The following is a 72,089-nucleotide window of genomic DNA, read 5'->3' as shown; positions in this document are numbered from 1 at the left end:
ACAAGTGAACAAGTGGCAGACATATTCACCAAAGGACTTAGTTCTCATCACTTCAGTTTTATGTTAGACAAGCTGGGTATGCATGACATATACCACCCAGCTTGAGGGGGAGTGTTAAGAGTACTTAGTTTCAGGGGTATATTTGTACTTAGACACTTACTTATGTATTTTATGTGCTATTTGTATTAGGCTAAGGGCCTGAGTATAATTAGATATTCTTCTTAATATAAGGCTGTTTGTTTCAAGTTGAGAGACATAACAGATTACACCAAATCGTGTTTGAACTTTGCCTCCCTTAGAGCTTTTCTTCTCTCTTCTCTTTCTCCTTTAAAACCTAACACCCTCCTGCTGCAGTTCTGTTAAGTTGGCCGCAACTGCCCCCACTTCTAGAGCAGCTTTTCCTCGTCGTCGTGCACCCGTGACGATATTCGCCTGCTCTATATGCTTATGTCGCCCATGCTTGCGCCGCGTAACTTTCTTGAATGGTGCAGCTTCAGTAGCGTCCATCCCTTATGATTGCATTGAGTGTACCACCACCGCCGCGCCGTGCGTCCATTGTCGCAACTCGTAACCTCGGCTGGTGAGAGCACCACTTCAAGCCTTCCAACCATCGTGTGAGCCTGCTCTGGACCACCCCGGTTTAGTTCAGCCAGTTTGAACGAAGATAATTCCCAATTGTCATTCCTCGGTTTTGGAGTCCCCCTATCATGCAAAACCACGTTACGTGGGTTTTGGATCAATCCATTAACAACCAAATCACCTAAAGAGTCTTGAACTAAGGAAACAGAATCTGAATTGGTTGCCACATTAGAAATCCTGGCCTGTAAATCCGTAGTCACAGGCTGGGTCTCCCCCAAGAGTGGCGATAAATCCACTGGCTGGGAGTCCGTTTCCTTATCCAACTGCATGACTTCATCAGCGTCGCCGTTGACGCCCTCCTCCACACCTGCCGGAACTGCCCTGCGCCTCCATCGTCGCCGTGTACGCTTTGCCTGTATTGGTTGATCAAAGTAAGTCGCACTAGGGATCTCCGCCTCTGTTGGATGCTCCTGCTCCTTAGCCGGGTAGGCTTCCACCTTGTGACCATAACGTCGACAGTAGGTGTAAAATCCACAATAAATTTGAATTTTTGGAACTTGTGTGATTTCAGGTTCCAGTCCTGTGTCGATGCTTGCTTCAATGTTATGGGCTGCATCGGTCGAGGTACTAGACCAACCATCTGACACACCTATGGAGGATTCCGGGGAGGAGTCTTCTCAACCTGCCCTTCTAGAGTCAGAGAACCCTGGTGGGGTCCCGCTTCTGAGCTACCTGTGTGGGATGCAGAGCCTATCCCTTAACTAACTTATTGTAAGTATGGACTTATTTGTGTATTCGTATGCCGATTATATGACCAATTAGACTTTTAGGGGTATTCTGATCATTTTATCCTTGTGGGACCCACATCCCCAGTGGAGATTCCAATTCCAAGTAATTACCCGTACCCAATTTACCCATGATGTCATGTGACATCATTCTATAATTACATTAAGGTAATAAGTACAAAATTCTGGTTAAAAACAATTTTAAAAATTACTAATTTTACATTAAAAGACCAAACATGCCTTAAGTAACTTAACCACTATAAATAGAAACCAGCTTCACTATTCATTAGTGTAAGAAGTTAGAAATCAGTTTTAGAAATATTTAAGACTCAAATTACTGTCCTACCCCTTACTGCTTAAGTAATATATATACATAACCCCTTTTATTATTTCTACTTCTCAATCCTACCTAGACATAAGGAGAATCGAAACTTCAGTCTTAAAAGAATTTTGGGGAGAAAATAGAGAAGGGAAGAAAGGAAAGGAGAACCAGACTTGGGAAGCATCGAATTGGGTCTTAGTTGAAGCTGGAAATCCTCATTTGAGAAGTTTGGAGCTGAAATTGAAGGCTGCACTTCCAATCCTTGCTGCTACATATCTAGGTAAGCCTTGATTCTTGCAGTCCCCATCTCTTCTTGCCTATTTCTTCTCTTATTTTCCCCAAGATTGCAACCTATATGTTGCTGCCATTAAAGCCTGCTGACTTAAGCTTATACCATAGGAAATTCACTTACACAAACCTGAAATTAGGTCAATTTTATTCAGTTATACCTGAAATTTCAGGGCTGTTTCTCTGCTGAACCCAATTTCAGGTTCCATGAACCAATTTATAAGCCTAAATCATTAATTTGAGAAGCAATTAACCTAAATCCCTAATTTTAGTGTTTAGATCTGAAATTCAACAAATTAGTGAAATGACCCACCTTAATTATTATTTGAAATCAAAAATTGGGACTGTGCATGTTAAGATCTGCCCATTTAAAGTAAAACCCCTAATTCTGCCCCTTGAACCGGACAGCCGGTTCAGCCGGTTCAGCCATTTGTGACCAAAATACCCCTGATGCCTTTGACTGATCTCTTGGCTATGCTCTAACCTCCAAACATTGCTGATTTTCTGCTGATAGGGACTGTTTCCAGTCTATTCTTGCTGGTTTGTCTATTTTGCTGGGCTATTTTGGAGGGTAATTATTGAGACCTTACCTACAGAGACAAGTAAGGGAATTCTAACCTTAAATTTTGGAGTGTTTATCATTTTAATTTGTTTTGTTCTGATTGCCATGTCATACATCATCAAAATTATCCTATTCATATAGTTTATTAGCTTTTACTTATTGCATTAGAATCTGCATATGATTTAGGTTGCATTGGCATCTTGCATTTGCATTGATATCTACTTGTTACTGATGACTATTATTGGAAAAGTATTGTTCTATTAAATTCAGTTATACATACATGTGTTATCATGCATAGATTGCACTGGGCTAGGCTGTTTTATCATAACCCAGTACTACGCCCCTTACCAACAGGGGGTAAGGTGTTGGACAACCCGTGGTATAGCCGAAGGGTATGCCGGGGTACCATTCACTGTCCCATGTTAGCGTGTGTACTCATTGTGGGAGAACAAACAGATAGGATTGGTCATTGAGGGTCTGTTGGGTTAGCTGCCTGGTGATATGCTTTCCTGGCGGGTCCTCACCGTGGTAGAATGGTTTCGCTCGGGTGACCGATGTCTGGAACTGCCTGGTGTCATGTTTTCCGGTTGGTCATTGGGGGTCTGTTGGGTTAGCTGCCTTGTGTCATGCTTTCCTGGCAGGTTCTCTTCGAGGTTAGCATCTACTACAGTAGTACTTATACCACATATGACTTAGTATCCATGTTAGGACATGCTACTTAGGACATTCATCATAATTGCTGCGATATGTTTGCATGCATTCCCTTATTGGGCTCAGTTGAGAGCTCACCCCTCGTGATCACTCTATTTTTACAGATGAGACTTCTATCGCTGCTGTTTGTGCTCCTTTGGGGACTCCTACTGTTCAGGATTCTCCTGTTGATCGCGGAGCTGGTCCTTATGTTCTGGTGGAGCACGATGCTTCGTGCTCCTGCGACGACTGCTCATTCTCCTAATCTCCCAGACTGATCAGGCTCCTCCCTTCCTTTTGTTTATATTACTTTTTGTAGTACTTATGTATATAACCTTTTTGGCTTAGTTAGTGTTACACCTTCTGTGAACTAACTGTGTAACCCTGATGTAAAAGCATGTTCATATATATATAAATACAACTATCATCACTAGTTTCCTTTAATTACTGCCTTATTTCATATTAAATTGCTTCCGCTGCTCTTAATTTAATTATATTGTGACTGAAACTGCGAATAGAGAACTGCATGGTGATCTTGGTTGGATGTCAAGGACATCCTGGCACACTTGGCCCTTATGAAACGGGCCGGGGCGTGACAGTAGGCACATCGCGATGGGGGGTTCTCGAAAATCACTTGTTGCTTAAACACATAGTTCTCATGTGTCCCATCTTTCTCGTGCTCGACAAAAACCTCTTCCACGCGTGGTGCCGAGTCATCTATGTCAACGCAAACGCTCGCAAAGTGACCGTAGTGAGAGAGTTCTTGGTGCGCCAGTCAATTGCAATGGGACGGCCCACCGCCTTTGCAATTGAGAGAAGTACCTCCTCATGCCAGTATTCTTGCGGCAGGTTCGGAAAGCATATCCATGAGAGCCTGTGAGTGATCGCCTGGTCTTCCACATTGAAATCCTTTCTCTAACCCTGGAAGCGCAATAATTGACCATCCACCCGTATAGGGCTTCGCTTCCATGTGCCGGTCATATCCTCCTCCGAAAGGAAACGAAAAACAACAAAGCCCTTACCCAGCGATTTCATGTAGACACCGTTCTTCAGGCCCCAACCCCCGGCCGAGTCCCGCAATCTCTCCATGGTTGTGTGCCGAAAATTCAATCTACCCAGTAGAGAGTACTTCAGTGTCTCCAGTTGCTTGGTGTAAGCCTCCTGTGGGATCTTTATCCTAGTGAGCGAGCCATCCCTTACCGGAGATGGTAGGTTCTCAACGTTAGGTAACACAGGGCGTGCCATCGCTGCATACGATCTAGAGGGACCTTCCACTGCCTGGGCCTGCTGCTGAAGAGCAGGGAAGCCCAAGAAACCTCCCAGATCAAGCACTGGTTTTGCAGAGGATGGGCCTGCTGCTGAAGAGCAGGGACCTACCATTGACTCCCAAGAGTGCTGCATTAAAAAAGACTCCCCATTATGAGATCTGCATCCAGACCATACAAGCAATGGCAGGTATTTGAGTTGTAATTGGGAAGGCTACGTTGCACATGTATAAAGGACATTATCTTGTGTTCACCCTCCCCATTATTATTATGTTAACTGAGGGGCAGGGTTGTAATTCTACTTGGTTTTACTTAATATAAGTTGGTGTAGCGCTGCTTTGATAGGTACAACAACTAGACCTAGCGACAGTCCTTTTCTCCTCTTCTCTCTCTCACGGTTTCTGTTCTCTTCTTGGTTCTTCTCCTTGTCTCATCCTGTTGGGTGTTATTGATCTGATATTGTCACATGGTATCAGAGAAATATTAATCAATAACATCCAAATCCTTTTTTCTTCCTTCTTGGTGAGTTTCTTGCATCTTACGGTTTACCCTAACCCTAGAATGCTAGGGTTCTGTTGTTGCCTCGTTGATTGATGGATTCCCCCAGTTATTCTCATTAGAATAACAAGGAATTTCTGCTTATATGAAGATTTTCTTGCTGGTTTGTGAAGTGTGACCTCTTTTCTAAGCCTTGTGGCATCATGGTTTTCAAGGTTTAGATCTGAAATCTTTCTCTCCAAGTTTTGTAATCCTACCGTTGGATTGCAGCACCTTTTTGGGACTTAGTTCATCTTCTCACAAGATGTCCTTGATTAAATTTTGGGATTGATCTGCTGCATTGATTGGGATTTCTGGACTTACCTATATTTATGGATCTCAAAAATCAATATCTTCGAATCTGGTCAGTGGAATTCAATCCAACTTTGGGAGAATGAGTTAGAAACTAAGTATGGATCAGTTCTAACAAGGAACAAGGTGTAAGAGCTTGGAAACGAAGACGAAGAAGAAGAGAAGAAGGAAGAAAGAAGAAGAAATGAGAGGGAAAAATCATGGGTGAGGAGCTTGAGGGCTTCTCTCATCTATTTGATTCAATACTAATACTCTTGGAATTACATATGCCTCCCTAGGGAGGTAAAAGGTAAAAAATAACAAAAGAGAAAATTACAACTCAATATGACTTACAATAAACTAGTGACTATAGTACCGCTAATACATAAACTCTAACACTCTCCCTCAAGCTGGAGAATAAATGTCATACATTCCTAGCTTGCACAAAAGGGTACTGAACTAGTTAGGAATGAGACCTTTGGTGAAGATATCTGCCACTTGATCACCTGCCTTCACAAAGGGAGTACAAATGCAACCTGAGTCCAACTTCTCTTTGATGAAGTGCCTATCAACCTCAATGTGCTTTGTTCGGTTATGTTGCACGGGATTATGAGCAATACTTATATCAGCCTTGTTATCACAAAAGAGCTGCATGGGGCCACCAATGTCAAATCCCAACTCTTGAATCAACCGCTTCAGCCATATGAGTTCACACACTCCATGAGCCATGGCTCTAAATTCTGCCTCTGCATTGGACCTGGCAATAACCAATTATTTTTTTACTTCATGTGACTAGGTTACCTCCTACAAAAGTACAGTAACCTGATGTAGATCGTCTATCCGAAATGGAACCAGCCCAATTAACATCAGTGTAGCCCTCTATGCATAAATTGGCTCACCAGTCCAACTGCATAGGTGATGTCTGGCCGAGTCAAAGAGAGACAGATCAGTTTTCCAACCAATCTTTGGTACTTGCCTGCATCAATAAGAGGAGAGACGTAATCATCACTAAGTTTGTGGTTTTGATCAATTGGGGAGTTTGCTGGTTTACACCCCCACATTCATGTTTCCTTCAATAGGTCCAATACAAACTTTCTTTGGCAAATATTGATTCCCTTCTTTGATCTTGACACTTCAATTCCCAAGAAATACTTCAAGAGTCAAAGACCTTTAATCTCAAATTGTTGGGCCAAGTATGACTTCAATCTACTTATCTCGGCTTGGTCATTCCGAGTTACCACAATGTCATCAACATAAGCAATAAGAGTTGTGACCATACATTTCCTCATCGGATAAACAAAGTGTGGTCGGCCTAACTCTGGGATTACCCATTCCTTAGAATGGCTTGCCTAAATCGCTCAAACCAGGCCTTAGGAGACTGCTTAAGGCCATAAAGTGCCTTTTTTAGGAGGCACACTTTCCCTTCTGCTGAGGGAAACTTGAAACCAGGTGGAGGCTGCGTATACACTTCTTCTAGATCACCATGGAGAAAGCCATTCTTTACATCTAATTGGTACAACGGCCAATCTCTATTAGCTGCCACTAATAGAAGAACTTTGATTGAGTTGTGTTTGGCCACTGGGGCAAATGTTTCGTGGTAGTCAATGCCATACACCTGATTGTACCCTTTGGCCACTAACCTAGCCTTATATCTTTCCACAGTAGCATCTGATCGGTACTTAATTGTATAGACCCACTTGCATCCAATTGGAACTCTTCCCCTGGTAAGGTCAACAAGTGTCCAAGTACCACTCTTCTCAAGAGCCATCATTTCCTAAGACATTGCCTTTTTCTATTTTGGGTCAGACATAGCCTCAGTGACATTTTTGGGAATAGAAGAAGAAGCAAGAGCAGCAGAGTAGGCAATACCTATACGAGAAAGAGCATCATAGGAAACAAATTTGGCTATGGGGTTAGTACAAGCTCTCTTCCCCTTTCAATTAGTATTGGAAAGATTTAACTCAGAGGGAGGAGAGACAGTGTTACCTGATTGAGGAAGGTGGAGCTCAAGATGAGGATCCAAAGAGGACTCTTGGCAGGTCTTCATTCCCTTTTTTTTTTTTGTGAATAAAAAATGCATTACCAAAGGCCGAGAGGGATGAAAGAGGAAAAAGGGGGGGGGGGGGGAGGAAACAAAACAACCCCCAGACCAACTAGGAGGGGGGCCGTAAAATAGAGCTGTCTAATCCCCAGGAGCTAACAATATGCCTATTCCTTGGGGAATCCATAATGTGCCGGTGAGGAAGAAAGCCTAGATGGTTTTCCAAATCAAGTCGAAGGACCGGGAATTAGAAGTCCATATCCTAAGGTTTTTTCATAACTAACGCTTTTTCATAGTAAACAAGTGAGGTAACTATTTCCTCATAACAACAAAAGATGGGTGGCCTAAACGTTGATGCCAAAGCATCACAGAATCCATAGTATTGCTGTCACTCCTGCCAGACACATAGGACTGAGCAGTAGGCAAAACAGGTGTGCGGGGCTCAAGAAGGTAGAGTCCTTTCTCTTTACATCCACTTCAATAATCCTCTTCGTCACCAAATCCTGGAAAAGACAATGAAAAGGAAAGAAAGTGACAATTTAGGGATTTGGTTAAATGGCTAACAGATAATAGGTTAGTAGCAAAATTAGGGACAAGAAGGACAAAGTCAAGAGAAATAGAAGGGGTGACCTGGACATTATCCTTACCAGAATTAGAAGAAAGAGACCCATCTGCAACTCTAACCTTACCCCTACCCGAGCAAATAGAGTAGGAATTATAACACTGAGACATACCAGTCATGTGGTCAGTGGAACCAGAGTTAATGACCCAAGAGGGAGTAGTGGAGGGTGCAGATGTGGAGACCTGCAAGGCTGAAGCTGAAGTGTCTGACTCTGCAGGAGTAGTAGAAGAGTGGCTTAGGTGAGACATCATCCTGCGTAATGCTGCAATATCCTCCCTAGTAAGGAAGTCAGGATTGGCTTGTAGTCCAGGTGACTCAGTCTCAACTGTCACAGTATGAGCTCGAGCTCCCCCTCTCCTACCACCACGCATACTAGTAGACCTACCACATGTGCTAGGGGGTTGGCCATGAAGAACCCAACACCTGTCTTTGGTGTGCCCCAATTTTCCACAATGATCACACTTAAACCTTTCTCTGTTATCTCCACAGGGTGCCCTTGGCCTCTCCCCCTTCCATGCCAATCTTTGTTAGAACTAGAAGCAAGAGTAGATCTCTCCAGTGATGGTACAGTGTCCATGGATACTCAAAGAGTATCCTCACTCTGCAAGTAGCTACATACTTCATCCAAGGATGGAAGAGAGTATCGCCCCAAGATTTGCAGACGGATTGGCTCAAATTATGGATTGAGCCCACCAAGTAAAATAAGGACACGTTCCTTCTCAAGTGTCCAATACACCTTTGCCTCATCTTCAGGGTTGGACAACTGGTGGTCCCTATAATGGTCATACTCTTCCCAGAGACTAATGACAGTGTTGTAATATTCAGAAATGCTTCAGTCACCTTGCTTCATAGTAATGACCTTTTGTAGAATTTGATAGACCTTTGCCGAGTCACCCACTCGGTCAAATGTCTTAGAGACACTGTCCCAAATCTCTTTTGCGGTCTCCTTTCTTATAAATCTCCTACCTATCTCAGGTTCATGGAGAAAATCAGCCAAGTCATGCCAATGGAGTTTTCAGTCTCCCATTTCAAATATGCTGGATCAGCTGTTGCAGGAGCCTTGATGGAACCAATAATGTATCCTAGTTTCCCTTTGCTTCGTAGGGACAACTTCACAAAGTAAGCCTAATCCAAATGGTTGGTATAGTCCAACTTCACAATAAATATTTGGGTATTGGGGTTATCAAATAGAGTCATACAAGGGTATGTACCACCCAAATTGCTAGCAGAAGCTTCTATAGGTCCGCTAACTTTAGACCCAGACATGTTGGGGATACACTCAATAAACAAACCAAAGTGATATCTCAAACAAATGGTGAGTATGCTCGACCCAAAGAAACAAACTATCAAGCAAATGCATCACCAGCAAGTAAATGAACAACAGTTTCTTGAAGATGTCTAAGTCAAAGGCACCTTCTACACCTTAGCTTCATTCCAGACAACTAATAATATTTAAAATCATATAACTCTTCAAACAACAGCAGCTATTCAACACATTACAAAGCTGCAAAGGTGAAACAAGGAAGCAAACCAGAAGCTGGCGGTACCTGTGAGGATGCACAGAATTGAGCTGCACTCTTCAACCCCTCCATATCACCAACCGAGTCCTTGGGGGTTTGAAAGAAGACCCCTGGGTGATTCTAACAGTGCTGGTCCCACTCCAAATGGTGATGGGATGAGAGAGAAACGAAATGAACAAGGCAGGGCTGGCGGTAACTGTGGCAGACTTGCTAGAGCTTCAATCCACTTCAAAAAATCCCAAAAAACTTCTCCAGTAGGGCTTAGTTTGGAAGATATACCTCCATTGAATCTTCTACGTATAATATCTTAAATTGTATAGCCTCTAGTGGAACCCTCTACCTTTCTAGGGTTCCAAACAGAGGTGTAGAAGGACATTGAGCTTGGTCGACTCTCAAACCAGCCCTGACACCAAGTTAGAAACTAGTTATGGATCAGTTCTAACAAGGAAGAAGGTGTAAGAGCTTGGACAGGAAGAAGAAGAAGAAGAGAAGAATGAAGAAAGACGAAGAAGAGATGAGAGGGAAAAATCGTGGGTGAGTAGCTTGAGGGCTTCTCTCACCTATTTGATTCATTACTAATATTCTTGGAATTACATATGCCTCCCTAGGGAGGTAAAAGGTAAAAAATAACAAAAGAGAAAAGTACAACTCAATATGACTTACAATAAACTAGTGACTAAAGTACCCCTAATACATAAACTCTGATAGAATGTTCTCCTGCATACTAAGGATGTTCGACCAGACTTTCATGGCTATCTGAATTCCTGATTTGGAGATAAGATTTTTTCTCCACTTTGTATCTGAATCCTCCCTGCACTATATGTGTTCTTGCTGTTTTTTTTTTATTGGTTGCTGCCTCTCTTATTGTTTAATGCATTTTTGGTTCATTATATACATGTTTATTATATCAACCAGTGTTCTTATTTAATCTGTGCTTGGGTTCCACTTGGGAGGAGTATTGCTTCATTACTATTTGTTGTTCTTTCTCTTTGGTGATTGTTTCTGGTTATTTCGGTTGTGAACTAGTGAGTTGTGACTTTATGTATTGCCTATTAAAGTATTGACTATTGAGCTATTGAGTATTGACAATTATGGAGTTTATGAGAATATGATTTATGAATTATGTCTTATGAGTTTTAATTAGTTTGTTTAAATTTTTTTTTATGTCTTTAACTGCCTAATCAATGTGTATTTAACTATTTATATACATTAGGGTCGGCAACCGTATACTGTCAATCAAAGGTGCAAGCCCAAATCACCACTTTGAGTTCATTTTTTTGCAATATAAAGGTTTAAATGTGTTTATTTAGCTTAAATAAGGGTGTCCATGAAGTATCAGGCCTAGATATGGCCAAAAACCCACCAAGATGGACTCCCGAAATATTGCAGAAAAAATGCAATATTTCGGCGAAATTTCGCCATATTTCGGATATCTCGGTAGGCCCGAGATACCGATATATCACGAAATTTAATACCTTGACCATGATAGAGGAGGAGTATGCACATACAACCAAAACAAAGCATCTCAAGAGTCTTCTTCCACTACTACTTTTGTTCAAACAGGTAATGCGGTTGCATGTCTTTCCACCTCTAGGCCCTGGATTATTGATTCAGGGGCCTCAGACCATATTTCTGGAATTTCAGGTATCTTTTCCTCTCTACAAACCTCTTCTTCTAGTGTTACCCTTGCTGACGGTTCCTTTGCAACAGTTAAAGGCACTGGAACTGTTCAGCCCACTATCAACTTGTCCTTGTCCTCAGTATTATATTTACCCAAATTTCCTTTTAATCTTTTGTCTGTTAGTCAAATCACTAAGGCATACAACTGTTCCATGACCTTCTTCCCTGATTCTTGTGTTTTTTAGGATCTCCAACATAGTTGTCACGGTGTCTTGGCGGCCCAAGGCGGTGGAGAGGGTCCAAAGGCAAGGCAACACCAATTAGGCAATCAAGGCGTCCAAAGCGCTCACCTAGGTGACCAAGGTGTCCAAGTCGGCCAAGGCGCCTGTTTGCCTAGGCGATGCCTTGACAACTATGATCTCCAAAAGAAGAAGACGATTGGTAGAGGCAGAGTATCAGGGGGGTTATATCTTCTTGAGGACACACCTTCTGTGTCATGTTCAAGCACCTCCTCCCCTCATCAGATACACTGTTGGCTGGGTCATCCTTCATTACAAAGTTTGCAGAAACTTTTTCCTAGTTTTCATTCACTTTCAGTTTTAAATTGCGAATTGTATTAGTTTGGGAAGCTCCATCGTGTGAGTTACCCCGCAAGAGTCCATAAACGGGCCACACATCCTTTCTCTTTAGTTCATTCTGATGTGTGGGGTCCTTGTCCTATAACGTCCAAACTCGGTTTTAAGTATTTTGTTACATTTGTTGATGACTACTCTTATGTTACTTGGCTATATCTAATGAAATGTCGTTCTGAATTATTTTCTATTTTCTCTACATTTGTTGCTGAAATTAAAAATCAGTTTGGATGTTATATCAAAATTTTGCATAGTGACAATGCACGGGAATTTTTTTTTGCCCTTTTTCTGACCTTACGACCACCCATGGTATTATTCATCAATCTTCTTGCCCTGACACACCTCAACAAAACGGCGTGGTAGAACGGAAGAACCGTCACTTGATGAAGTTACTCGGTCTCTTCTCTTTGAGATGAAGGTGGCCAAAACCTTTTGGGCAGATGCTGTTTGAACTGCTTACCATCTTATCAATCATATGCCCTCTTCTATTCTAGGTGGTGGCATCCATCATACCTTACTCTTTCCTTCTGAACCCCTATTCCCTTTGCCACCACGTGTATTTGGATGTGTTTGTTTTATTCGGGATCATACCCCTGGGTTATCCAAATTAGATCCCAAAGCCATTAAATGCATTTTTGTTGGATACTCTCGTGTTCAGAAGGGGTATCGATGTTATTCTCCAATTCTTCAGAAGTACTTTATTACTGCCGATGTTTCTTTCTTTCAGTCTCAGTCCTATGTGGCTGAGCCTGTTGTGGATCCTGGTTTGGATGAGGATATTCCTCTCTATATTGTTTAGTCTCCTATGCGTCCTCCTGTTCTTCAGCATGTTTACCGTCGACGTCCAAGAGAAGAAGAAGATGTAGACCCCATTGGTCCTACGCCTACTGCCACGTCTTTGCCGCATGTTGATTCTGCACCAGCCCCTAGTACATATCCCTCTGACTTGGACCTCCCAATTGCTACTCGTAAAGGTAAACATCAATGTGTTCAATACCCTCTTTCCTCTCACGTTTCTTATGCTGGTTTATCTTCCACTTTCCGAACCTGTCTTTTTACTGTTGCATCTCATCCTATTCCTAAGACCATTGTAGAGGCATTATCTAGTTCTGGTTGGAGGACAGCTATGCAGGAAGAGTTGATGGCATTGGAACATAATCATACTTGGGATCTTGTCCCATTGCTGGCTGGGAAGTCTGCCATTGGTTGTCATTGGGTGTATGTGATCAAGGTTAATACAGATGGTTCTCTAGCTCGCCTGAAAGCTTGTTTGGTGGCTAAAGGCTATGCCCAAGTATATGGTGTGGATTACTTGGATACCTGTTGAAATAGGCTACTTATCACTTACCCGATTGGGGTAAGACTGTCCCCTACCCGATTGGGGAAGTACTCCTAGTCATATTAGGATTTTACCTCTTTATTCCCTCTTTTATTTTTCTCTTTTTTTATTGTTTTTCTCCCTCAGCCGAGTCCTAGTTTGGTATTCCTAGTTGTACTAGGAATCCCTAATAGGATTAGGACTGAGGTAGATTCCTATTTGTACTTGGATTTTTTATTATTCAGCTTAATATAAATACAGGGCCTGTGTGATCGATTATGATCACTCAAGCATTATATTTTGTGGCTTCTAACATGGTATCAGAGCCGCCTTTGATCTGATCTGAAGAGCAGCTCCTCCCCTCAAATTTTCTGGTTCTTCTTCTTCTCCACCACTCTCGGACTCTCTCTCTCATTCAGGGCAGCACCTTTGAGGTGATCCAATGAAGGTTTAGCTGCTGCCCTCAATGCCACCTCACTGAAGATTATATAAACTTGGGTGTGATCAGAATCTGCCGCAGGTTTCCTCCAAGCCTTGGAGATCGAGCTACTACCTTTTTCAAGCTGGATTTCTGTATTTTTCTTGGAGATTGGTTCCTGCACTTGTTGATCTACACCTACATACTTTCAGATTGCAGTTTTTTGAATCCAAACTAAATCAGATTCAGACCTGCAACTTTTTTAAGCTATTCCTAAATTTTTTCAAATCTAGGGTTTCTTTTTCCCTCATCAAAAGTTATTGGTTTTTTTACATCATTGCTGCCTAAGTTTTATACACCATGGGAGATTCAGACGTTACCACAGCCAACTCTGGAGGGGATTCTCAGTCCCGGACAGAATTCCTCCCTTATGCTGCTGCCATTAAACTAGATGGCTCCAATTATCTCATATGGGCCAGTTCTCTCCTTGACTATGACTGGTAGAAACCTCACTGGACACCTTACTGGCACCACCAAACAACCCACTGAGGAAGGTGCTGCCCGTACTAAATGGGCTGCCAACGATGCTATGGTCATGTCCTTTGTTTTGAATTCTATGCACACTGACCTCTCTAGCCAGTATCTCCTCCTTGACATTGCTACTCAGTTATGGACTGCTGTCAAGGGAACCTATGGCCGATCAGGAAGTGGTGCACAGGTTTATGAGATCAGGAAGACCCTTCAAAACACTACTCAGAAGGAGTTATCTGTCACTAAGTACTATGCTGCCCTCAAATGCTTATGGCAGCAACTGGATCATTATGCTCGATTTCAGCCTACTACTACTGCCGACATTACTGCCTATCACTCCTATGTGGACCAGTTTCGGGTGTATGATTTTTTGGCTGGCCTTAATGATGATTATGATCCTATTCGGGTACAGGTCCTTGGTAGGGTTCCCTTCCCCTCTTTAGAGGAAACCTTTTCATATGTTCACTGTGAAGAGACTCGACGGGCTGCTATGATGGTTGCTCCTAAAGTTGAGAGATCAGCCTTACAGGCTTCTGACTCCACCTCAACTCCTTCTTCTGAGAGTATTGCTACCGCTGCTACAGCCAAAGAGCCTGTAAAGTGTGATCATTGCCATAAACCGTATCACACTAAGGCACAGTGTTGGAAACTACATGGGAAGCCTGCTGATTTTGAGGCCAAACGGGGTCGTGCTAAGCCTAAAAACAAAGCCGATCATACTGAAAGTGTAGCTCCAGACCCCACTACTGATATTGGTTTCTCCCAGGAAGAACTCCAAGCTCTCCGGCGTCCATTACACACTTCCGCTGCCTCTCCTACATCTGCTGCCAATACAGGTTCCTTCTTTGCCCGTACAAGTATTTCCTTTGCTGGTCATTGCGCATTGGTTGTCTCCACTCCATGGATTATAGACTCCGGTGCCACTGATCATATGACAGGTTCTTCTAACCTCTTCCATTCATATTTTCCTGCTTCTGGGAAAGATAAGGTTAAAATTGCTGATGGGTCCCTCTCCTCTATCTCAGGGAAAGGATCCATCGGATGTTCCCCTTCCCTTACTTTGTCTTCTGTGCTGCATATTCCCAAGTTTACCACTAACCTTCTTTCCATTAGCAGTATTACCAAATCTCTAAATTGCAAAGTGACTTTTTTTCCTACTCATTGTGTTTTTCAGGAACTGGACTCGGGGAAGACGATTGGATCGGGTAAAGTGCATGGCAGATTGTACCTGCTTGATGGCGACCCTGCTCCTACCCAGGCATTACCTTCTAGGCTTTATCACCTGGCATCTTTTTCTTCTGAATTAGATAAATGGCACTCTAGACTAAGTCATCCACCTCTAGGAACCTTATCCATTTTATTTCCTGCATTAGTTAAAGAATGTAATAAGGAAGATTTTTTTTGTGAGCCTTGTGTCTTAGCCAAACAAACACGTTCAAATTATCCCATTTTTAATAATAGGTCTTCTTCCTTATTTCATGTTGTTCATACTGATGTGTGGGGTCCTAGTAGAAAAGTTTCAATTTCGGGTCATCGGTGGTATGTCACATTTATTGATTGTTTTTCTAGATTTACTTGGGTCTACCTCATGCACACAAAGAGTGAGGTCTTTTCATGTTTTCAACATTTTCACCAGATGGTTAAAACCCAGTTCAATGCCACTCTTCGCATTTTGCGGAGTGACAATGGGACAGAGTACATGGACGGTCAGTTCCAAAATTACCTTGTTGCCCATGGGATCCTCCACTAGACCAGTTGTGTTGACACTCCAGCCCAAAATGGTGTGGCTGAGAGGAAAAATCACCACCTCTTGGAGGTCGCTAGAGAACTTATGTTTGCTCGCAATGTGCCTTGCTTTTATTGGGGGGATGCTATCCTTAATGCAGCCTATTTAATTAATAGGCTGCCTAGTCGGGTTCTTCAATCCCGACCCCCCATTGACCTCCTACTTGGCTCTTCATCCTTTATTGTCCCCCCTAGGGTGTTTGGATGAGTCTGTTATGCCAGGGATACACGGTCCCCTAATAAACTTGAACCACGTAGTCTCCGCTGCATTTTCTTAGGTTACTTTGCTACTCAGAAGGGGTACAAATGTTATTACCCTCCATCCCGCAGGACCTTCGTCAGCATGGATGTCGTCTTTCATGAGAATGTATCCTATTATGTGTCCCCTCCTCTTCAGGGGGAGAGTGTTAGTGAAGATGTGTTGACTATAGACTCTCCACCTCCACTTCAATCTATTTACAATGAGCCTAATCGGCCTGCACTTAGTTCTTTCTCCCCTAGTCCTCCCTTTGAGTCAGGGGGAGCAATCTACCCTAGTCCAGACTCCTGTCCAGAGAACTATTAGTGAATTTCAAAGGAGGATTGATGACAGTGGTGTACAGACCTCTGCAAGGAAACATAAGCAGGTTCAATCAACTGTTGCTCCAGTACCCATCCAATTGCCGAACCTGGATCCAGAACCTGCCTCTCCACCTGGTAATGTTCCTTCTCCTGATTTACCTATTGCTCTTCGCAAAGGTGTCAGGGCTTGCACTCAACATCCCATATCCCATGTTGTATCTTATGACTCCCTTTCTCCATCCTTTCGTGCTTTTGTTTCTTCTCTTTTTTCTGTTTGTATTCCTAACCATTGGCAGGGAGCTCTATCAGAAGGAAACTGGAAGGCAGCAATGATGAAGAAATGGAGGCCTTGAAGAAAAATAACACGTAGGAGCTTGTGGTTCTTCCACCTGGGAAGAGAACAGTTGGATGTAAGTGGGTGTTTGTAATGAAACAAAAGATGGATGGCATCGTGGATACGTATAAGGCACGACTAGTGGCCAAGGGGTTTACTCAGACATATGGCATTGATTATCAGGAAACCCAACCTTTGCACCTGTTGCAAAGCTGAATACTGTTCATGTGTTGTTATCTTTTGCAGTCAACCTTGGATGGGATTTACAACAGCTGGATGTAAAAAATGCTTTCCTGAATGGGGAATTGGATGAGGAGGTGTACATGGATATTCCACCGGGTTTTTCTTGTGAAAAAAACCAAGGTAAAGTGTGCAAATTGAAGCGTGCACTATATGGGCTGAAGCAATCACCTCGAGCATGGTTTGACCGGTTCCACAAGGCGATGATTTCTGTGGGCTATAAGCAGAGTAATGCTGATCACGCACTCTTTCTAAAGCGGGTTGGTGAAAAACTCACTGTTCTTATAGTCTACGTGGATGACATAGTGATTACTGGCAATGATGGTGATGAGATCAGATGGTTGAAGACCTTCCTTGGACAAGAATTTGAGATTAAAGATCTAGGGAAACTTCAATACTTTCTCGGGATTGAGGTTGCCAGATCTTCTAAGGGCATCTTTCTCTCCCAAAGAAAGTATATCCTAGACTTATTGGCTGAAACCGGGTTGTTAGGCTGTCACCCTTCAGATACTCCTATGGATCCTACTGTTCGTCTCAAAGAAAAAGAGGGTGAGCCTGTTGATAAAGGCCGGTATCAAAGGCTTGTAGGGAAGCTGATTTATCTCTCACATACTCGTCCTGACATTGCTGTCGCTGTGAGTACTGTGAGTCAGTTTATGCATGTTCCCTACTCTTCTCATATGGGGGCTGTTCTTCGTATTCTGCACTATCTGAAGTCAGCTCCTGGAAAAGGAATTCTTCTGTCTGCACATGGTCACCTACGGATTAAGGCATACACTGATGCCGATTGGGCTGGTTCTGCGGATCATAAGTCTATCTCTGGGTATTGCTCCTTTGTAGGTGGAAATCTTATCACTTGGCGTAGCAAAAAGCAAAATGTAGTTGCTCGTTCTAGTGCTGAAGCTGAGTTTCGAGCTATGACACAAGGTATTTGTGAGTTACTCTGGCTTAAAGGTTTGCTACAAGATCTTGGTGTTCCTATTCGTCTTCCTATGATGTTGTACTGTGACAACAAGGCTGCAATCAGCATAGCACACAACCCAGTACAGCATGATCGTACCAAGCATGTTGAGGTGGATAGGCATTTCATCAAAGAGAAGTTAGAAGATGGGCTGATTTGTATTCCCTTTGTGACATCTGCTGATCAACTTGCTGATATCTTCACCAAGGGATTATCTGAAAAATTGTTTCATCCTAATTTAGTCAAGTTGGGCATGATCGACATCTTTGCTCCAACTTGAGGGGGAGTGTTGAAATAGGCTACTTATCACTTACCCGATTGGGGTAAGCAATCCTAATTCTATTAGGATTGTCCCCTACCCGATTGGGGAAGTACTCCTAGTCATATTAGGATTTTCCCTCTTTATTCCCTCTTTTGTTTTTCTCTTTCTTTTATTGTTTTTCTCCCTCAGTCGAGTCCTAGTTTGGTATTCCTAGTTGTACTAGGAATCCCTAATAGGATTAGGACTGAGGTAGATTCCTATTTGTACTTGGATTCTTTATTATTCAACTTAATATAAATACAGGGCCTGTGTGATCGATTATGATCACTCAAGCATTATATTTCGTGGCTTCTAACAATACCTTTTCTCCGGTGGCCAAGCTCTGCTCTGTTCGTGTCTTAATCTCTCTTGCCGCCTCTCATAAGTGGCCTATGCATCAACTGGATGTCAAAAATGCTCTCCTCCATGGTGATCTGCAGGAGGAAGTTTATATGGAGCAACCACCTGGGTTTGTTGCTCAGAGGGAGTCTGGGATGGTTTGTAAGTTGAAGAAATCACTGTATGGCCTAAAACAGTCTCCTAGGGCCTGGTTTGGCAGCTTTATAGAGGCGGTACTTGAGTTTGGTTTGTCTCAGTGTAATAGTAATTACTCTCTCTTCTATCGTCAAACCAGTACTGGCAGGATTTTTCTTATTGTGTATGTGGATGACATTGCGATCACTGGAGATGATTCTATAGGCATTGATAGTTTGAAAGCTCATCTACAACAGAGTTTTCAAACTAAGGATTTAGGGAAATTGAAATATTTCCTAGGTGTTGAAGTGGCCTAATCCAGGAAAGGAATATCTCTCCCGCAATGAAAATATACTCTTAATTTGCTTACAAAGACTGGGATGCTAGGGTGTAAACCTCTTGATAATCCAATGGATCCCAATGTCAAACTTCTTGCAGAAGAGGGAGATGTTCCTGATGATCCAAAGAAGTATAGGAGAATGGGCTTTTTTTTTTTTTTTTTTTTTTTAAACCCGAACCTTCTTTGGGACCCGGGCCAGCCCTTGGAATTTTATTAAGATTCAAAACGAATAAAGAATACAAGGGGGGGACATAACACCTTACCCCGACCCAAGCTAGCTCAACTCTCTACTCTTCACAGTACCGAAGCCCAATGAAAGGCAAAACCCTTTACACTGTACACTATTTTGGTAGAACCAGCAAGCCCACTCTGTCTTCCCCAATGATTCACTAGAGCTCCCCTGACAGCTGGCCTCCAACCCGAAACACGATTGAAGAGCCAGAGTCACAAGCAAGATTTGCCAACCAGTCAGTCGCCCTATTACTTTCCTTGAAAGTAAAGGAGATCAACAGTCGAGTAGACTCAAACAGGGCTAAAATTTCCTAGAACCATTACCAACCTTTCCAAAGATTGTACCTACTGGAATAACCATTCGAACAGTGGAGGCCGAATCCGAGTCAACCATAACCCCTGTAAAACCCAAATCCTGGCATAGCTTCAACCCATCCTACAGGGCTCTTAGCTCTACAATCGAATTCGTGCAGGCACCATAAAAATTTGAGATGGCTCCCACAATAATGCCCTCAGGATCCCTGATAACCCCCCACCTCTGCCTGCACCTGGGTTACCCCTACAAGCACCATCCACATTAAGCTTTACTGACACAAAAGGGGGGCACCAATAAACCGGGAACAGGCACCTCAGCAGGGGGGAGGGGGCTGCCAAGCCAAAGCACCGCAAAATTAACCCATCTCTGGAGGAAGACTGGCACTTAGGCAAGTAGGGGAGGCCTTTGATCCAAGCCCTGATGCAATCAATAATAAAGCCCGCAAAGCGCCTACGTTCTCCATGTCTCCTATTATTCCTTTCCTTCCAAAGCTCCCAAACAATCAAAGAGAGCGAGCCCAGTAATGTAGGCACTACAGCTGCTACCACTCGCCGAACCATGCCAAAGGAGGATACGGCTCTTGACATCCTGATGCGAAGGAGCAACAACATCGAAGACGCGAGAGAAAAACCCCCAAACCTTTGACATAGTACCACCCGACAGCAGGCAATGATTCGTGGTCTCAATCCTTGGGCTTCCATAATAGTCACATCTGGAGGCCAGGGGAATACCAACAGACATTAAAGACGCATCCGTCGGGATCCGCCCATTCAGGAGCTGCCAGGTAAAGAATCCCATCTTCGTTGGTAGTGATCGGTTCCAAATCCATTTAGCATATGTAACCTCTGCCGTTCTGTCCCTCACCTCATTCTAGGCGGCCTTGGCAGTGAACCGGCCATCGCTGGAGTTAGCCCACACCAACACATCTTCTTTACAAGAGACCGCAAAGGCCCCATTAACAATACTCTGTCGTACCGCAGAGGAGTCAACTCCTGCTTCCAAACCCCGCCCTCATCCATCGCATCCCTAATCCACAGGTCAGTGTCAACAGAAAGAGCATTGTCCACAGTATCAATCAAGGGACCATCCCCTACCTAGTTATCAAGCCAGAAAGAGATATTACCAGAACCAATCAACCATCTCGACTTTGCCAACAAGGAGTCCTTATGCTCCAGATCACTCCTCTAAGACTTTGAGCCAGACCCACACGGCCAGGCTAAGGTAGCATGAGAGTTCGTAAAGCTGAATTATTTAACATTCACTCGACCCGACATCTCATTTCCAGTCAGTGTTGTAAGTCAGTTTTTGTCATCTCCTAGGACTCCTCATTGGGATGTTGTTATTCGGATTTTAAGATATCTCAAAAAGGCTCCAGGGCGTCGATTAGTGTATGTTGATCATGGACATACATAGGTTTAAGGTTTTTCAGAAGCAGATTGGGCTAGATCACCAATTGATCAAAGATCAACTACGGGCTACTGTATATTTGTGGGAGGTAACCTCGTCTCATGGAAGAGTAAGAAACAAAATGTAGTAGCTAGATCAAGTGCAGAGTTAGAATATCGAGTCATGGCACATGCCACATGTGAGCTGGTGTGGTTGAAGATGTTGCTAACTGAGCTTGGGTTTGAGAATTCTTTGCCGATGCAGCTGTGGTGTGACAACCAGGCAGCAATACATATTGCCTCAAACCCAGTATTCCATGAGAGGACTAAACACATTGAGGTAGACTGTCACTTTGTGAGAGAAACTTCAACAGGGAGTAATTTCTCCAAAGTATGTCAAAACTGGAGAACTTGCAGATATTTTTACTAAGTCATTAGGAAGTGGGCGGGATGAATATATTTGTAACAAGCTAGGCATGATTGATATATATGCTCCAGCTTGAGGGGGAGTGTTAGAGAAGGGAATATCCCTCTCAGGATTAGCGTCAAACATTCAGGCGCTAATACCGAGGGAGGATTTCCTCTTCTTCTTTATTCTCTTTTTTTGTTTCCTATTTTGCCCTTGTACCCTACACTTTAATAACATAGTTTTCAGGCCCTCTCTCATTACGAGAGTGCAGCCCATCTTTGGCTCTCTTTTTCTCTTCTTCTTCGTCTTCTTTCTCTTCTCTCTATCTACTTAGTCTATCCATTTACAGATAGTATATGGTTATGGGCTTAATTATAAGGCCAAAGTTTTAGGTCCAAAAGGGGTACACGAAGTTAGTATTTTAATTAGATAGTTAGTATTACTGTATTAGTAGTGGGGCCATTAGCTATTAGTTATGAAGTTATCTTGTTAGATAAATTATATCCTATTTGTGGGACTTAGTTTGGAGGAGAGAAGGTTAGTTTTGAGTTAGCTCTGGACTCTTTCTAAAGAATGTATATATGGAAGAGATTCTTTATCAATTTTAGTTGAAAATTCTTTTATTCTTTAATAATTGTTGAGTCTAGAAGGAGACTTAGGTTAGTTAGACTTCTATTTTGTCCTTTTTCTGTTTTATAAATGGGTGCTTGTTGTCACCAAAATGGTGAACTGAGAAGTTGTAACCACCTTTTAATTGGCCCTTTTCTTATTCCCAAAAGTTACTCAAATGTAGGGGAAAAAAGGGTTTTCAAGCTAATTTGAAAATGATGTCATTATGTCATTACTAAAAGCTGCACATTTGTCGAGTAGGCATGTGAAATGACAGGATTTACCCACACTGGAAAAAAAAGTGTCATACTACAAGGCAAAAAAGTATGGTTTACTACTTTTTTTCACCAACCTTGGTTACAACAAGATTTTCCCTTCATAAATACTTGTAAGAGGCTACACCTCACCTACGATTTGAAATTATTGAGTGTTTTGTTTTAAAAAAACGAGTTGTATGCTCTCTGTCCTCTCTCCCCTCACAATTTCTCTTTCTTCTCTCCCTATTCTCTTTTTTCCCACCACAAGCAGATCCTCCATCATCCAATCTGCACCATATATTTGGCATCATAGCAAGAGCAGAAGTACTTCAGAATCTAAGCACTAGACAGACCCAAGTCTAGGTCTCCTTCACCTTAGAGCAGGAACTTGGATTTTCAACAAAGAGATTTTATTAGAAAAAGAATGGAAAAAGGGTTACAGAAACTTGGAATATTCCATTTTTGGGCTCAAAATACAAAAAAAATAAAAAATAAAAAATGAGGGCTACAGGCTTCCTGTGTGGCTGTGCATGTGCCTAACTCTCTCTCTCTCAGTTGAGTTCATGTAAGCGGGAACAGCCAACCCAACCACCCGGATTATACACACATAGTTCTATCACGAAGACTTGAAGTTCAATAAAGTATTTTATTAAGGAAAATTGATTCTAGGCTTCTAGACAATTCGACCGAGGTAAGACCTGGTTCGCTAGTTTATGATGACAACAGAATTTGAATTCCTCTGCTTCAAGCCTTAATTCTTCAAATCTGATAATTTATCTAGACCTGAGTTCTATTGGTTAGTACCTAATTCATTAGCTCTATGAAGGTATTCTAATCAAAGTTGTCCAGACTGTACAAATAATTTTTTTGGATTAGATACCTCATTTTCTGTCCAAAATCTTTTATCCAGCAGTTACTTTTTTTTTCCCCCATTTCTTCCACATTGGAGAAATTTTAACTGCCAAAAGTCCATCTCTAAAACTGACAGCATCCCAAGATATTAGGTACTACGGTATATACCTAAGAATTTTTTCTTACACAGCCAAGTTTCATCGTAGATCAAATTTGAAGACAAAACAAATTACAGATTATTTTAATTATAAAGTTTAGCAACCGGCAGATGGTTTCTGGGCTTCATGTAGTCTAAATCTCATTCCTCACACCCCAAAATTGAGGGATCACTCACCATTCTACTTCCACAATGCTATGACATCTTAAATTAACATATAATTAACTCAACCAAAAGATATATTCTGCACCATATCTGCCCCCACCCACCCCCCCCCCCCCCAAAAAAAAAAAAAAAAGAGGTAACTGAACCAAAACCTGTAAAACTAAAGTATTTTCTATTGCTAGGATTAGTCATAAAATTCAGTTAATAATCCTAATTCAGGATCAACAAGATCAACCAATATGCCACCCAGACCCACTTGGGCTCATTAAGCTTCAAATATTCACCACTCAGACTAACTTTTTTAAACCAGGAGCACGAAAGAGTTACTAACAAGCTGAAAATTAAATGCTAAGAGATATACCAGTGGTGTCATGCTATCAAATTCCTTTATGACATCAGTGAATCTAGCCACATCCTCTTCATCAATTGCAGCAGCAATATCCTGCCACAAAGAGCACAACTTTCACTGTGTAACTATTCTCCTCAGACCATGGGGTAATTAAAGAATTCAATATGGCCACATTATTAAGCATACTAGCATAGTACCACTCTTGAGGAATTTGTCAATAATCAACAAGGCAGTGCAATTTCATTGCTTGAAAATAATTATAATGCAAAAAAAAAAAAAAAAAAAAAAAAAAAGAGGGAGGGGGTAAAGTAATGAAATACTTAATGAATAATGAATATTGACTCATTCCTGGAAGTTTAATTAAACAATTAATTCCATATCATACAACCCATGTCTAACTTCAAAAGTTGAAGCATATCTAAAACATAAAAATACAAGTTATTCTTTCCTTTTTTTCTTTTTAATTTATATATTACCTTTTAATCTCAGTAAATTTATATTTATTATTAAAAAATAAGACTAATTTCAGACATATGAAAGTCAAGCCAGGTTATACAGCGGTAACTTACAGCTAATAACTTGTATTCCCGTGTCCCTGGAAAAGTAGGGTCCAATTCCTGCGCAAGCAATCGCAACATCTTAATTCACCATGGCTCACAAAGAAAAAACTTCAACAAGCCAAAATAGACATTAACTTAGACCTGATATCGCTCCAATGCATTGTTTATGGCAACAACATCGCCTTTACAAAGCTGGCAAATGCCAGCATTCAGGAGATACCCCTTAACACTGTACTTCAAAAGATTATTGTTCATTGACTGGCGTGCTATATCTTCATAAATCTCAATTGCCTTCTGATATCTGGGAAAAACACATGTTTTTTTCATCCATTCTGTCCATATTCTAACCACAGATAAGCAGAAGATGCTGAGTGCAAATTGCAAAACAGGGAAAAAGTACGTATAAAAATGAAACTCTCTTTGTTTTTTTGTATTTTTCAATTTATGTGTAAAGAACAGGAATGCTAACAAGAAATGTAAAACGAGTATCAGCAAGTAAATTAAAAAAGCAAAAGAGAAAGTAGGACATCGGAGAAACAAGTAAGGATGGTAACGTGAATCACGAGCATTGATTTGACTATGGGATACCATACTTTGGTGTACAGTTACACATCACCACAGGGAACTACCTTAAAGGGAGAAGTTCTGGTAGGTGTTCTATACTAGTAATTTCTCCTATTAGTTATGTGGTGGAGGGCCGGGTAGAGAAGCGCTTGGTCACAAAAGCATTCTGAATTGAGTTATCATAGATACAATAACAACTCAGCCTTATCCCAACTAAATGGGGTCGGCTACATGGATCCTTTCAAAACAAAGTAGGGAAAACTGAGGTCCTCACAGAAGAAAAGTAAGAGGAATGAAGAAATAAGATAAGAAAAGAGAGATGGAAAATAAAAGTAAGAGGAAAGAGGATAGTCCAGGAAATCAGGAAAATCTCAGCTACATAGTGTCGACAACATGGATCTTTGCCTTCCAATAGACTCTATCGGAGGTCATACTTGGCATAAGACCCAGACTATGCATGTCATCCTTCACAACCTCACCTATGGTCATTTTAGGCCTGCCCCTAACTCTCTTAGCTCCTTCAATTAGAATCAGATCACTCCTCCTTACTGGGGCGTCCCCAGGCCTCCGTTGCACATGGCCAAACCACCTCAAACGACATTCTTGGAGCAACTCCCACATCAGCTATAATATGTTCGTTTCTCACTTTATCCATCCTAGTTTTGCTGCACATCCATCTTAACATCCTCATCTCTAGAACACATAGCTTCGCTATATGGCACTTCTTAACTGCCTAACATTCTGCCACATACATCAAAGCAGGTTGGACAATAGTCCTGTAGAACTTTCCTTTAAGCTTTAAAGGAATGTGTCAGCCACACAGTACTCCGGTCGCATCTCTCCACTTCATCCATCCCACTTTAATTCTTTGTGAAACATCATCATCTATGTCACCTTCTTTGTGTATGATAGACCCCAGATAGTTGAAATAGTCATCTGGCGGTATCTCTCTCTCCTCAATTTTCACCACATCATCATCCATCATAGTTATCAAGGCAGGAAGGCGACCATGGCGTTTTAGAGGGTCAAAAAAGCAAGGCGCCCAAGGCGTCTAAGGAACCTGGACGCCATTCAAGGTGACGCCTTGATAACTATGTCATCAATCATAGTGTGACTAAAGTTACACATCATATTCTCCATCATACACATCATAGGATCGATCTCCACATTTCTAAATTAGCGTTAATCCCTACTTCGTCTTATCCACCAAAATGATATCATCGGCAAAGAGCATACACCACGGTACCTCGTCTTGGATGTTCTTGGTTAATTCATCCATAATAAGCGCAAGCAAATAAGGGCTTAGGACTGATCCTTGATGTAGCCCAACCGTAATTGGGAATTCCTTGCCCTGGCCTCCCACAAAAATATCAAACTAGTCACCACACCCTCATACATATCTTTAATTATATCTATATATTTACTCGACACCCTCTGTTCGCAACAACATGCCGGATTAAATCTCTAGGGACTTGTCAATTTGTCATAGGCTTTCTCCAGGTCAATAAACACCATATGGAGATCCTTCTTGCTAGCTCTACATTTTTTCAAGAGCCTCCTCAGTAGGTAGATAGCTTCTATCGTGGATTTACCTAGCATAAAACCAAATTGGTTCTTCGAGATATGAGTCTCTCTTCTCAGACGGGCTTTAATAACCTTCTCCCAAAGTTTCATAGTATGACTTTTAAGTTTTATGCTTCTATAGTTATTGCAACTCTGACATCACCCTTATTTTTGTAGACTAGAACTACAATGCTTCTCCTCCAATCATCTGGCATTTTCCTTGTGATCATAATCTTGTTAAATAACTTGGTTAACCAATATACCCCACATACTCCTAGGGCCTTCTACACTTCTATTGGGATCTCATCCGGGCGTGGTGTCTTGCCTACTTTCATCTTTCTTAAGGCTTTTTTAACTTCCGCCACAACAACCTTTCGTACATATCTATGATGTGTTGTGTCTTGATGACTAATGCAGTTAACCGGTTCGGTCATATTAGAATACTATCTTCATTTAGAAGTTCACAAATATACTCATCCCATCACCTCACAATCTCCTCATCCCTTACCAACACCTCTTCCATCTTCCCCTTTTATACATCTTACCTGGTCGAAATCTCTACTCTTTCTTCCTGTCATTTTAGCTATTTTATAAATAGCTTTTTCCCCTTCCTTTGTGTTTAGATTAATATAGAGCTCATCATATTTCCTCGCCCTAGCCATCCCCATTATCTTCTTAGCCTCATTTCTGGCCTCATTATACCTCCTTTTATATTTTGTTTCTTTAGTTCGTTGCCATCTCTTAAACACCTCTTTCTTGGTCTTAATGGCTGCTTGGACCTCCTCATCCCACCACCAAGTCTCCCTAGGGGCCTGACGCCTACCTTTGCTTCCCCTAGAACTTCTTTGGCAACCCTCTTAATAAAAGTCATCATCTCATTCCATATCACATTGGTATCTTCCTCAAAGTCCCACTTTCCTTGTTTGACCACATTTTCAGTAAATGTGCCTAGGGAGTCCCCTTTTAGTCTCCACCATCTTATCTTAGGGTCCATAGGTTCCCTCCTCCTACACTTATGTGCACTGAGGCACATATCCAAGATCACCAGTTTATGTTGGGTGGTTAGACTCTCCCCAGGAATAACTTACAATTTTTACACAACATTTTGTCTGCTCTTCTAGTTAAGAAGAAATCTATTTGATAAGCTTCTAAAAACATTGAATTTGTATCCCCCAAATTGACCCCGAATAACGAAAGAATTTGTTTTAGAGGCCCAATAAGCAAGGGTAGCAGGTCCATCAGTCGATGATCCAGATCCAGAGTTCATCAACCAGGTCTGATTAGAAATGCCTAAATGAGTAGGGAAATCTGAGAAGAAACTCAGAGTTGCAAGGGGGAACAGGAAACACACAACCACACACTCACGCAGAGAAAAACTCAATAATTTTCCATTCAATTCTGTCCATCGGTTACAAGCAATGCCCATATTTAAAGATGTAAAACTAAGACTCCTAGCTAGACTCTAAAACTAAAAAATAACTTGCAAACCAACTCTAAAACTAATTAGTCTATTCCGACGTATCCAACTCAAACAAATAAAAGACTTACAGAATAACTAAACTTCTTCCAACCCTTGGTGGTCAAAAAACCAGGTTGGACTGATTCTGACTGGATATGGATTCCAAACTCGGTTATGTTGGTCAAACCAGTCAAGTGCTACTGCATCCATTTTCCTCCTCTGAAAAGAACTCTACTTCGTCGAGTTTGGACAAAGACCGAGGAGACTATGTGACTTAACACGAGATCATGCTGTCCATTGAAGCTTGATTGCCGGAAGATCCTTAGTTGGGAGGAACTTCATATCGAGTCCACCGTGTTTGAAGGAGTATGTGTTCTCATAACCACAATGTTAAACCTTCTTATCAAACAACCACAGACGTCCTAAGATGATGTGACATACCTTTATGGGTAGGACATCACATTGCACTTTGTCGACCAAACAGCCAATAGAATATGTGAGCCAATATTGATTATTGATCTTAAGCAATAGAATATGTGAGCCAATATTGATTATTGATCTTAAGATTAGTGTTGTTCACCCATGCAACTTTGTAGGGGCTAGGATGCGGCTCTGTCTTTAAGCCGAGTTTGTGAACATCGTCTTCAGAGATAGTATTGGTGCAACTACCACCGTTAATTACCATGGTGCAAAGACTGATGTTGCATCTCACTCTGGTCTGGAAAATCCTATTTCGATGCAAATCATCCTCATCCGAAACCTGTGTAGTCAAAAGTGGACGAAAAACGTATAGCTCATCCCGTGGCTTCATAGGAGGTCTGTCAGAACTACGCCGAGATGTAGATTAAGGGCTGTTTGGCCTCAAAGGTGCCATAGAGGAACTGTTAACATGTGGCCTGCTGAATAACTTTCCCTATGGAAAAGATTGTTGTTGACTAAGATTCAGCCTTGAAGAAAGTATCTGTAAAAGTCCAGATACTGTTAGTCTTCTTCTCCAAGGTGATGACGTAGTTACTTTATGCCATCTTACAATTCATATAATTTCATCTCCTCCTCCTCCTCCTTTCCTCCCTTTCAGGATCTAGGTGACCTGTGTTCCTGGTAAACAGATAACTTGAACATGAAGAAGTGCCTTGTCACTAAGGAGGGACACCTTGACAACCACAATAGATCCTGAAATCCTGATATCAATTTCATGTTTTGAAAATCTTCTATAAAACATTCTTATTTTCAAATTTCTAATGTCCCAAAATGAACAAATGAACTTTCAATATCTGGTCCCTGCTTTTAAATATCTCATCCCCTTTCATTCCTATGCACATTTGATTGCAAATGATTTATGTAAGTCAGATGCAAATGGCTGTCATGTTCAGTGATGCCAAAGGTTTCTTCATGCATTCCCCCTCCCCCCCAAAAAAATAGTAATTTTCTCCTTGTTTCTCCTGGTACTTATGTATGCTTCATTTGTCTAAATAATTCATTGATATCCAATCAGAGACTCAAATATACCAATACGATGGGACTGCTTTCTCAACTAGATGGATATAAATGTTCTGACATGGAAGTTAGCAGCCTGCAGTCCAGCAGTTCAAACGGACTAAGAAACTTTTTAACAGAAATGCTAACTTCACAGAATCTGTGATGTCACATCCAATCACATATCAGACAGATATTATCAATTTTTGTCTCCTTTGATGCCCAAGATCCCATGACATGTTCAGATAGGCTGGTCAGCTAACAGAAGGTTAGCAAAACCCTAAATATTATTATAGTCAACCTTTGTATAAAATGTACAGATGTTACATATGGAACAAAATTCTGGGCTTGGCCTAGTGGCAGTTGGTCTGAGATGTTAGACAGTACGTCAGAGTCTTCACCAATGTCCAATTCCTTTTTTTTTTTCAAATAATACATAACATTAAATAATCCAATCATGCTGTCCAGTCTTCCATTTTAAATGGTCAAAATGATCCAACCATTTGAACCAGCCAGTTCATTGACCAGTCAACAGTTTCGAAAGAACATCTGGTCCTTGGGGTTGGTAAGTCTGTCATGGCCAAGCTTGGTGGTCCAGATGGTCATAATCCCAGTTCATGATACAAGAAAAAATATTGACTATGATGTACCACCATGAACCTTAGTTCACTGTATACACACACATACTCCCCCCCCCCCTTTTGATGGAGGTGAGGGAATTGGTATCTATTATGTATGATAATAAAGATATGTATATCATACTAATAAGAAAAAAATGTATTCCGAAGGAGGCCTTGGCATTCGCCGTATCCGAGACTCCAATACTGCAGGAATCCTGAAGCTTATTTGGAAAATTTCCTCTAAGCACGACTCCATTTGGGTTCAGTGGGTTTACTCCCACCTCCTCAAGAATGACTCCATTTGGACCGTCTCCATCTCTGCTGAGTCCTCCTGGGTCTGGTGCAAGATCCTCCTCCTTTGCCCTCTGGCTCTTAGAGCCACTTCTTCTTCCATTGTTGATGGGTCCTCCATCTCCCTCTGGCTTGACCCCTGTTACCCCAACGGAATTCTCTATAACTTCTTTGGGGCTAGAGCAATTTACTCCTCCGGCATTCCCAAGTTTACCCCCCTCTCCTCCATCATCTCTGATGGATCTTGGTCTCCCCCCCCCCCCCCTTCACCCTTCCCCCCTTGCTCATGCGGACAAGGTTATTTGGCTCCCCTCCACAAACGGCCTCTTTAGCTTTAGATCTGCCTAGAACCTAGTTAGGCCCCAAGCCCCTACTGCCCTATGGCACAAGCTAGTCTGGTTCAAAGGTCACATCCCTCGCCATAGCTTCCTTGCCTGGAGAACCCTTACCCTATGTCTCCCAACACAAGCTTTCCTCACTCACCGAAGAATCCCAGTCCCCCCCTTCTTGTATTTTCTGTTGGAATGGTTCCGAAGACATTGACCACCTTTTCTTCGCTTGCCCCTTTACCTCTACCATCTGGAAAAAAGCCCTTTCGTTTATCTGGCCTCGCAGCAGGAGACACCTACCCTTCGCTTGAGAGTGGCTCTGGCTGATCATGACTTTCCCTGGCTGCACTATCTGCGACACCATAGGCAAGCTTGTGTTTGGCGCTACACTCTACCACATTTGGATGGAGAGGAACCTTAGGTGATGGACCTTCACCTCTCGCTCCTTTGACTTGATTTGCAAAGCCATCTTTTGGGATGTCTCCCCTAAGCTTACTTTTGTGCCTCATAAGCCTTTTTTGGATACCCCAAAGAACAGGCATATTGTTGTATCCTGGGGTTTAGATAGTGCTCTCTTACGTCCCCACTCCCACCCTTAGTTGGGTCTGGGGTCCGTCTCTCCCCCTCCCCCCCGTTTTCTCTCCTTTGTATTTTCCCCCTCCCCCCTTTTCTCTTTTTCACCCTCCTTGGGCTTTGGTAATACATTTTTTATTCACCAAAAAAAAGAAAGAAAAAGATATATTTAAATCATGGAATTGAGCACAAAGAAATGGCTCATGGAAAGGGGAAACATAATCCATGTTTACACATGGTTACCAGTACAACAACAAACATGACATGATATCAAAGAACTAATTTATAACTAGAAGAAGATGACTCACTGTTCCATCTGTGCAGCAAATTGCGCAATCTTCTGTTTGCACTGGTTGGCAGATGTTGTTGATTCTTCACTTTCAAACAAATCGGCAGCTTGCTCATAGAAAACAATAGCCTGCTCAAGATCCTGTTCTTGCTCATAAAGCTCTCCAATTTCCTGAACATGAAAAATACAAGGCCAAAACATCATCTGGCTTTGGAATTGATTCAACCACATTTCCTTTTATTCCCCCTTAAACTTTGCACCAAAAGGATTGTGTTCCAATAGTAAAGGGACATTTAAAAATGTCATCAGATATCATATCATAGAAAAGAGATACAATAAATAAAAAGTCATTCAGGAACTTAGTTGCCAATGGTAGAGTCCCAATACAATGAGCTCTCTCTGTCTCTCTCCCTCTCTCTCAGTGTATGTGTGTGCAGGTTTCCCTGATTCAAAATTCCAAATTCGTTGCAGCCAACGGGGCAGTTAAGGGATAAGTGCATTCCCCAACTCCCCATAGCATTTCTCCGAAGGTGTAATTTCACAGAGGTGAGAGGCCAGAGAAATTTTTTCTGTGGGAATTATTTAAAATAATAGAAGAATTCTTAGAGATATGGGTTCTAAACCAAGGTCCACAACTAAACAAGCAGGCATCTAATTAACATAGATTAAAAGAGTATTTCATGCACGAGGCTCCCGCAACTGCAGGGTCTGGGAAGGGCAAAAGTACGCAGCCTTACTTTCCAAGTTTCGAACCCAAAACCAACAGGTTGCAATAGCGCAACTTAACCATTGCACCAAGGCTCGCCCACTAGCTAATTAACATAGATTATTGTCACTAATCAGTAGAGATTACCTTGCAATGTCTAGCTGCAATATTAAACCTGCCAATTTCCTTGAAAAGATTGACAGCCTTAGTCAGGCATGAAATAGCCTCTGCAGAGCACCCAATAGCAGTAAGCAGCAAGATCTTTCAGCTGAAATAAATTAAAGCTAATCCCATGAGGTAAAATGACTGAAATAGAGGAGAAACTGACATTCAGATTCAAAACAATTACTGCCTCCATCCCGCAATGACTGTCCCCTTTGAAAAAGCCCAAAGTTCAAGGGGTTGTTAAAGCATTAAACACACTCATTTCTCAATATTGTCCTCCCATTACTTAGTCAAACTCTTTTCAAGTTGGGCAATAAATGAATGTGGAAACGAATGCAGGGGGAAAATTAGTACAGTTAACAAAACTCATTACATGATTTGAGACGGAGACAAAGGATTTGAGACAGCCAAAAAGGGTAAGGACCATCTTTGCAGGACAGAGGGAGTAACTTTTTCAAAGGAACAGAGACCAAAGGAGAAAGCTGAACAGATGAGCAAACTGAAGTGCACCCTTCTTTGCAGTTCAGGTTCCAGATTCACGATGTAGAATGCCAGCACTCACCCAATACGATGTGAATATGAAGAAAACATTGCTAATCATTTCATGAAGAGGATAGGAATCTTACAACATCAATTTAAGATAGAGCTATTAATCAGACAATAAGGCATAAGTAACGAAAATTTTGGTAGGAAGCAAGGAAGTTATGGAAGTCCAAACCATGAAGACACAAAGAACAAACAGTGCCAAGCAGTACAACCAAGGCCAACTCTACAACTATGAACCAAATCAATAACTCAAAAAACTATTAGAAACCTAAAGGCTAAGAGCAAGAAGAGTTCTCCCTTCCATCCTCCGAGTATATTGTTCATAATGTATTAAAGAAAAAGCACTATATGATCATAACCTGTCTAGACACCAGCTAAGCTAATGCCATAAAGCTCAATGTTGATGGCAGCTCCTCGGGTAACCTGGGTCCAGATATGATAGGAGGAGCTTGCAGGGGTCATTAAGTGAACAGAGTCATCAAAATATGCAGGTCATATTCGTTGAGTTGTTAGAATATCTTGTATAAGGATAGTTCTGTCATTGTCCTGTTATAAGACAATGACCAAGTTGTATTTTTCCTTTTCTTGTTTTATTTCTCTTTACTTCCCTAGGGAGGTCTGTGTAATTTGGAAGAGTTTATTAATGAAGTAATGTGTGTTGAGAACATATCAACACACATAATCGACTATTCTCCTAACCTTTCTTCTTCTTCTTCCTCTCTTCTCTTCTCCCTTTCTTTACCTTCTGGTTTGCTGTAAATCTCTTCTCCCTTAATAGAATCGATCCATCTTCAAGTTCTAACTTGGTATCAGAGCTGAGTTCTCTGTTTTGAGAGTCGGCTAAGCTCAGTTTTTGTCTTTCTCCTCCCTTTGGAACCCTAAAAGGATAGAAGGTTCCATTAGGGTCTGTATAATGTAAAGTATTACATCCCTTGGAGTTCCATTCTTTGAACCAACATAAAATGGAGGGACTGTAGATGCTGTCGATGAAGTTTGAAGCTCTGGAAGCTGCTCCTCAAGTTACCGCCAGTCTCTACACCTTTGTTCTTGTTGCTTCCTCATCTCTCAATCTTTTGGAATGAGATTTGCTGCCTTTGGATCGCCTAGGGGTATCCTTTCAGACCCCACAGCACTGCGTTGAAGAGGGGCACAGTTTGAGGAGCATAGCTCAATTTTTTGCTGCTCCAAAGGTACCGCCAGCTCTGTTTCTACTGTTTGTTTGATTCCTATGGGCAGCCAACACATCAGATGACCATTGGTTGATGAGAATGGATGGTTTGCATCTTGTTACATTTGATGGTTGTTAGTTGAAGAAGTATTTTTTTGGATGTTATATGGTGAATGACTGCTGGAATGAAGTTAGGATGCACATGAGGAGTTTGATTTAAGTCCTTCTTAAGAATTGATCTTCTTTTTGCTGCTGTGACTGCTTGAGCAGTGTGTTGTTCTGTTTGTTTGCTGCTGTTCTTGCTTGTGTATGGATAGAGATTACTCCCCAATTGACCCAAATGCTTTTTTTCTTCGACAACTTCCAGATGAGCTTAATGATACCTGCTGTGTTCACTTCTTTGATTCTTCTGATGCCTAACCCTCCTTCCTTCTTGGGAAGGCACACAGCAACCCAGCTTAAGGGGTGGAGGAACCGAGAGGAATCAGAGCCCTTCCATAGAAAGGAAGCCATAAGAGCTTGAAGGGACTTGATGGTAGATTGAGGAAGGCCATAAATACCAGACCAGTAGATGTAAGATGCCTCCAAAACTGTAGAGTGATTCTTAGTTGAACCCCATCTACATTAGTTCAGCTCCATCATGGGACCTATCATCGAATGTATGAAGGGAAAAGGCAAGTTTGAATGGACCCCTGCAGCCACCAAAGCCTTCACACTTATCATACAATGGATGATAGAGGCACATATCCTACAGCTACTTGATTTTGATTGGGTTCGAGGATGCTACAGATGCTTCTCACATTGGCATTGGCGGTATTCTCTTCAAGGAGGTCACCCTATAGCCTTCTACAGTGAGAAATTGAACGACAAAGCATTACTCGACGTATGACTTGGAGTTATATGCAGTGGTACAAGTATTGAAGCACTGGAGGCATTATTTGATTGGAAAAGAATTATCTTTTTTACCAACCATGATGCTTTGAAGCATATATTCTCCAAATTTGGTAGAGTGCGAGATACGCCACTGGGTAGCATACTTGCAAGAATTCACATTTGCTCTAAAGTATGAGGGAGGAAAGGAGAACATAGTGGCTGATGTGTTGAGCAGAAACATATTGACCTTGCATACAATTTTGCCAGATGCCATGAGTATTGATCACATCAAAGACGAGTAACCTACAGACCCTTATTTCTCGATTATGTATCAAACATTACAGTAAGGGGGTAGAGATTCCAAATACTCCCTAAATGATGGTTTTGTCTTCATGGGTGTACTCGATTGTGCATCCCAACATCATCTCTGATAATCCCAGGTGCACTGAGAGGGGGGGTGAATCAGTGCCTTCAAAAATTATTCCAAACTCAATCTCGTAGCTATAACAATCACACACAAAGATTGGTCGGGGCAGTCCCGTAATTACCAATCACACATGCACGTCCACCTCGCAACCACTGTGTGGCCAGGTCTACCAGACAATGCACCACCACTCTGCAGCAAACACACTCCAAGAATACGAAAATAAAATAACAAGCACACAGTATACCAAATATACGTGATTCGGCCAAGCTGCCTACATCCACGGAGGAATACCCATAAGGGTTTCGTATTTCCTCAAATACTCAACTCGAATTCGACTACTACAATAGCCCAGGTGCTACAACACCTGCTTCTGACTCTACAATAACGAAATCTAGGGTTAAAACCCCAATCCAATCAAGCCCCAACTTGAATGGAATTACAATATGAATGTAAAAATTCAATTACAAGTCCCTCCCAATAACATGAACAAAATTAGGATTCTTTCAATATGAATCAAACCCTAGATATCAAATAGGACTTGTGAAACAAAAGATTACCTCTCCCTGAGTAATCCCGTGACTAACCCACTGCTTGAAGCCTTCCTGATGTCGTGCACGTTCTCCAACGTTCAAAGCAACATCTCGATTGTTCAATCAAAGTTTTTCACAGCTTTTGACGTTTCTAACATTTTTCTACTGTTTTTCACATTTCCACTATGTTCTTCTTGAAAAAATATGCAATTTAAAAAAAAAAACGGCGACTGATTTGGACTCCGAGTGAGAGAGATATTGCCTTCCAAAGTTAGATGATCCGAAATTGGTAAGTAGAGGGTGAAATTGTAATATTCAACAAATATTTGTGACAATCGGTAAGGCACGATAAGATTGGCCGAGAAATCACATTCAAAAAGTGGTGACAGCTGTACAGCACTTACCCAATTTGAAATTTCAAATTTCAAAAGCCGTGTACAAATTTCTCAAGGGACTATGTTATGGTGTATGGCATAACACCGTGCACCATCAAGGGCAAGCCAATCACAGAGCGACGTGATGAATAAAATCCAACGGCCACCATGATTCTGTAACTTTATAAAACAATGGGACACCTCTGTCTCCAGTAGCACTTTAAAAAAAACGACCAAAAATTGGCTAAGTATAAAATTTTTGCCTATGCCAGATTTGCTCCATTTTTGCGCATCAACACGGAAACAACTGTAACTTTCTCGTCCGACACTGAAATGATGCGAGACCAGTTGCGTTGGAACCGTGACTCGACGAACTTCATTTCTCATGAAGACCCTTCACCCAGAAATGCCATTAAACCTTCCAAAAATGACCTTAAAGTCACTGTCATTGCATGAACCTGTGAAATCACAACTTTAACAGTATGAAACCTTCACCTGCTACTTCGCCCCTTTGCCAAACACTATATAAGGACTTAATATGCTGTTAAATGGTATTCTTCAAGTGTGGGTACCCTTGTAACCCTGCCAAATGACCAAAATACCCTTATAGCTGTGTAGGTGACTGTTTGACCGTTTCAGCTCTTCCAATTCATCAAATACCACTATCGCATCACCAATATGGATAATAAGGTTGCCAACAATGACAACACCACTCCAGAAAACCTCAATTGACCCGGTTGACCAACAATCTCCCCCTTTGGAATTGTTGGCAACTCTTTACACACACACCAACTTCTCCCCCTTTGACAACAAGTACAAAGGGTCATGGAAACTCCCCCTATCCAGAAGCTCCCCCTGTATACATGCCTCCTACTGCGCAACTGGAGTGACAACTCCAAGTTTATCTCGGAGCCATTCAAAACTCTCCTTGGGAAGTGGTTTTGTGAAAATATCAGCGACCTGTTCTGATGTAGAGGCAAAATCCAATCTCACCTCAGTAGTTTTGACTTTCTCTTTCAAGAAGTGATATCGGATATCGATGTGCTTTGTCCTCGAGTGTTGTACCGGATTCTTTGAAATATTTATTGAGCTCATATTTTCACACTTGATAGGAATCGGTTCAGAACTGTCAATGCCATAATCTACAACTTGCCTCTTCATCCAAATCACTTGAGTGTAACAAGCTGCCACTGCAATATACTCTGCCTTTGCCGTAGACAATGACACAGACTGTTGCTTCTTACTGTGCCATGCAACAAGGCTTTGGCCAAGATAGAATGCACCGCCCCTAGTGCTCTTCCTATCATCCACACTACCTGCCCAATCCGCATCTGAAAATGCCATGAGAGTGAATTTAGAGGTCTTGGAATACCATAAACCATACTCAACTGTACCCCGAAGATATCTGAAAATTCGTTTAACTGCCAATAGATGTGTCTCCTTTGGGTTGGCTTGAAATCTAGCTACCAGACAAACTGCTTGCATAATATCAGGCCTTGACGCTGTGAAATACAACAAACTGCCAATCATAGACCTATACATTGTCTGATCAACTAAGGGGGAATCATCATCTGTACTCAGTTTGCATCCCACAACCATGGGCGTACCCATTGGTTTACTATCCTTCATCTGGAATTTCTTCAACATCTCTTTGGTATACTTCATCTAGCATATGAAAATGCCGTTCTACCGTTGGCTCACTTGCAATCCCAGAAAGTATGAGAGTTCTCCGAGCATGGACATCTCGAACTCTTTCTTCATGCACTCTGCAAACTGTCTACACACTTCATCATTGTGCCCTCCAAAAATGATATCATAGACATATACTACCACAATCAATCGACTGCTGCTTTCTGTCATCACATACAAGTTGATATCAACCATACCCTTTCGCAATCCCAAATGATGCAAATAAGTATCAAGTCTGGAGTACCAAGCTCTTGGAGCTTGCTTCAATCCATAAAAAGCTTTCTTTAGTCTACAAACCATATCTGGATCCTCCCAAAGCTGAAAACCATCTGGTTGCTCTATATATACTTCCTCTTCAAGATTACCATTCAAGAAAGCTGACTTCACGTCCATCTAATATACCTTGAAGCCCTTGTATACCGCCAAAGCCAAAAACATCCGAATGGATTCCATCCTTGCTACCGGTGCAAAGTCTCATCAAAATCTATTCCTTCCACCTGAGCGTAGCCCTTGCGCACAAGTTTGGCTTTGTTTCTCATCACCTAGCCATCTTCATTTAACTTGTTCCTGAAGACCCACTTGGTGCCAATAATGTTCTTGTCTGCTGGTCTGGGAACTAACTCCCATATGTTGTTCTTCTCAATCTGATCCAGCTCTTCGTTCATGGGTTTAACCCAATGTTCATCTTTGCTTGCTTCATAAACGGACTTGGGTTCCACCTGTGACAATAGAGAATATGTAATGGCCTTCATCTTTCTTGTCTGCATACCCGCTTTAGGATCTCCAATGACTTGATTTGGGGGATGCACTTTTTGCCACTTTTCAAAGCTAGGTCTTCCATCTCTCTCTGTCACTGTGTCATTCTCATGGGCATTTGTGTCTACATCCTCATGCTTTTGAACTTCCACAACTTCATCATTTACAGTCGCATCATCATCAACCTCTTCAAAAGTTTGTTCTTCTAACACTACTGGTTTAGAGTGGGGTAATGTTTCATCAATCTTCACATCTGAAATCTCCACAACTTTCCCCAACCTCATATTGAAGCACTTGTAAGCTTTGCTCTTTGAGGCATACCCTAAGAAAATCCGTTCATCTGCTCTATCGTCAAATTTTCCAAGGTTGTCTTCCTTTCTTTTGATGAAGCAACAACTACCAAACACTCTAAAGTGTTTCACTGTGGCTCTTCTATTAAACCATAATTCATATGGAGTCTTGGATTCTTGTGGTCTCAACAAGCACCTGTTGCCAATGTAGACAGCTGTATAAATGGCTTCTCTCCAAAAATGTTTTGCAATATTATTATCTGTAAGTATTACCCTAGCCATTCCTTGAACTGTCCTATTCTTCCTTTCAACTACTCCATTTTGTTGAGGGGTTCTTGCTGCCGAATGCTGAATTTGTATGCCATGTTCATTACAAAATTCTGTGAAAGCATTCCATGTGAACTCCTTTCTTTGGTCAGATCTGATGCACTTGATAGTTTTGCCAGTCTCATTCTCAACCCTTTTCTTAAACACCTTGAGGCAGTGTAAGGCTTCAGTTTTGTCCTTGAGAAAAAAGACCCATGTCATCCTTGAGTACTCATCAATAAGTAACATAAAATATCTCTCTCCTCCAATTGCTTGAGTCCTTATTGGTTCACACAAATCTTTATGAATTAAGTCTAAAGGCTTACTAGCATAGTGTTCCTTTGACTTGTATATAGCCCTTGTTTGCTTACCCTTCTGACATGGTCTACAAACATGATTTGTGAGGTTCTTGATTTTTGGAAGATCCCTAACACCCTTGTTTTTGCTCAACCTGGCTAAGTTCTTGAAATTTATATGCCCAAGTCTTTTGTGCTAAAGTGTGGTTTCATTCTCCTGACTAATCATGCAACTGTCATCATTGCTCTCTGTAAGAACATACAAATTCCCATCTGTCCTGCAACCATGAGCCACTTTCTTTCCATTTTTCGTCTTCCTTATCTCAAAACCTTCCTTCGTAAATAAGACCTCATTTCCTTGGTCACATATCTGACTCACACTCAGAAGATTATGTTTCAACCCGCTCACATACAACATCCTACCAGATTTTATTCGTCTTTGATCCAAGTTGACTGTCCCCTTGCCTTCAATCTTGGCCCCATCATTGTTCCCAAATCTAACTGAGCCACTTTCAACTTTATCAAGATTTAAAAATCTATCTCTTTCACCCGTCATATGAGTAGAACACCCACTGTCAAGAATCCATGGAGATGATCTTCTTTGAGCCTTAAAAACCGTCTGAACAATCAATGATTTGTTGCTTTCTCCTGTCTTCTTCTTCTCAACCCAAATTGCTTTGTTAAATACAGTGATGGATTTTCTGGCTTCCTTCTTTGTAAACACCTTCTTGTTCTTTGTGTGATATTTTTTCTCCTTCTTCATAGACTGCCTTTGAGAGGGAAGCAAGGTCTTGCAGTTTCTTGCAATGTAACCAAGCTTGTAGCATCTAAAACATTCCACATTCTGATCAACCAGTGGTGCAAACCTGTTCTTCATTTTGACAACTGCAAGCTTGGCATTCCTTTTACATTCTGTTACTCTGTGTCCATACATGTTGCAGCCATAACAATACCCATTGAACCTTTGAGTCTGCCAAATATTCTTCATGTAGTCTTTGGATCTCTGATAGTATACTGTAGTAAACCCATCCTCATCAACCTTCTTGTTAGTAGAATTCATAGATCTTGAACCTCTTCTCTTCTCACTCACAAACCTGACCGGATTATGTGCAGTGCCATTCCCTTTTATCTTCACTCTCTTTGAAGAACTTCCATTCTCATAGCCAAGACCAGATTTATCATTGATAGGCATTTATCTACTAAGGAGATCATCTAACATGCTAGCTCCATTTGATGCTTGATCATGTTCTTCTTCAGTTTCTTGAACACAAACCTCCTTGCCCTTGTCATTCACAGTTGTAACTATTGGAGATGTATTTGCAACTGTAAGGTAGTCCTTATTTTTCAAATTTTCAAGTTCTGCCTTTAGTTTTACTATTTCTTCTTCAAGCTTGGCACATTCATCAACTTTTAAAGATAAGTTAATGCTAATATCTTCAGTCATCTTCTGTGTTTCTTCAATGGTGAGCTTTAGTTGACTGATTTTCTCTCATTCTTCTGCAAGCTGCTTCTCTAACATCTTGCTTCTCTTTCTTTCTGTCTTGAGCTCATTTAAGGTAGTATAAAAAATAGTTTCCAGATCTTCAGCTTTTGATTCTTCATCCTCATTAGATTCTTCTTCCTCTTCTTGATGGCCATTGCTTGCTAAGACCATGAACATTAGTTCATCATCAGAGTCTTGAACTTCTATTAATTCTTCTGAAGAGGTGTCATCTTCTTTTGTCATCAAACTCTTTTTCTTGAAGGTGTCATTCTTCTTTGAAATGAACTTTTTCTTTTTAAAGCTGTTCATGGAGGCTTGAGTGTCTTCATCATCTGACTCAACTGTTTTGCTCTTCTTTGGACACTTAAAGGCAAAATGTCCTATACCTCCACAATTAAAGCACTTCAAGGGAAGTTTTCCCTTGTATTTACCTTTACCATTCTTGAACTTCCTGGCAAGGTAGGCAATAAGCTCATCATCAGAATCTTCATTACCATTTTCTTGCTTAATTTTCAACTTCTTCATGGCTTTAAATGCAGCCTCCTTCTCGGTGGATTTAGGCTTCACCATTCTCATTTCATATGCAGTCAATATACCAAGCAATTCATCTAAACTCAACTCATTCAAGTTCTTTGACTCTTCTATAGCAGACACCTTTGGGTTATAGAGATCCAGCAAAGACCTGAGAATCTTCTTTACTACCACTGCATCCTTGATTTCCTCACCAAGACTTCTGACGGCGTTTATAATTTCATTCACTTTACTCATGAAGCTTTCCACTGTATCTTCATCAGACATCTTCAAATTATCAAACAGTGACCTATAGTGTTGTAGTTTTGCCTCTTTGATCTTCTCATCACCTTCATGGACATTCTGTAACTTGTCCCACACTTCTTTAGCAGTCTCACATCCAACAACTCTGGTAAACTCAGTGTTGACCAATGTACTCAGAAATGCATTCTTAGCCTTAGAGTCGTTTTCATACTTCTTGAGTTCAACTGTATTAGTTATCACCTGTGGGAATTTTGTATCCATTCTTCACAGACATCCAAACACCGTAGCCCAAAGATTTCAGATATGTCTCCATCCTGATGCGCCAAAAATCATAACTTGTTCCATCAAACTGTGGTACCTTGCTGTGACTGTAACTACTGAGCTATCCATCCTTCTTTCTCTCAGCTCACTGTCCCAAGCTATTCAGCTAATTTACTAGGTAACTTAGCTCTTATGCCACTTGATAATCCCACGTGCACTGAGAGGGGGGGTGAATCAGTGCCTTCAAAAATTATTCCAAACTCAATCTCGTAGGTATAACAATCACACACAAAGATTGGCCGGGGCAGTCCCGTAATTACCAATCACACATGCACGTCCACCTCGCAACCACTGTGTGGCCAGGTCTACCAAACAATGCACCACCACTCTGCAGCAAACACACTCCAAGAATACGAAAACAAAATAACAAGCACACAGTACACCAAATATACGTGGTTCGGCCAAGCTGCCTACATCCACGGAGGAATACCTGTAAGGGTTTCGTATTTCCTCAAATACTCAACTCGAATTCGACTACTACAATAGCCCAGGTGCTACAACACTTGCTTCTGACTCCGCACCAACGAAATCTAGGGCTACAACCCCAATCCAATCAAGCCCCAACTTGAATGGAATTACAATATAAATGTAAAAATTCAATTACAAGTCCCTCCCAATAACATGAACAAAATTAGGATTCTTTCAATATGAATCAAACCCTAGATATCAAATATGACTTGTGAAACAAAAGATTACCTCTCCCTGAGTAATCCCGTGACTAACCCACTATTTGAAGCCTTCCTAATGTCGTGCACATTCTCCAACGTTCAAAGCAGCATCTTCGATTGTTCAATCAAGGTTTTTCACAGCTTTTGACGTTTCTAACATTTCTCTGCTGTTTTTCATGTTTCCACTGTGTTCTTCTTGAAAAAAATATGCAATTTCAAAAAAAACGGCGACTGATTTGGACTCCGAATGAGAGAGATATTGCCTTCCAAAGTTAGATAATCCGAAATTGGCAAGTGGAGGGTGAAATTGTAATATTCAACAAATATTTGTGACAATAGGCAAGGCACGATAAGATTGGCCGAGAGATCACATTCAAAAAGTGGTGACAACTGTACAGCACTTACCCAATTTGAAATTTCAAATTTCAAAAGCTGTGTACAAATTTCTCAAGGGACTATGTTATGGTGTATGGCGTAGCACCGTGCACCATCAAGGGCAAGCCAATCACAGAGCGACGTGATGAACAAAATCCAACGGCCACCATGATTCTGTAACTTTATAAAACAATGGGACACCTCTGTCTCCAGTAGCACTTTAAAAAAACGACCAAAAATTGGCTAAGTATAAAATTTTTGCGTATGCCAGATTTGCTCCATTTTTGTGCATCAACACGGAAACAACTGTAACTTTCTCGTCCGACACTGAAATGATGTGAGACCAATTGCGTTGGAACCGTGACTCGACAAACTTCATTTCTCATGAAGACCACTTCACCCAGAAATGCCATTAAACCTTCAAAAAATGACCTTAAAGTCACTGCCATTGCATGAACCTGTGAAATCACAACTTTAACAGTATGAAACCTTCACCTGCTGCTTCGCCCCTTTGCCAAACACTATATAAGGACTTAATATGCTGTTAAATGGTGTTCTTCAAGTGCGGGTACCCCTGTAACCCTACCAAATGACCAAAATACCCTTATAGCTGTGTAGGTGACTGTTTGACCATTTCAGCTCTTCCAACTCATCAAATACCACTGTCGCATCACCAATATGGATAATAAGGTTGCCAACAATGACAACACCACTCCAGAAAACCTCAATTGACCCGGTTGACCAACAATCTCCATGACAACACCTTATTCAGGAATTGCACAGAAGATTGGGTGGATATTTTGGTCGTGATAAAACCCTTCTACAGGTGGCTGATCGCTATTCTTGGCTACAACTTCACAAGATATAGAGCAGGTGATCAAATGGTACCACCCGTGCTAGCTTGCGAAAGGGATAAGCAAAACACAGAATTGTATTCTCCGCATACCATTCCTCATACACTATGGATTCATATCAGCATGGATTTTATGTTTGGCCTGCCCACTACTCAGTAAAAAGCACGACTCCATATTCGTGGTGGTTGACCGATTTTTCAAGATGGCCAATTTCATACTTGTTTGATGTGAACCACATCACAACCCTCTTCTTCAAAGAGGAGGTACGTCTCCATGGGCTGCCATAGTCAATAATCTTGGATTGCGATGTGAAGTTTATGAGTTATTTCAGGAAGACTGATTGAAGACGAATGCGAAGCTGGAATTTCTACAACCTTTCACCCACAGATAGACAGATAGACTGAAGGGGTAAATCTGAGTTTGGCAATCTCTTACGCTGTCTTCTGAGAGAATATGAGAAGATCTGGCCATCTATACTCAACATATCCGAGTTCACTTACAATAGTTCGATTAATCGCACTACAGGTCGTACTCCATTCGAGATTATTCTCGAAGTCTGGCCCAAGCGGACGATAGACTTGGTTTCCCTTCCATCTCATGCACAAGTCAACGTTGAAGCGGGCAAGTTTATCCAGCATATCACTGAGATGCAAGCTGATGTACTCCGACACATTACTCTTAACAACAACACTTATAAGGCTACGGCTGATTGTCACCGTCGTTTTGTCGAGTTCAATCCAAGAGATATGGTAATGGTTTGAATAGCTTCAGAGAGGTTTACTCCTGGCACCAATACTAAGTTGAATCCACGGACGATGGGTCCATATAAGGTGTTAAAGAATACTGGACCTAATGCATATATCCTTGAGTCGCCACTAGATATGAGTATATGACTATCAACTAGAAGACATTTTAATGTGGCTGATATGACTGTTTATGTAGGTCACCATTCAGATTAGGGTGACACAGAACAGGCCTTTCGGCTACCTCGTTTGTTACACCACTGAAGGATGAAATTGAAGATGTGGTTGACAACAGGTACACTATGATGCGGAATGGCAAAGGCTATCATTCATTCCTTGTCAAGTGGAAGCGACATCCGCCGATTGATTGCACATAGATTCATGTGAATGACTTCAACGGCTCAACCCGGACCTCTACGACCAATACATGTCTCTTTTACATCCGTCGGGGACAAATATTTTCAAGCTGGGGAGAGTTGATGCAAATAGGTTCCAGCACACCTAGTCACCTACAGTCGCAGGAGGAAGGGAAAGGGGACCAAGCCCATTTAGCAGCCTACGGATCCCCATAAGTACACCTTTTGCTTCAGCCAAACCAGGATTTGGTTTACACTGGTTTGGGAGTTGTTTGGTCTCCCTCAAAGACTAGTCGTTGGTCACGCCCATTCAGCAACCTACGGTTCCCTAGAACTGGACCTTTTGGTTCAGCCAAACCAGATCTAGTTTATACTGGCTTGGGAGTGGTTTGGTCTCTTTCAAAGACCAGTCGTGGGTTTTGTTTTAGGAATAGTTTCTTTATTTAAAGAGTTTTAGTCACAATATGATTTTCCCTATTACCATGCGTGGGAGATTTCCTAGTCTATTTCTATTTTTGTTTTATGTTATCAAGTCATTATTTGTTTGGTATTTTTAGTCCTTTTTTTTTTTGCGGGGGATGGGGGGAGTAGGTAGGCCCCAAGGAGAGTTGAACTTGGAACCTCCTAATTGTGAGGTGTTGGTCTTTGCCAACTGAGCTACCCCCTGGGGTATCTTTAATCCTATTGGCTGGCTGTTTTTCTACAGCCAATATGATTGAGGAATTCCAATTCTTTAAATATGTGAACTGTAAGCAGCCATAGCCCACAAATCAAATAAAGAATGTTCATTGGCTTTGGCTTCGATGATCTGTGAGAGACAGCAGCCCCTCAGAGAGATTCGGAGGTCAACTGGAGAGATTCTGGTCAAGCTCAGGTGGGAAATCTGATCCATATCCCCTTTTTCTATTCTTCTTATTTTTCTTCCCTGTGGTAGTACGGAGACAAGCAAGTACAGTCCCTATTGATTTACTTTCTTCTATTGTGTCTGTAGAATTAGTAAGGGTTCCCCACTCCTGAACATTGGGAAGAACCAGGGTTAATTTGATTTCAGTTTTATTGCTGTCCTTACACCTTGCGGTACCCCTGTTTTGGGTTTTCTCCTGCTGCAGATAGGAAATATCTTCTACGGACATCTAGCCCTTGGATTGGAATGAGGTATGGAAGGTTTGTTCCTCACTCCAAAGGGAACATACGATCTAAATTTGATTCTGATCAGAGTGTCACATTGTCAGTTCTTGATGATCCTAAATTTCAAAAAACATTACTTTCTACTCTGAAACCCAGCAGTCTTATCCATCCATCAGATTTACATCCAATTTGGAGATTTTTTCCACTCCATCACACCTTCACTAAACCAGGGTGTGAGGGAAATCAGATCTTGTGATTTTGAGTCATTAATTTTCTCTGGTGGCTTTAAACTGTAGTCTACAATACTGTATACATAGTTGCATCCTAATACCTGTTGGTAGGTCGAGTCAACTCCATTACTCTCTCTCTCATCCTCAGATTGATGTCATATACTTTGGCTGAAAAATTCTTATTTTTTATGATAAATTCAACTAATGATATCCTTCAAGCAAAACTAGAGACAAAGCTAAGATGACCCCAACTAATGGCAAAATGAACATCAAAAGAATATCTTTCACAGGGTGGGATAACATCATTGATTTTAAATGATAAAACAATATAATTTTTTTCTGATGAAAAAAAAACACCTTGCATAACTAAAAAATTATATTTATGCGTAAAGAGCAAAATAACCTTTAGGGGAGGTTTTATTGTAACATTTTGCAGCATCGACATAGCCTGAAGCAGCTTCATGCTTGCTTTCTGACTGAAAAAGAGAATATTTAACAGTGTCACAAAGGAAAAATAATAAGAACTTAAGTGCTTAACCAAATGATATATACATCAGTACCTTCAAATGACAATCAGCTACATTGATGTAGGCAGCTCCAGCTTTATCCCCTGAAAAAAAAACAAATATTAGAGGTCTTAACAAGCATGTAATATGAACTTATTATATCTGTAATAAAACTTTAACTCAACTTATTTTTGAGATATTTCAAATCAGTTGTTAACATGCTTTGCCAAACCTAGGTGACAGACCCTCTGGTCTTCCAGGCATTGCTTAGTCCAGGAACTACACAGGGCAAACTTCGGCTCATATTGCTTGAATTCCTTCTATACCAAATTTAAATCAAAATTTGCCACTACAATATTAAAAAATTAAAAGAACAATCTCTCAAACATGAAGTACAAAGACCAAGAGAAGAAGAGATCAGGCCCTAGCTGCCTCGAGACTTTCATTTCAGTTTTCTTTCCTTTTTTCCACTCTCAAATATCAAGCATTTGATATAATAAAAAGAGATATATACCACTTGCTCAGAACAGTAAAAGAAAAGAAATAAACAGAATCTTTACATTCATTAAAAAAAAAGGACACACTGTAACACAAATATATGGCACACAGATCAAAACAAATAACAGCCTAGTAAAGAGCATCACTAATTTTGTGTCTCTATGCTGTCGCCTAGCCATGGTGCCTGAATGCATGCCTGTCTCCTAGGCAGTTCTGGAAATCTAGGTGAGCATCTAGCTCAAATCACCTAGGCTCACCTAAACCCACAGGGACCTCTTAGTTGCCTAGGCCACACATGGGCATTGCCTTCACAACAGTGTTTCAAATGCTATAAAAGAAAAAAGACCAGCACATTTTCAAAATTAAACACCAATGAACTGAGAATCAAGATTCAATCATCAAAGTAGATGAATTGCCGAAACTGTTACAAGCCAGCAATTATTATATCCAGGCCTCATCCACATGCCACCCATTCCACAAGTACATCTTACCCGGACCATATGGCCAATCCTTTGTTGAAGAACGAAAGATCACATACTGTGCTACTCCCCCCCCCCCAAAAAAACCCAACAAAAAAAGAAAGAAAATAAAAAGTCTCAGGGAAAAGATCATCCTGTTTAAATGATGTGAAGCAAGAACCATAACCTAGATACCAAAACCAAATGCAAACGAATCATAAACAATGGAGGGAGACCAAGTCTTCCAGGGATACGGGTGTGGATTTTGATATAATTTTAATTTCTCGTATTTTGGAAGCGAATGTGGATTTGGTGTTTTGGGCTTAATTATTGTATCCTAACACATATATCAGTCCAGTCCTTTCCAAAACAAAAACAAAAAAATCAGTCTAGTCAAATTTGAAGGGTTTGTTTGGGGCTGTCAATTCTAGCACAATTCTTGGTTCTACTTTTAGGAGTCTATAAACTGGGTTTTGCTTTTACATATTCTGTTTTTCATTACACCATTCCTTTTAAGCCAAAAAAAAAGGTGTAGCCAGTGCACGAGGGTCCCGCCACAGCGGGGTCTGGGGAGGGTCATAATGTATGCAGCCATACCCCTGCTTTCCAGAGAGGCTGTTTATTTTGCATGACATCGAGGTCATGCGAGAAATCATTCACCTTTCCAACAATCCAACTAGACCAAGATCCCACTAATCCAATTTGATTTTAAAGAACTATGGTCAAATACAGGGAGGACATCAATCTCTGATAGTATTCTGTAAAGAACTATAGTCAAAAATCAAAATAGAGGGAAGATATCAATCTGTGATAGTATTCTGTATGTCAGAGTTCAAGTTCCATTCTAAGAAATATTTTTGGGCAAGTAAGGCAAGAGGCCTACCAAAAAAAACCAATTCATGCTTTCTTGAGGAGGCACTTTTTTCTTTCAAAGGCAAATGAAACTTCAATAATTTTTAAGTGATCTTTTTACATCCCAAAACACAAAACAAAACAGAAAGAAGAAAGAAATGAAAAAGAGGGGGGGGGGAGGGGGGAGAGACTATAGCATAACTGGACTGAACCAACGACCACTTGGACATTTGGTCAAAGACATGTCATGTCAGTCAGCACATACTTTGTCTACCCAACTTGTCATTATTTTATTGCCAGCTTGTTCATCCATTCTTCATCATTTCCCGACAATATCTATGCTATGTTTTACTGGAAATTCTGTAGGTTCCTAAAAGTTCCATGGAGTCTCCATAACATGTTTCGAATTTCAATAACTTAGAAGAAACCCGACATGAATTGTTTAGACTTTAATGGATAAAGATGAGTGTATCTAAATGAAGAACAAAAAATGGTGAACCAAACAAAAAAATTAAACCTACATACATTTGCACCGAGCCTTTCACCCAATAGGTTCAACTCCCAAAAGAAGAATATTCTTTTAGATCAATCACAGATGGATCAGCAAACGTCTTATTCAGGAACCAATTCTAAGAAAATGATGCATCCAAAAAAAATTCTAAGAAAATGATCAATGTAAACCCTAGATCAACATTAGCCAATTGGATAAGGAAAAATGAGGGATTGTTACGAGAAAGTACATAACAATTTCATGTCTATGAATTGAAATGTAACAAAAACAAAATGAATCAAGAGCAATTGAAATGGAAAATAGAGATAGATTACATGATTTAGCGAGTTTGTAGGAAGAAGCAGCCTTCTCGTACAACTCAGCGGCGTCTTCGAACTTAGAACTACCAAAGAGGTTCCAGCCATTAAGTTTCTTCTCAGCTTTCTTCTCGAATTCTTCTCCTTTTGCAGCATCCGACATTTTCCGATTATTCTGAGCTTCAAAGCGTCGCAGTTAAGAGAGAGAGGTGGAGCGGAACGAATAAAAGTGCAAGGATCAAAGGTTGTGAGGTTTCTCACCATCCATGGGTGACGTGAAAGAAAAAAAATGGCGCGTCAACATTTTAGGCGAGGATCTCTCCCGCAGGCCGCAAGTGGCAAATTTCTGAACCATGCAGGTCCGGGCGCCGGTTTATTCCCTATGGTCCGATCTTACTGGTTTTCGAGTCGATCGGTGGACCTTTATCCCCTGAGGTTCGCCGACCAGTACGGTTATGCGGTTCCTCTCATATGGGGGCTGAAATGACCATTCTAACCCCTGACCGAACACACTGCCCGGGTGGAGTCCACCCCCTTTCATTAGAAGCACTAGGGAACCGTACCAGGCAGGGGAACCGCAGGTGATAAAAATTCGTCCATCTGTCCATCCTAATCATGAAATCCAGAATTTAATTGGGTTTGGAATTCATTTGTGACTCGGTCTAGCTCACCCTCATACAGATCTTTGTCCCCTCTAGCTCCCTGCCCAACCTAGTTCCCCCAGTGCCTGCAATAAGGGGGTACAATGACCACCCTACCCCTACCCGAACACTCTACCCGGATAGGGTCCACTCCTTATTACAGGCATTGGAGGAATTGGGCCGAGCAGGGAACTAGAGGAGATAATTTTCCCAACTCATACCATCAACCGTATGTTATAAAAGGCCACCATCAAAGTATCGTGAACCATAAAATGTGGAAAGAAGGTTGCTAGTGACTAGGGGGTGTCAACCGGGCATGTTAAAACCTCAACCCAACCCTAGGGGGTCATACAGTCAGCCCAAGCCCAGTCCAACCCTGCTAGGACCTAACAAACTCTCGACCCTGGCCTTGCCAAGGTTTACCCAAGCCAGGCCCAACCCTGATTGGGCCGGACCAGATTGGCCCTGATTGGGCTGAGCCAGGTTGGGTTGGCCTTAATTGACCTTCAATTACATGTTCTCCCACTGGAGAAGCTCCAATCAAAACATGGAAGAATAACACATTGACACATCAAGCAGTCAAGCCCAAACAGCCCCATAGGCACAATCTGGAACATACCAACAACCTAGAAAATCATTCACACCGGAGAGAAACATCTCAATTAACAATAGGAATAAACTAGCCAAAGCATAAGTAGAAAAAGTAGCCCATCAAGGCACAGTCATGTATCACCACTCAATGTTACACATGCTCTTATAAATTGAATAATATACCTCCAACACTAGATCATTGCTAATTTACCAAATATATTATTGTATTTCTGATATCCACAGTTACAATAATGTAGAGAATATATATAGGTTGAGTTACATGACTGAAAGAGAGAGAGTCCTAGTCAGTTAAAGCACAAGAGTAGTCGGTTAAAGTAAAAGAGTTTTATAATGATACTACTATGAATTGTTATCTTCTCTTTTTTGCACGGTGCGATCGCATCGTCAGTGCCGCAGCAGAGCCATGTGGCACAGGGGCCCCACATGATGCACATGGCCTCTGCGCAGCCCGACGATGCAAGATCGCACTGGCAAGAATTACATAGGATAAAAATTCTACTACTATGTATATGTGATACGGATAGAATCCGAATGTTGTGATAGAAATTCAATCGCAATACGAGAGCCAATATAGAGTTATGTTGCACTGAGAACTTTATCTTGGTCAATAATAAATTGAACCTAAAGCTTCCGTTTGGCAACTCTGTTACGTAAAAAATGAAAATTGATCTCTACATGCTTAGTGTGAACATGAAAGGTCAGATTTACACATACATAAGTGGCATTGATGTTGTCACACCAAAGAATCGGAGGACTGCGAAGAGGAAAGCCAAGCTTATGAAAGAGGGATTCCAACCAGATAAGTTTGGTGGCCACGTCAACCAAGGCCTTGTATTCAGACTCGGTGGAAGACTGAGCAATAGTCTTCTGCTTGCAAGAGGATCAAGAGATCAAATTAGAGCTAAGGAATACAACATTGCCACCAGTAGACTTTTGGTCTGTGCTATTCCTTGCATAATCAACATCAGTGAAGGCCTGGAGATTGAGGGAGGAGCCTTTTCCAAGAGAAGACCAAGTGTAGCAGTACATTTGATACATTGTAAAATGCATTCCACCATAGACCAGTGCTCCTCAGTGGGTGAGTACATATACTGGCAGGCACGGTTACAGCGAAGGCGACATCAGGGCGAGTCAACGTGACATATTGGAAATCCCTACGATGGAGTGATAATGTGTAGCATCTGCAATTGGAGCAACCATTGCAATTGAGGGTTTTAAAGTGGTAGCCCTGGGTGTTTGGACCGGTTTGCAATCGGTCATCCCTACACAATTGAGCAGGTCACTGATATACCATGATTGGGAAAGGAGTAGGCCCTGAGAGTGGCTACTAACCTCAATACCAAAGAAGAAACTCAATGTAACCAAATCCTTAATTGAAAAGTCAATGCAAGCTGATGAAGAAGCCGTTGCACTTGAGAGCTGTTAGAATTGGTAACCAAGATGTCATCAACGTATACAAGAACACAAAGCAAATGCGTACCACGATATATGAATGAAGAGGGTTCAATCTTGGAAGCTTGAAATTCAAACTGGAGCAAGAACTGAGAGAGACGATAAAACCAAGCCAGTAGGGCTTTTTTGAGTCCATATAAAGAAATACCAAAATCAACTAGGAGTCCAAGATATTTGTTAGGACCATCGTCATTTAAATATCCAAAATTCTAGAGAACCACCTCTTCCATTTAGTATGAGTATTTGGTGAGAAAGTCAAACATGACTTTTGTAAATTAATAGTTTTGCCCTGATGCCTTGCAGTATGTAGATAGACAGTCCATCAACGTGCACAATTCTTCCAGTCTAACTTTAGAAATTAGGAGACTATCATCAACAAGGCATTGCTCGATTCTTGACCTTGACACCATGGATATCACCAGAAACTTCATGTTGCAATAGGAGACAACTCAAAGCATGAGAATATAAAATAAATGAAGCTGGAGATAATGGGCCGCCCCATCTCACACCATGAGATGGAGTAATAGTACCTCGTGATGCACCATTTATAAGAAAACCATAAGAAACAAAGACATGCCATAAACATTTTTACCCAATTCTAACGGACCTAGTTTTAAAAGAATAGGTTCAATAAATCCCCACTCAAGTCTATCATAAGTTTTTTTTTACGACAACTTTAAGGCTACACAAATACACAATTCTTTTTTTTTCTTTTTTTTTTTGATATAATAAAATAAGGGAAAAGGAACTTTGTCCGGGAGTGTGGCCTATGACTGCACTCGCATGAGACTACATCTCTCCTCTGTATGTGAAAAGACACCTCAATCCCCTTGTTGTAAGGAAGAGAGAGATAGACACATGAAAATGCTGACGTTGGTCACACTCCTAGGCAAAAAACTACCTCCCATAAAATAATTAATGAGCAATAAAGTCGTTTGTCACAATGGATTTGTTTTGAATAAAAACCAATTTAAAAGGGGATTATCACATTAGTCAAGTTCAATTTCATTCTTCATGCCGTAACTGAAATTAGGAGATTATTAATTTATATCGAAATCTGCCACGACCGACACGAGTATCCGTTTCACATTTTATAACCATGGTCATCCATGGATGGCCGAGCAAACAGTCCAGACAGAAACACGCACCTATCCCATCATTCCGTCTCTATACATCTATCAAGTCCCAGTCTTCATCTATGATCCTGGTCCCTATTCTATCCATCACCATCACTGCCAGATCACCACCATAATAAAATATAAGCTAAATAACATACTCATCTAATATAAAATTAAAAAAAGAAAACCCAAAAAATATTAGTGGCAAAGAAACAGGTAACAGAGCAGAGAAGAAAGAAGCAGATATTCACGCGTCTCATAGAGCAACTGAGACTAAAAATCTTCTTTCTTCTTCTCCCAAAATGAGAGATCCAAAGATGAAAAAAGAAGCAGATATTCACGCGTCGCTCCTCCCGGAGCTCAGGCCACCACTAGAGAGTAAGAGCACAGACACCGATGGCGGCGCTTCGGTCTCCGGCGCGGTGTTCAACGTGTCGACAAGTATTATTGGAGCCGGAATTATGTCGATTCCGGCTACTTTCAAGGTCTTAGGTGTCGTTCCGGCCCTTGCAATGATGGTGATCATCGCTATCCTCTCCGACGTTTCAGTTAATTTCCTCCTGAAGTATACAAATGCCGGCAATTCGACGACATACGCCGGAGTCATGAGAGAGGCGTTTGGGAGAATTGGATCACTAGCGTTGCAGATTTGTGTGATGCTCACTAACCTGGGTGCGTTGATCATTTTTCTCATCATAATCGGTAAGTACAAAGTAGCTAAGCATTAATTTTTTGTTAACTTTTTAAATTTTCTGTACTTCAACTCCCGGTGACATAATTGTGATCTAATAGACCCGATCTTACAGTTTCACTCACTAGTAGATGGTATAGTTCGAAGATGCTAGTCTCACAAATTCTGTTAGCGTTACGCTCTAATGGCATCTCTGTCTAGGATTCCATGTGAAGTGTACGGAAAAAACCGAGAAAAAAAACCCAAAAACCTGTTAGTTTGTTTCTTTGACTGTAATGTTAGTTAAACCTGCAAACAACCGCTAGCTGGCTGGTTGGAGACATTGCAAATTGAGGGCATGTTCCTCAAGAGGTCAAGGGATCGACTCTCTGATACAGCACAGAAAACAACCCCGCAAAAAAAAAAAAAAAGTGTCTGGCGTGATGCACTTTGGCAGTTGGCTCCTTCATATGTTTTTTTTTATAACAGTTGGCTCCTTCATAAACCCAATAAAGATTTGCCCTATTAATTTAAAGTTGGGCCCACATCCATAAGACGTACGAGGGCCCATATGAATAAGTGCAGGCATTAGAGCCCATACGAATCGTCAAACCGAGATGGGCAAGGCAAATGCAGCGTGGCGCGTGAGTGTCAGAGGTAGAGAGACAGGGATAACGATCCGGAATCAGATGTTCTCCAATTCTTTAATCTGGCGATTCCCGGCAGTGTAACTTCCCGTGCAACACGTGGTGTGAAAAAGATCTAATGGCTGATAATTCTTTGCATCGTTTCATGTTCTCCCAATTCGTTTTACTTACTTGATCCGAAAAACCTGATTAGGATTGTAAACCCAAAACAAAGAAAAAAGTGTCGGCCTCGATCACCTGTAGCCAAAAGAAAAAATTCTTCTTTGTAGCATCTGCAACCTCAATCTCATCTCTGCTTCTCTCACCCAACGCACCACACCCCATCCATTCTCTTCCCGTCTCAGTATCTTCCTCACACCCCCACCCAACATCCGATTTCCTCTCCCTTTCTATATAGAACAGACTCTTGTACTTTTGATGAAGAAAAAAGAGATTGACAGAAAATAGATGATTAGGAAGATGAGAAGCTCCTTGGGATGGAGCTGCCAGGACAACAAGCCAGAGTTGCCATTAAGAAAAAACGAAAACCTCGATCTGAAAATTGGGAACAGATCATCATCCAGAGAAAAGAAAAGAATGGATTCTAAAAAAAAAAGTTTTTCTTAAGCTAAAAATTCGGAGAGAAATGCTATTCAAGATGGGGTAAACAGGTGATCTGGGTCCCTTTGGTTTCCTTCTTAATTTGTCCTGCCTTAGAATGACTTGGGATTGGAATTTGGGAAAGCATTCCGATTCCTCAAGTTGGAGAAGGAAAAAAAACACAACTTTTTAAAGATGGGTATGGATGGGGCGATGGTCGAAGAAGAAGAAAAAGAGGAAGTAGGAAAATTGAATATAAAAAAAAAATGCAATACAAACCCGTTGGGTGACTTTACAGTGGAGAAAAAAAAAAATTTAGATGGCGGGAGAGAGATTAACACCAAAATCACAGAATCCCATTCACATAAATCCCTCATTTGGAGTCTCTATTCATTGTCGCAACCCCTTTGGTTTCCTTCCTAATTTTATTTCTCTTTTTACTGTTGAAATCTTTTCAACTATTCCATGAAGTTCTACCTCAAAGCGATTTGAAGCTTCTGCAACTTATTTCATTCCCCTGTTTCTTATTTTGGGAGATTAGAATATGGCTCATAAACATCTACGTGAGCTATTAAGCGAAGATCAAGAACCTTTCGTTCTGCAGAACTACATTGAAGAGAGACGTTGCCAGCTGAAAAGATCTGTCACTAGAGCCCACCTACAGGTTAAGAGGTGGAAACCCATCTCTGGCAACTCCACTTTCCCTACTAGTCTCTGTAAAAAAACTTGCTTTTTCTCCTTCCACGAGTCTCCGGACTTGAGAAAATCCCCTCTATTCGATTTCTCTTCTCCATTGAAAAGCCCATCTACTCGGGTTGAGAGGATCCGGTTTCTAAAACGGGTAGAGTTTCATGGAATGGTGCAAACCATTCTTGGCCATTAGATCATTTTGTGCCAGGTGTTGCACAGGGAAGGTGGCACTTTCGAGAATTACCAGATTAAAGAATTGGAGAGGATCTTTATCCCAGAGAAAGAGAGATAAGGTGGGTCGGTGGGTGTCCCAGTTTGGTTCACCTCTTTCTCATAATTGGGTCAGACATACATTTAGAACATGGTAGGGGTGTCAATGGGCCGGGCCTAAACCCTAGCCCAACCCTAGGGGCTTTAACATAAATCCAAATCCAACCCAACCCTGCTAGGGCCTAAGGTACCCTCAACCCAGCTCGACCCTGCCAGGGTTGTCCTTAGCCCAACCCGACCCTGACTGACCTTGACCTTGACCTTGACCCGGACCTTGGCATGTGAATTGGGCTGTAAGTCTTTGCATATTATACCAGTAATGAGTGAGCCAAAACATGTTGAGAAATAAGCCAGGGTAGAAGAGACAACAAAAGCCCCAAATCTCTAAATAATATCAAGATGATCAACAAGGATTACCAAATAAGCAACAATTACACGGACACAGTTTTTCTTTTTCACAACAACTGAAATTCAAGGCAAATAAATTACTGGTGAAAATCAAAAGGCTGCCTCAAAACCTCCAAGGAGTTGAGAGTAGAACATTATCGAATTTAATGTTGTTGAGTCCCAATCAAATGGGAGATTGGAAAGATATTGAGACTAGAATATAATAAAACCTAGAGAACATATAACGCCAGGATGTAAAAGTGATTTTTTCTCCTCTCAGGTTCCCTGTCCGGTCAGGGTCGTAGGTTCCTCTCATAGGGAGGGCGAAAATGACGACCTCACCCCACCCGGGTAGTGTGTTCGGGCGGGGGTGAGGTCATCATTTCCGGTCCCCTATGATAGGAACCTACGAACCTGACCGGACAGGAAACTTGAGAGGAATTAAGTCAAGTAATATGACGTGTGAGGAATTATCGGTTCTTCATGAAACTATAACAAAATAAACGAATTGGATGGGAAAGATAACACACAAATTTAATCTAAACAGCCCAGATTAAAAAAAGAAAAAAAAGAAGAAAAGATTTCAAAGACAGAAATCGAAGAGAGAGATTAGAAGATGTGTTCATGAATCTTTACCTCGTCAGTGATTACAGAATCTGCAACTCTGTTGTTTGATGAATTTAAAAAAGGTAAAAGGATTAAAGAAGAGAATTTGAAGGGGGCTTGAGGGGAAGCAGTGGAGGAGGTCAGATGGGAAGGACAAAAATTAGAAGAAATTGTTGTCGTGCCATTTTGGCCAAGTGCAGAGGTTACCTTCAAGAATCTTACAGAAGGGCGGGGAGTTTTGACAGGATAGGTTTTGCTGGAGAATGGGATTTCCGCACTTAAAAACCTACTTTGTTGTTGGGTTGATCAGCTGAAATCGAAGGAGATCGAGGAAAGAGAGAATGACCAAGCTTTAGCTTCCACTCTCCTGCTTCAACTTCCAAGAGAAACAGCCCCAGAAAGCAAAGCCTAAGGCGGCATCCAAGGATATAAAGCAAATCACTAGAGCCAAGAGCAAAGCACTCACTAAATCAGAACCGCCAGAAGAGATGGTCAATTCCTGTTATAGACTACATGGACACCCCAATTCCAGACTACGAACAAGTAGACTAGAGCCTCCTGCTTCAGCTTCAGCCTTCAGCCAGAGACTCTCTAGTGGCGCCCTTAGCCCCTTGCTCAGTTTTTTGCCTTTAGCTATTAGGAATTTAGAATGAAAAGGATTTTTCATTTTTGGGATTTAGTCATTTAGGGTTCGGCCGTATGTCTTTTTGGTCTTCTACTTTTTTATTTTATATATCTATGTATTACCATATAAAATTTATTTATATATATATAAAAGTATAAATATAGCTATTACAATAGGGGACCTTAAACTCACAATGGAGTTCACCATTAGAGGACCTCAAACTCAACATGGAGCTCACCATGGTATAGTCATAAGCTCAAAACATGCAAATTATCGACTTTATATTCTACAAGGCAAAACATACATGTATACCGGGTAGGGAAAAAGAGCCTTTGGAATAGAGAAGTTGGAAAAGATTCATTGGAAAAAGAGCAGTTACTTAAGATAGCCGTTGGAAGAGAGCGAGGAAGTAGAGTTGATGTTACATGCTTGTCGTCATCATAACTACATCACTATTTGAAGCAACACTTACATATGAATATTCTTGCACCCTTTTGTCTTAATCCTTAAGGTTAATAGTATGTGTTGCACTTCTATATATGGTCCGTATGTGCACTCTTCATATACCATCAAGTCATGTGAATTTTTTTGTTGCTGACCATTTCATCCATATGCGTAATGTAGGTGATGTGTTGTCGGGGAGCCAATCCGAAGGATCAATACACTTGGGTGTTTTGCAAGAATGGTTTGGTTTCCATTGGTGGAACACCCGTGCTTTCGCACTCCTCTTTACTACACTCTTTGTGTTTCTTCCTCTTGTCTTGCTGCGTCATGTAGGTTAGTAAAAGTTAGCTCTTTTTCTTTTTTTCCTATCATTTTTTTTCCATCGCAAATTTTCTCTATTTTTTTTTGCTTGCTTTCCCCCTCTTTTGGAAGGGAGTTGTCAAGAATGGGGTGAAAGTTAAAAAAATAATCTTTTTTTTTTTGGTAAAACAAAATTTATTCATTAGAGCGTGGAGAACGCATAATTAATGGGCTAGACGCTCCTCCAACATACAGTGGAATTCTGCTATACTATCGAACACACTATTGACATGTCTTCCTTGCTAAGGAGTTAGGAACATAAGTGATCTTCCTAGGAATACAATGAAAAGAGCAAGCTCTAAAATATGATAACAAATGTAAAATATCCTCCACAATCAGCTGAATCATATTCTTAGGGATCCAAATCTTTTCACTCCGTTTGAACTTCCAAACATTGAATTATACAAAGTTTGAGCATCAACTAAATTATTACCAAGTGGCAAAGGAGGAAGAACAAGCTTCCAACTTCCCATATGTCATGACCATTTTTTTTTTTATGGAACCATATATCACAACTATTGTTTTAAACTTTCTATTTCTAACCCAAATAGGTAGAATGAAGCCAAAAATTGATAGTTAAGAAATATGTACAAGTTTTGTATTCAGCTATCTCAAAGTAGCTTTAACCCATTATTTTTTCGTGTGATGTGGTTTTTCTAGAGTCGCTACGGTTTACTTCAGCCATATCAGTTCTTCTTGCTATTGTATTTGTTGGAATTAGTTCGGTGATGGCTATACTTGCCCTTTGCGAAGGGAAGACACAGAGCCCGAGACTGCTACCGGATCTGGCCCACCAAGCATCTTTCTTTGACCTTTTCACTGCTGCTCCTGTCATTGTGACGGCTTTCACCTTCCACTTCAATGGTAAGCTTTAGGCATTCGTTTCCTTCTTATTTGAATTTGGCAGTTTCTATAAAAGTCGATGGTAGTCTGGTTTGGTCTCCCTATACACTTAGGGTGGTGTTGGGAAAATAGTTTCACATGGGTTACCTGAGTCTTTCTATTCTTTCATATACCCATGAGTCTCTCTATCTAATAGTTTGAATTTTTGGGTTAGATATTTTCATGTATCAGACTAGGCTTTTTCCAATCCTACTTCAGGTGCCTCCAAAACTGTGTACGCGGTTCCATACTTACTACACGTGAGGGGAAGTGTTGGGAGAATAGTCTAACATCAGTTACCTTTGAGTCTTTCCGTCCTCTCATATACCCATGAGTCTCTACATATAATAGTTTGAACTTTTAGGTTCTCATATACCTATGAGTATCTCTGTAAGGTTTCCATCCCAAAAGGTTGAACTTGTAGGTGAGGGACTCTCAGGAGTATAAGGGGTTGTAATCTAATTAGTTGCTGATGTGGGACTAAATTCCCAACACTCCCCCGCATGTGTGTTAGTACACACTGTGAACACGTGAATACGGTAAAAGCCCGCTTTGATATCATGTGAAGCTTCCATTCCAAAAGTTTGAACTTGTACATGGAGGGACTCCCAGGTGTATATATAAGGGGTTGTAGGCTAATTAGTAGCCAATGTGGGACTAAACTTCCTACAATCTCCATATAATAGTTCGAACTTTTAGATTGGATATTACATAAGGAAGGCATCTTTAGATTTCATCGGTTGTTTATGAATTATCACCATAATATTTAACTTACTTCAAGCTATAACACATGTGAATGCAGTTCATCCAATTGCAGTCGAGCTTCAAAACCCTTCCAAGATGGTTTCAGCAGCTCGAATATCAATAGTACTATGCGCTACAATTTATTTGACTGTAGGGTTCTTTGGGTACCTACTGTTTGGGGACTCCACCATGCCAGACATACTTAGTAATTTTGACAGAAATTCTGATTCTCCAATAGGTTCGATACTTAACGACACGGTTCGGTTAAGTTATGCACTCCATCTCATGTTAGTTTTTCCTCTAGTGAACTTCTCTCTTAGGGCCAATATCCATGAACTACTCTTCACCAAATCACCTCAATCGACTTCAGCAGACACCACAAGATTTGTCTTCCTCACCAGTTTTCTTCTAGTTTTCATTTACATTGCAGCAATAGCCCTCCCAAATATATGGTATTTTTTTCAGTTCATGGGCTCAACATCAGCTGTCAGTCTTGCACTTATTTTCCCAGGCGCCATTGTCCTAAGGTACAATTTTTCAGTATTTTATATGACTGGATATGCATATAATTGATTTTAACAGAGTTTAACTTTTGAATGATTATTCTCTCTATTTTTATTTTGACAGAGATGTTCATGGGATATCCACAAGAAGAGAAACGATATTGGCAGCGCTAATGATAATCTTAGCATTAATTACAAGCTCTATTGCTATTTCCTCCAATATAATTAGTTTAACTAGAAAATTATAATTACCTTTTTTTTTTTACTTGGGTCGATGTATTTACCATACGTATGGTCTTCTCAAAGTTTTGTATTGTATAGAAATTTCTATAGCCTACACCGTCAAGTGGAAATTGTGCCGAAGCTTATGAGTATATATTGCTAATGTGCTAGTTAGGAAGGCTAGGATTGAAAAGTTAGAATGATTGCCACTAAGGATGTTATGGATGGTTTATCTCTTTGTTAGAACTGTAATGCTCTCCTATTCTTTTCAAATAAAAGAAGGGAAAAAATTCCCCATGACATCATAATCCAATTTTCCTCACATGAATTTTTTTATTAGTCTCTCTTTTTCATTGAATATGTAGGCGTAATGTGGATGATACCTTTTTTAGGATAATTATTGGTGTGGCGTGTAGATTCTTTCCCGACGCTAGTGGCAAAACCTCTTCCATAAAAGAAAAAGGAGGAAAATAAGAAAAGGGAAAATTACATTGCCACCCCATGAGGTTTGTACTAAATATAGAGCGATCCCCTGTGTTTCTAAATTATACAGCCACACCCCCTGAGTGGACCCTTGAGTGGATGGCGTTAAGTCTAAAATTTAAATGACAAATTTTACCCTTCAATTAATCATATTCTGATTTTTTTTTCTAACATAATGGGACCCACCACTATTTCATTCTTTCTTCTTCTTCTTCCTGAACCACCGCCCCACCACCGCTGCAACCTCTGTCTACCATCTTCTACCCTCTTCCAATAACCCCATAGAAAGCGAAATCTGTGGCCATTTCTTCCTGGGGAAAACCACCCTCTTGCACGTGTAATCCCTTTATTTTTGCTTCAGTTCTGTTTTACCAGGAGAAAAAAGGAAGGAAACCCAAATAGTCTTGAATCAGAAGGGAGAGTATACGAAGAAGGAGAAATGTTGTGCCTTGGGGACCCAAAATTCAGTTGGATTGAACAATGGGGGATACAAAAACTATTAAATCAAGTTAAAACCCCTATATAAATTTTCTATATAATGATCGATAGCCCTCCATAAGAAAGAAAAGAGCATGAAATCACACGGATGATGGAACTCTTATTTTCATGCTTCACCCAGATTCAGCAAATATGGATTTTTAGGAGGGAATGAGGAAGGAAAGATGAAAACCAAAACCAAGTTGAAACTCTGGACCGATTGCAGAGGGGATAACAAGGAATGAAACCAAAGAAAACGAAAGTTGGAAAGAAGTTCTAGCTAACCAGGAGAATATTAAAAAGAGGGGAAAAAAAAAAAAAATCCTCAAATGAAGATCGGGAACAACTAATCGAAGAAGCGAGCAAAAAATCATACAAACTTGGAGCTGCTCTTGATCGTCAACGGACGAAACTTCTTCCACCACCTCATCAACGGCTTCACCTTCACTCTCCTTCATTTCCTCCCTGGGTTCTCCATTCACAACCTGAACACTACCATTGGCATCTTGTCTAGTTTCTTCCCTTTTATGATAAAAAAAACCTTGACTTCCTCAATTTCTTCTTTTCTCCTCCATCTCTCTATCATTTTCTTGGCCGCGACTTTCTTAAGCTCCAAAGCAACGTTTGCTATAGAGTATTTCGCATCCGAAGGATCGGGATCCAATTCAATCGCCTCCTATGTATCGCAGCAAAAACCGATTCATACTTAGCACCATGGCCATCGAGTCCATCAAGTTGAGTCAGGTGGTTACAGAGAGCGTTGATAATGGCGTTGGCCGCCGCGAATTGTCCCCTGAACCATGCGATAATGGCGTCTCTTGCGAACATCTCCAACGGCATTTGTGCTGCCGGGATAGGCATCGTTGAAGCCATCAGAGCTTTATCGGCCGATGGTACTGGGCTGGCGGCCATCGCCATCTGAACTGATTTTTGTCTTCTCCTGTCCTATTGTACCGTGTCATATCGAAGAAAGTAAGACGAGAAGAGAAGAGAAGTCGTTCAAGAGTAGAGAGAAAAAGAGAGGAGAAGAGGAACATGAGCACAGAGAGAGGACTGAGGCAAGTCGTCGGTGATGGCCTCAGCAGATCGCCATAGCAAGAACTTGAGGCAGGTCATCGTTGATGAACTGGAAGATTTCCTGAGGTTGATCGCCAGAACGCTAAACCTTGATTCAAGTAGCAGAGGAAGGGGGTGTAAAGTTTGGACTGCTCTATGGGCAAAATGGTAAGTTCACACCATATCAAGGGTATATTTTTCATTTTAAGGCATCAATGGCCAACACGTCAGCAACTAACGGAATACTTTAACAGAGTGGGACTGAGTGTAACAAATACCCTAAACTCAGGGGGTCGCACTGTATTTAAGGCAAACCTCAGGGGGTGGCAGCGTAATTTACCCATAAGAAAAAGAAAAACCCTTAGCCACCTTCCATCATTCACCAAAACAAGACATCTTAAAAATGCATGGAGTCTCCAATAGAGCAATACAAATAACCTTACTCTTTCTCGATGCTTCTACGAGATGCTGTTCATCATCCTTGCAATAAATAAAATCTATTGTATTATTAAATTCTGGCGTGCCAAAGAACCATCTATTTTTTTTTTTTTTTTTTTTTGGTAAAGGGGAAATTTATTGATTTCCAGGGTGTGTACAACCAGTGGCCTCATTTACACATAGATCATGAAGCCAAAGAATGGAGATTGGCCAATCTGTCTCACACACAAGAGGCAGGGCCTTCCTAGCCAAGGTATCTGCTACACTGTTTAGATCCCTTGGAATACTTGAGAAAATGATAGAAGAGAACGATGCCGAGAGCCTATGAATATCAGAAAGGATATTCACCACATTAGTTGGGGGTACACTATTGGATTGGTGAATGAGTTCCACTGCCACCATGCTGTCGGTTTCTACCTGGAGATGGGTAAAACCCTCTTCCAACGCCACAAAGACAGCAGTTCGGATTGCCATCAATTCTCCTTGGAGGACTGAGCTTAACCGGAGAGGAACTGAAATAGCCTTCTTAAGTGAACCAGTGTGATCTCTAAACACTATACCCAATCCACCTCTAGAATTTTCCTTTCCCAAAGCTGCATTGCAATTTGCTTTGACTGCTCCAACAGATGGGGGAACCCAATGCTGGATAGGTCAGTTTGTGCCTATGACACTGGAACTTCTGTTAGCAGCCGAGGATCCAGTGGCCTCCGAGAATTCGAGGAAGGCTTTCTCTGCTATTGCAATAACTTCAACTGGAGTCCAACTCTTTCCATTAAAAGCAAGCTCGTTCCTAGCTCTCCACAGGTACCAGTAGACAAACGAAGCCCTCGCCAGGGACTCTCCAGCCTGGATCTTATCAGCTCTAACCAAAACGTCCCAGCTTCCAATCCACTTGGTCAGACTTGGGTTAGACGGAGGAGAATATTGCAATTGGCATCCAAACCATACACTCCTTGCAAAGGAGCAATCAAGCATAATATGGTCACTGGTTCCCAACTAAGCACCGCATCTCAAGCACTTCGGATCCACTTTAACTTGCCTGGATACTAAGCTTGCTCCTGTAGCCACAACTTCATTACACAGTTGCCAAAACAAACTCTTGATTTTTGGAAGAGTCTGAATCGCCCAGATACGATTCCAGACTTTGTTAGGGATAAGATCCCAGCTGTGAAATCTCGAGGAAGAAGCTCTTGTTCGTCCCATCTCTATTTCCTTCTTAACCAGCAACCAATAGGCCGACTTTACCGAGAACTGCCCATTCCGTGAGGCGCCCCAAAACTGCGTGTCCTCCCCTGCAAAAACGCTGAGTTTAATCTTCAAGATCACAACAATGTCACTCGGTTGGAAAAATCTATGCAGCAGGTTTGTGTTCCACGACCGGCTCACTGGGTCTATCAACTCCGAAACAAGCCTGAGTGGACACCCCGCAGGCTTTTGTGACTGGAGTTTGAAGTTTGGTAGAGAAGGTATCCACCGGTCCTCCCAAATATTTACATTTGCACCATTTCCAATTCTCCACACTAATCCCTCTTCAAGAATATTCCTCCCAATCAACAAACTTCTCCATCCCCAAGATGGTCTATTTCCCAACTTTGCTTTTAAGAAATCAGTACGTGGGAAGTATATGGATTTTATAAAGCGTGCCCAGTATGAGGTTGGTAGGGACCACAGTCGCCAAGCTACCTTTGTAAGAAGAGCATAATTTTGCAGCTTTGTATCCTTGAATCCAATGCCTCCCTTTGATTTTGGTCTACACAATCTCTCCCACGACATCCAGTGAATTTTCTTTTGATCTGAAGAATCTCCCCAGTAAAAATTTGAAGATGCCTTCCTTATGGAGTCATGGAATGAAGCGGGTAGCTTAAAATGGGACCCCGCAAAATTGGACATTGGGGCCACTGCTGCCTTCAAAAGAACCTCCTTTCCTGCGTGTGAGAGTAATTTCTCCTTCCAACCTTGCAATTTTTTCAATGTCTTCTCCTTCACTTCATCAAAAACGAACTTCTTTGAAACTCCAAAGTCCGTAGGTAGTCCCAGATATTTCGAGGGCCCATCACCAGATTTGATCTTGAGGATTCTTAAGAACCACCTCTTGAATCTGTCATGAGTATTAGGGCTTAAAGTAACACTCGACTTCTGAAAATTGATGGCTTGACCCGTTGCCTTGCAATAGAGATCCAGACAATCTTTGAGGGAATTAATTTCTGCAAGCTTCACCTGTGCAAACAGCAAGCAATCATCTGCAAATAATAGATGGGTGATCGGATCACCCCTATGTCTCACCCTGATTCCATGCAGGGTACCTGCCAATTCTGCATGTCTAATGATGGATGTAAGGGCTTGGGAACACAGAATAAAAATAGCGGGGGAGATAGGGTCCCCTTGTTTAATTCCCCTAGATGGAGAGATAGCACCTTTAATACAACCATTAATAAGCAGGTTATATGAGACAGTAGTAATGCAAGTCATGACCCGCTCAACCCACCACTGACTAAAACCCAGTTTGAGAAGCATACCTTCAATAAAGTTCCACTCCAGCCTATCATACGCCTTCCTCATATCCAGCTTTAAGGCTAGAAACTTATCTTTGCCCTTCTTTTGCTTCTTGATATAATGGAATACTTCAGGGGCCACCAAAATATTATCTGATATTAATCAATTCCTTATGAAAACCGACTGTGTTGGTGCAATAATTTTATCCAACACCCCATTTAGCCAATCAGCCACAAGCTTTGTGATAATCTTGAAAGCAATATTGCATAGGCTGATTACGTTAATAGGAATAAAAACAAAATTGTATGCTACCTTATAGATATAATCCATTGAAGTATGAATCCACGTCAGACAAATATCATAGGTTAGCAATAAACAAAATTGTATGCTACCTTATAGATTCTGGTCAAGGTCAGGTGGGAAATCTGAACCATATCCCCTTTTAATATTCTTCTTATTTTTCTTCCCTGTGGTAGTATGGTGACAAGCAAGTACAATCCCTATTGATTTACTTTCTTCTATTGTTTCTGTAGAATTAGTAAGGGTTCCCTATTCCTGAACAGTGGGAAGGACCAGGGTTAATTTGATTGCAGTTTTATTGTTGTCGTTACACCTTGCGGTACCCCTGTTTTGGGTGTTCTCCTGGGAAATCTAGCCCTTGGATTGGACTGAGGTATGGAAGGTTTGTTCCTCACTCCAAAGGGAACATACGATCTAAATTTGATTCTGATCAGAGTGTCAGATTGTCAGTTCTTGATGTTCCATAATTTCAAAAAACATTATTTTCTACTCTGAAACCCTGCACAGTCTCATCCATCAATCAGATTTACAACCAATTTTGGAGATTTTTTCCACTCCATCACACCTTCACTCAACCAGGGTGTGAAGGAAATCAGAATATCAGATCTTCTGATCTTGAGTCATTAATTTTCTCTGCTGGTTTTAAACTGTAGTCTACGATCCTGTATACATAGTTGCATCCTAATAACTGTTGGTAGGTCGAGTCAACTCCATTACTCCCTCTCATCCTCAAATTGATGTCATATACTTTGGATGAAAAATTCTTATTTTTTATGATAAATTCAACTAATGATATCCTTCAAGCAAAACTAGAGACAAAGCTAAGATGACCCCAAATAATGGGAAAATGTACATCAAAAAAATATCTTTCACAGGGTGGAGATAACATCATTGAGTTTAAAAGATAAAACAATATAATTTTTTTTCTGATGGAAAAAAAAAACCTAGCAGAACTTATAAATTATATTTATGCGTAAAGAGCAAAATAACCTTTGGGGGAGGTTTTATTGTAACATTTTGCAGCATCGACATAGCCTGAAGCAGCTTCATGCTTGCTTCCTGACTGAAAAAGAGAATAATTAACAGTGTCACAAAGGAAAAATAATAAGAACTTAAGTGCTTAACCAAATGATATATACATCAGTACCTTCAAATGACAATCAGCTACATTGATGTAGGCAGCTCCAGGTTTATCCCCTAAAAAATATATATATATATATATATTAGAGGTCTTAACAAGCATATAATATGAACTTATTATATCTGTAATAAACCTTGAACTAACTCAACTTATTTTTGAGATATTTCAAATCAGTTGTTAAAATGCTTTGCCAAACTTAGGTGACTGACCCAAAACTCTAAAGAACAATCTCTCAAACATTAAGTACAAAGATCCAGAGAAGAAGAGATCAGGCCCTAGCTGCCTCGAGACTTTCATTTCAGTTTTCTTTTCTTTTTTCCACTCTCAAATATCAAGCATTTGATATAATAAAAAGAGATATATACCACTTGCTCAGAACTGTAAAAGAAAAGAAATAAACAGAATCTTTACATTCATTAAAAAAAAAGGACACACTGTAACACAAATATATGGCACACAGATCAAAACAAATAACAGCCTAGTAAAGAGCATCACCAATTTTGTGTCTCTATGCTGTCGCCTAGCCATGGTGCCTAATTCATGCCTGTCTCCTAGGCAGTTCTGGAAATCTAGGTGAGCATCTAGCTCAAATCACCTAGGCTCACCTAAACCCACAGGGACCTCTTAGTTGCCTAGGCCACACATGGGCATTGCCTTCACAACAGTGTTCCAAATGCTATAAAAGAAAAAAGACCAGCACATTTTCAAAATTAAACGCCAATGAACTGAGAATCAAGATTCAATCATCAAAGTAGATGAATTGCCGAAAATGTTACAAGGCCAGCAATTATTATATCCAGGCCTCATCCACATGCCACCCATTCCACAAGTACATCTTACCCGGACCATATGGCCAATCCTTTGTTGAAGAACGAAAGATCACATACTGTGCTACTTCCCCCCCCCCCCCCCGCCCCAAAACCCAACAAAAAAAGAAAGAAAATAAAAAGTCTCAGGGAAAAGATCATCCTGTTTAAATGATGTGAAGCAAGAACCATAACCTAGATACCAAAACCAAATGCAAACGAATCATAAACAATGGAGGGAGACCAAGTCTTCCAGGGATACGAGTGTGGATTTTGATATAATTTTAATTTCTCGTATTTTGGAAGCGAATGTGGATTTGGTGTTTTGGGCTTAATAATTGTATCCTAACACATATATCAGTCCAGTCCTTTCCAAAACAAAAACAAAAAAATCAGTCTAGTCAAATTTGAAGGGTTTGTTTGGGGCTGTCAATTCTAGCACAATTCTTGGTTCTACTTTTAGGAGTGTATAAACTGGGTTTTGCTTTTACATATTCTGTTTTTAATTACACCATTTCTTTTAAGTTAAAAAAAAGGTGTAGTTAGTGCACGAGGGTTTCGTCACAACGGGGTCTGGGGAGGGTCATAATATATGCAGTCATACCCCTGCTTTGCAGAAAGGCTGTTTATTTTACATGACATCGACGTTATGTGAGAAATCATTCACCTTTCCAACAATCCAACTAGACCAAGATCCCACTAATACGATTTGATTTTAAAGAACTATGGTCAAATACAGGGAGGATGTCAATCTCTGATAGTATTCTGTAAAGAACTATAGTCAAAAATCAAAATAGAAGGAAGATATCAATCTGTGATAGTATTCTGTATGTCAGAGTTCAAGTTCCATTCTAAGAAATATTTTTGGGCAAGTAAGGCATGAGGACTACCCAAAAAAATCAATTCATGCTTTCTTGAGGAGGCACCTTTTCTTTCAAAGGCAAATGAAACTTCAATAATTTTTAAGTGATCTTTTTACATCCCAAAACACAAAACAAAACAGAAAGAAGAAAGAAATGAAAAAGAGAGGGAGAGGGAGAGGGGGAGGGAGAGAGAGAGAGACTATAGCATAACTGGACTGAACCAAAGACCACTTGGACATTTGGTCAAAGACATGTCATGTCAGTCAGCGCATACTTTGTCTACCCAACTTGTCATTATTTTATTGCCAGCTTGTTCATCCATTCTTCATCATTTCCCGACAATATCTATGCTATGTTTTACTGGAAATTCTGTAGGTTCCTAAAAGTTCCATGGAGTCTCCATAACATGTTTCGAATTTCAATAACTTAGAAGAAACCCGACATGAATTGTTTAGACTTTAATGGATAAAGATGATTGTATCTAAATGAAGAACAAAAAATGGTAATCCAAACAAAAAAATTAAACCTACATACATTTGCACCGAGCCTTTCACCCAATAGGTTCAACTCCCAAAAGAAGAATATTCTTTTAGATCAATCACAGATGGATCAGCAAACGTCTTATTCAGGAACCAATTCTAAGAAAATGATGCATCCAAAAAAAATTCTAAGAAAATGATCAATGTAAACCCTAGATCAACATTAGCCAATTGGATAAGGAAAAATGAGGGATTGTTACGAGAAAGTACATAAGAATTTCATGTCTATGAATTGAAATGTAACAAAAACAAAATGAATCAAGAGCAATTGAAATGGAAAATAGAGATAGATTACATGATTTAGCGAGTTTGTAGGAAGAAGCAGCCTTCTCGTACAACTCAGCGGCGTCTTCGAACTTAGAACTACCAAAGAGGTTCCAGCCATTAAGTTTCTTCTCGCTTTCTTCTCGAATTCTTCTCCTTTTGCAAGATCCGACATTTTCCGATTATTCTGAGCTTCAAAGCGTCGCAGTTAAGAGAGAGAGGTGGAGCGGAAGGAATAAAAGTGCAAGGATCAAAGGTTGTGAGATTTCTCACCATCCATGGGTGACGTGAAAGAAAAAAAATGGCGCATCAACATTTTAGGCGAGGATCTCTCCCGCAGGCCGCAAGTGGCAAATTTCTGAACCATGCAGGTCCGGGCGCCGGTTTATTCCCTATGGTCCGATCTTACTGGTTTTCGAGTCGATCGGTGGACCTTTATCCCCTGAGGTTCGCTGACCAGTACGGTTATACGGTTCCTCTCATAGGGGGGCTGAAATGACCATTCCAACCCCTGACCGAACACACTGCCAGGGTGGAGTCCACCCCCTTTCATTAGATGCACTAGGGAACCGTACCGGGCAGGGGAACCGCAGGTGATAAAAATTCGTCCATCGGTCCATCCTAATCATGAAATCCAGAATTTAATTGGGTTTGGAATTCATCTGTGACTCGGTCTAGCTCACCCTCATACAGATCTTTGTCCCCTCCAGCTCCCTGCCCGGCCTAGTTCCCCTAGTGCCTGCAATAAGGGGGTACAATGACCACCCTACCCCTGCCCGAACACTCTACCCGGATAGGGTCCACTCCCTTATTACAGGCATTGGAGGAATTGGGCCGAGCAGGGAACTAGAGGAGATAATTTTCCCAACTCATACCATCAACCGTATGTTATAAAAGGCCACCATCAAAGTATCGTGAACCATAAAATGTGGAAAGAAGGTTACTAGTGACTAGGGGGTGTCAACCGGGCATGTTAAAACCTCAACCCAACCCTAGGGGGTCATACAGTCAGCCCAAGCCAGTCCAACCCTGCTAGGACCTAACAAACTCTCTACCCTGGCCTTGCCAGGGTTTACCCAAGCCAGGCCCAACCCTGATTGGGCCGAACCAGATTGGCCCTGATTGGGCTGAGCCGGGTTGGGTTGGCCTTAATTGACCTTCAATTACATGTTCTCCCACTGGAGAAGCTCCAATCAAAACATGGAAGAATAACACATTGACATATCAAGCAGTCGAGCCCAAACAGCCCCATAGGCACAATCTGGAACATACCAACAACCTAGAAAATCATTCAAACCAGAGAGAAACATCTCAATTAACAAAAGGAATAAACCAGCCAAAGCATAAGTAGAAAATGTAGCCCATCAAGGCACAGTCATGTATCACCACTCAATGTTACACATGCTCTTATAAATTGAATAATATACCTCCAACACTAGATCATTGCTAATTTACCAAATATATTATTGTATTTCTGATATCCACAGTTACAATAATGTAGAGAATATATATAGGTTGAGTTACATGACTGAAAGAGAGAGAGTCCTAGTCAGTTAAAGCACAAGAGTAGTCGGTTAAAGTAAAAGAGTTTTATAATGATACTACTATGAATCGTTATCCTCTTTTGTTACTACACGGTGCAGTACTGCGTCGTGCGGTGCAGCAGAGGCCATGTGGCACAGCGGGACCCACATGATGCACATGGCCTCTGCAGCCGCCGTACGATGCAGCACTGCACCGTGCAGTAACTACATAGGATAAAAATTCTACTACTATGTATATGTGATACGGATAGAATCTGAATGTTGTGATAGAAGTTCAATCACAATACGAGAGCCAATATAGAGTTATGTTGCACTGAGAACTTTATCTTGGTCAATAATAAACTGAACCTAAAGCTTCCGTTTGGCAACTCTGTTACGTACAAAATGAAAATTGATCTCTACATGCTTAGTGTGAACATGAAAGGTCAGATTTACACATACATAAGTGGCATTGATGTTGTCACACCAAAGAATCGGAGGACTGCGAAGAGGAAAGCCAAGCTTATGAAAGAGGGATTCCAACCAAATAAGTTTGGTGGCCACGTCAACCAAGGCCTTGTATTCAGACTCGGTGGAAGACTGA

At 41.1% G+C, this 72,089-nt stretch overlaps 2 protein-coding genes across 2 annotated transcripts; one reads left to right on the top strand and one right to left on the bottom strand.

Annotated features, from left to right (window-relative positions):
- Positions 1–23,684: 23,684 nt before the first annotated feature.
- Positions 23,685–49,813, bottom strand: LOC122656254 (alpha-soluble NSF attachment protein 2-like). The gene is made up of 8 exons (XM_043850737.1): positions 49,669–49,813; positions 47,090–47,139; positions 46,933–47,005; positions 32,325–32,404; positions 31,491–31,642; positions 24,449–24,608; positions 24,317–24,364; positions 23,685–23,840 (listed from the first exon to the last, which is right to left on the bottom strand). Exons 1-8 carry the CDS (start codon positions 49,811–49,813, stop codon positions 23,700–23,702), a joined length of 849 nt encoding a protein of 282 aa, XP_043706672.1. The 3' UTR covers positions 23,685–23,699.
- Positions 49,814–53,790: 3,977 nt separating this feature from the next.
- Positions 53,791–61,240, top strand: LOC122655402 (amino acid transporter AVT6C-like). Its single transcript, XM_043849598.1, has 5 exons — positions 53,791–54,177; positions 58,574–58,724; positions 59,412–59,615; positions 60,436–60,904; positions 61,005–61,240. Exons 1-5 carry the CDS (start codon positions 53,791–53,793, stop codon positions 61,126–61,128), a joined length of 1,335 nt encoding a protein of 444 aa, XP_043705533.1. The 3' UTR covers positions 61,129–61,240.
- The last annotated feature ends 10,849 nt before the right edge of the window (positions 61,241–72,089 follow it).

This window comes from Telopea speciosissima, chromosome 3, assembly GCF_018873765.1.
Source record: "Telopea speciosissima isolate NSW1024214 ecotype Mountain lineage chromosome 3, Tspe_v1, whole genome shotgun sequence".
In the NCBI taxonomy this organism is placed as follows: Eukaryota; Viridiplantae; Streptophyta; class Magnoliopsida; order Proteales; family Proteaceae; genus Telopea; species Telopea speciosissima.
This window is presented reverse-complemented; position numbering and strand designations above follow the sequence as displayed.

Bases quoted from the DNA above. Each gene is read 5' to 3' on its own strand.
- LOC122656254 (XM_043850737.1), bottom strand. From the start codon at position 49,813: ATGTCGGATGCTGCAAAAGGAGAAGAATTCGAGAAGAAAGCTGAGAAG. The intron at 47,006-47,089 runs GTACTGATGTAT...TCTCTTTTTCAG, and splicing joins TAGCTGATTGTCATTTGAAG to TCAGAAAGCAAGCATGAAGC. The intron at 24,365-24,448 runs GTCTAAGTTAAT...TTGCTTGCGCAG, and splicing joins ATGCATTGGAGCGATATCAG to GAATTGGACCCTACTTTTCC.
- LOC122655402 (XM_043849598.1), top strand. From the start codon at position 53,791: ATGAAAAAAGAAGCAGATATTCACGCGTCGCTCCTCCCGGAGCTCAGG. The intron at 54,178-58,573 runs AAGTACAAAGTA...CGTAATGTAGGT, and splicing joins TTTTTCTCATCATAATCGGT to GATGTGTTGTCGGGGAGCCA. The intron at 60,905-61,004 runs GTACAATTTTTC...TTATTTTGACAG, and splicing joins CCAGGCGCCATTGTCCTAAG to AGATGTTCATGGGATATCCA.